The 72089-nt window shown below is 44.1% G+C and overlaps 1 protein-coding gene across 1 annotated transcript; it reads right to left on the reverse strand.

Annotated features, from left to right (window-relative positions):
- Window positions 1–29654: 29654 nt before the first annotated feature.
- Window positions 29655–55757, reverse strand: LOC309560423 (olfactory receptor 1L6-like; the record flags this gene model as incomplete). Its single annotated transcript, XM_082264058.1, has 2 exons — window positions 29655–30336; window positions 55513–55757. The coding sequence occupies 2 exons, from the start codon at window positions 55755–55757 to the stop codon at window positions 29655–29657; spliced, it is 927 nt and encodes a 308-aa protein (XP_082120184.1).
- Between the last annotated feature and the right edge of the window lie 16332 nt (window positions 55758–72089).

Below are 72089 nucleotides of genomic sequence, written 5' to 3' on the forward strand. Positions count from 1 at the left end.
AAACTGAGATCGGAGAAACTGAAGAACATGTTACATGAATATTTATTGAGTTGCAGGGGATTTATAAATTACAATCAAAATTAATCAATAAAGTGTGTGTAATCTCCTTATTCAGATTTTAGTATGCTTGGTATCAAAATACTTCAAAACTGGCGACAACACCCCCTTCTTGTCCAGGCCAGTTTTCAGGTTTCAGCACTGTGATACTTTGATTGACAATTACTCGGACATGTAATACTGTACCCAAATGATTCATATACAATTTTTTTTTTTTTTGAGACAAGACAGAGCTTTCTTTTGGTGGTATTTAATCATTGTTTTTTTTGGTGATATCTGGTATCCTTTTAAATCTTGTATTCTCTCACTAACATGTCCAGTTAGACTGCACTGCCTGTCAAATGCCCTCTGAAGAGTGATCTAAACACAGAATTGGATATGTGAATGACTCCTTATGGCGACACTATGACTGGTTGTTGCAGTGATCAGGGACACTGGAACTGATGTGGTGGTGATCAGGGACACTGTGACCAGTGCAGAGACGATCAGGGACAATGGCTGGCGGCACAGATTTTTTTTTTCAAATGCGGTCACCACAGCAGTGGAGTGTCACCATAGTACCACTGTACTGCTCGGGGGGGGGGGGGGGGGGGGAGGCGGGTGTGTGATAAGAGTTTGAGCCGTGCACGATGAAGCTCCCTCCCAGATATATATATACATATATATATACATATATATACTGTATGTGTAAAAAAAAAAATATATATATATATATATATATATATATATATATATATATCCATGTTTTCAAGCTCAGAAATCTTTGAAAACATTTTTTATGATGGCCCCAGGGCTCTTCCATAGAAAGAGAAGGCTTTAGATACCACAAGATAAACATAATTTTGGATAGATTGTATTGCAGACATGAATGTGACTTTCCAGAACTAAAGAATATACTAACATATGAATTTTGTTACTGAGGATTTATTTAGGCCTGTCTATTAAAGCTGCATGAATGTGTGCTCAATTACATTACCATCTTTGAAGCTGCATACTCTTTTAATGTATGTATGATTGCTTTGGTTATTTTTGCCTTCTAAGGGGGACATACATCGGAGATGTTTGAAAATTACTTGAATAAACAATCCCCCAATGGAATCATAGAATAAATAATAGTAGTGCAGATATCTTATAGTCATCAAAGCATGAAAAAGAGCACAAGTCCTTTCACATTAAATGTCCATCTCTGTATAAAATCCTGCAACAATCCTTTCCACCAATTTGGGGGTCACCAGTGTGTTTAAGGCGTGAACCTTACGGCGACCGGAAGTACTCGGGTGACACATTCGGAGGTGTTTGAGGTTCGGAGCATCAGTGTGGAGAGGGTGAGCCTTACCAACATCGCCTGCCGGTGCATCGTTGTTACTTTCTAGAGTCTAGATGATATATATGAAGGCGGATTATTCTATTGCGTTTGTGAGTGCATTTATATTGGGGATTTTGTTTAACCGCTTGCCGACCGCCGCAAGTAAATTTACTGCGGCGGTCAGCCCCTACCAGGCAGAGTGACGTTAATTAACGTCACTAGCCTGGGAGGGTCTGGGGAGCGAGCGCGCGCCCGCGGAGGCGCGCTCCCGCTCCCGCGCGGTCACGGACCCCCCCCGCGCGTGTGACCAGCGGACCCGATGTCCGCCGGTCACTCGGCGATCGTCGGGGGAGAGGGAGAATGTCAGGCAGCTTGTGTAAACAAGCCACCTGTCATTCTTCTCGGTGTAAAAACACTGATCAGACGGATCTATTATTTAGATCCGTTGATCAGTGTCCTTACAACCCAAGCCACAGCCAATCACAGTAGAAAGCACGCCCCTAGGGACACACACAGCCCCTCCCTCCCAAATAAAGTTAGCCCCTTCACTACCAGTGTATTTTTACAGTAACAGTGCATATATATAGCACTGATTACTGTAGAAATGTCACTGGTAACCCCAAAAGAGTCAAAAATTTCAGTCAAGGGTCCGATATGTCCGCCGCAATGTCGCAGTACCGCAAAAAAAATCGCAGATCGCCGCCATTACGCGTTAAAAAAAAAACAACAAAAATGACAAAAATCTTTCCCTTTGTTAGTAAACGCGATAACTTTTGCGCAAACCAATCAAAATACGCTTTTTGCGATTTTTTTTTACCAAACATAGGTAGGATAAAACAAATTGGCCGAAAATGTTAAAAAAATTTAGATTTTTACATTTTTTTTTTGGGGAATTTCATATAAAAAAAATGTGAAAAATATTGTTATTTTTTCAAAATTTACGCAATTTTTTGTTTATAGCGCAAAAAGTAAAAATCGCACAGGTGATCAAATGCCACCAAAAGAAAGCTCTGTTTGTGGGAAAAAAAGGACGTCAAATTCGTTTAGGTACAGCGTCGCACGACCGCGCAATTGTCCGTTAAAGTCACGCAGTGCCGAATCGCAAAATACCCCCTGGTCGTTTAGCAGGAAAATCCTCCGGGGCTTAAGTGGTTAATAAAGTGTGAAGTGGTTATACAATATCACACTAGTGCGGTCCCCCTTCTTTTGTTTTTTCATTAATCCGATGGATGGGAGAATCGTGAGGAAAGGGGACGCTGATCTCTGTATAAGGAAGTATACATCTGTTGTGTTCATGCTGTTTTGCCTGTCCTATGAGAATAGGAAGGCCACTTGGTCTGGTGAGTTGCCATCCTTATCTATGTCACAACGGTGGAGGATGTACTGTCTGGTGACCCCTCAAACACACTGGTGACCCCAAATTGGTGGAAAGGATTGTTGCAGGATTTTATACAGAGATGGACATTTAATGTGAAAGGACTTGTGCTCTTTTTCATGCTTTGATGACTATAAGATATCTGCGCTACTATTACTTATTCTATGATTCCATTGGGGGATTGTTTATTCAAGTAATTTTCAAACAGTTTTTTCTTTAAAGTAGCAGCGATATTTCTCTAAACGAGACTTGTATGATACTGATTTGTGCGCAGAGGATATAGTATATTATTACCGCTTGGTGCTATTTATATTACCGTATTTATTCGAGTATAACGCGCACACGTGTATAACGCGCACCCCTAATTTTCGATTAAAAATCGGTATAAAATTTTGTTTCACACCAAGCATTGTAATTGACAAAAAAACGTTGTTGAACACGTGCGGCCAATTGACAATGTAAACTGGTATAAACACAATACCGAAATAAAATTTCCGGTAACAATATTTATTTAAAATGCTTCAAAGTCAGATTCATCATCAGACACACTTAAGAGTTGTTCCCATTCTTTGCAAAATGCAAAACACTGAATTGTACAAAAGCAATGCTTACCGTAACGTGTGGGCGAGGCGAGGAAATGAAGCGGCGACCATACAGCGGATAATGAGAATTCTCACCCCCAGTTCGGGCCGCCCACTGTACGCGACTGTACAGTGAGCGGCTGCAGCCCGGAAAAGGCGCAGTGCGAACTCACAATTCGCCTGCGCCCTCAATGGACCGGCCGCCACTGCCACCCCACCCCAGCCCTCGTTTATAACGCGCACCCAAACTTTGATTTCTTTTTTTGGTAGAAAATTTTGTGCGTTACATAGTTACATAGTTACATAGTAGGTGAGGTTGAATAAAGACAATAGTCCATCTAGTTCAACCTGTGTAGGTGTGTGTGGCTGTAATCATCTCCCATACCCCTGAATGTTCTGATCCTTGAGATGTAAGTCTAAGAGTCTTTTGAAAGCCACCATACTACCCGCAGAAACCACCTCTTGTGGTAGAGAATTCCACAATCTTGTTGCCCTAACAGTAAAGAACCCCCCGCGTTGCCTGAGGTTAAAACGCTTCTCCTCTAATCGCATTGTATGCCCTCGAGTCCTCATGCAATCCCTTTGAATGAACAGCTTTTTTTCTAAGCTGGGATCCCCATTAAGATATTTATAAATTGCTATCATGTCCCCCCTCAGACGTCTCTTCTCCAGGGAGAATAAATCGAGCGATTGTAGATGCTCTTCATAGTCAAGGTTCTCCAATCCCCTAATCAGTTTAGTTGCCCTTCTCTGGACTCTCTCCAGCTCCAACACATCCCTCCTGAGGACTGGTGACCAGAACTGGACGGAATACTCCAGATGCGGTTGGACCAGAGTTTTATAAAGTGGAAGGATTATAGTCTTAGTTATAGTTATACTCGAATAAATACGGTATATATTTATTTGAATTATACATCGGAGATGGTGGAGTTGCCTGCAGGATGGTGAGCCTGGTTGGGGGGGGGGGGGGGACTTTCATGTTTTACTATCGTTTTTTCCGCCCTGTGTGGTGACGTTTTTTTGTTTTGTGTTGCATAGAACAATAAAAAGAAATTGACAAAAAAAAAAATATGCATTTTATAAACTGGTAGGAATAAAATGAGGAAAACAAAGGCTTTCTGTTTTTCAAGAGAACGTTTCATAACACGACTACTTACCTGCTACTGGTCAGAGTTTATCTTAGATGTCACAATCTGTCATTTAGTGCATATTTGTATATGGTGTGTGAGCATCCAACCAAGGATAGCACTGTCTGCCCCTCCATCATAGAACGGACAGGACTCCCAATGACTTTTTTTGTCGATATCAGGATCAAAGAATAATTTATAGACAACACAAAATCCCAGAGAGGCCAAGTATTCCCCCATGTGGCACAATTATACATCCTGCTTGCCAGGTGTACAGATAAACATAATCAACATTTTATTAGGTCCCAAGTTATTTTATTTTTTTACTTTATTGCTGGTAATTAAACGCATCTGAAATTTACTAAAAATAAAAAACAGAAAAAAAGGTAAAACATCAACAGGGGGTATTTAAAGAGGTTGTAAACCTCAGAAAATGTTTTTTAAAAAAACAAACACCTGAAAGACAAACACATAATGAGCTAGTATGCATCGCATACTAGCTCATTATGAAATACTTACCTTAGAATTAGAGATGTATAGAACTGTTCGCCGGCGAACAGTTCCCGGCGAACTTAGCATGTTCGCGTTCGCCGCTGCCGGCGAACATATGCGATGTTCGGTCCGCCCCCCATAAGACATCATTGAGGCAAACTTTGACCCTGAACTTTACAGTCAGCAGACACATTTCCAGCCAATCAGCATACCTCCCTCCCACACCCTCCCACCTCCTATAAATAAGCAAGGGCAGCATCCATCTTAGATCATTCTGAAGCAGTGTGTGTAGTGAGAGTAGGGAGAGAGCTGCTGCTGCTGCTGCTGCTGCTGCTGCTGTTAAGCTAGGGACAGTTAGTCAGTGTTCCTGGTCTTGCAGTGTTCTTGGTCCACTACTGCTGTAATATCAGCACCCCAAAAAGCCCTTCTAAGGGCTGGTATTTGTGTTTTTTTTATATATATATATATATATATATATATATATATATATATATACCTAGCGTCCCCAAAAGCCCTTTTAAGGGCTGGTAATTGAGTTGTTTCTTCTTATATATATATATATCTATATCTATCTAGTGTCCCCAAAAGCCCTTTTAAGGGCTGGTAATTGAGGATTTTTTTTATTTATATATATACATATATATATATATATATATATATAGTGTCCCCAAAAGCCCTTTTAAGGGCTGGTAAGGTAATAGAGTTTTTTCTTTATATATATATCTATATATATCTATTGTACACTGCAGTTGCCTGCCCGCTGTGTGTGAGAGGCCACAGACCTACCACAGACTGTACTGTGTGCACACCACACTCATTTCGGGTGGCACAGGCACAGTACCTTGCATTTTAAAAAATATTTTTTTTTTCCTCTGTCATAATTGCAGTGAGTGCTGTGTCAGGTCCACAGAGTGCACTGTACCCTCTGCAGTGCACTGCCCAACACTGATATATATACGGTGGCACAGCATCTTGTTGCAATAAATTGAAAAAAAAAAATATTTTTTATTATTGCAGTTGCCTGGGCTGCCAGTTACTGTCAGGTCCACAGAGTGTACTGTGCCCACTGCAGTGCCACTGTGTGCCCACCCACCACTGATATATAAGGTGGCACAGCAGCTTGCAAAGTAAAAAAAAAAATATATATTTTTTAATTGCAGTTGCCTGGGTGCCAGTGACTGCTGTCAGGTCCACAGAGAGTGTACTGTGCCACTGCCCACCCACCACTGATATATAAGGTGGCACAGCAGCTTGCAAAGTAAAATAAAATATATTTTTTTTAAATTGCAGTTGCCTGGGTGCCAGTGACTGCTGTCAGGTCCACAGAGAGTGTACTGTGCCACTGCCCACCCACCACTGATATATATGCCTGCAAGAGAAAAAGCCAGCCGCAGAGAAGCCGTATTCCTGAAAATATAAGGAAAATGCTGTTTTTTAGGGGTTCTGGACATGCTACAGAGCTGAAACTTGACAGGTACATTTTTTAGACCCCCCAGACACTAAATACAAAAAATGACATGCCTGCCTAAAAAAATGCCCGATAAATGCCTGCAAGAGAAAAAGCCAGCCGCAGAGAAGCCGTATTCCTGAAAATATAATAGAAAATGCTGTTTTTTAGGGGTTCTGGACATGCTACAGAGCTAAAACTTGACAGGTACACTTTTTAGACCCCCCAGACACTAAATACAAAAAATGACATGCCTGCCTAAAAAAATGCCCGATAAATGCCTGCAAGAGAAAAAGCCAGCCGCAGAGAAGCCATATTCCTGAAAATATAAGACAAATGCTGTTTTTTAGGGGTTCTGGACATGCTACAGAGCTGAAACTTCACAGGTACACTTTTTAGACCCCCCAGATGCTAAATCCAAAGAAATTTTTTATTTTTATTTTTTTTTAATTTTTCCAATAATTGGCTCTCTATCAAAAAATTATAATTTTTAAGAACTTTTTTTTGCGTGATCCCTCTCCGGCATGCCACAGTCCAGGTGTTAGTCCCCTTGAAACAACTTTTCCATCACTATTGTGGCCAGAAAGAGTCCCTGTGTGTTTTAAAATTCGCCTGCCTATTGAAGTCTATGGCGGTTCGCCCGATTCGCCGGTTCGCGAACATTTGCCGATGTTCGCGTTCGCCGTTCGCGAACGGCAAATTTTAGGTTCGCGACATCACTACTTAGAATGAAGCCCCGCAGTGCTGACCGCTCACCTCTCTCAAGGGTGACATGTTTGGTCACCCTTCTTCCGGGTTTGCGGCACCCGGCCATCTGATTGGCTGGGGCCTCGACGACGTCACTCCCGCGCATGCGCGCGGGAGCCGACGTTTACAGCACAGGGCTCTGAAGGAACGGCACGAGCGGCCGTTCCTTCAGAGTGCATGCGCCAGTGATGTCATTGGCTGCATGCAAAGTAAATATCTCCTAAATGGTGCCCGTTTAGGAGATATTTACAGTACCTATAGGTAAGCCTTATCATAGGCTTACCCAGGGGCGGACGTACAGGAGTCGCAGGGGTCGCCATGGCGACCGGGCCCCATGCTACAGGGGGCCTGAGAGGGCCCCCTGTATGTATTGAGAGGAGGAGCGGCAAGCAAAGCTGAGACCGAGAGCTCCCCGATCTTCCTGACGGAGCTGATCTCACATAACATTGGAAGCAATGGAAAGTGAAAGCAGAGTGTGTGCTGTGCTCTATGCCTCCCCCTATAGTGCAATACCGGACAGGAAGGTACAGTCCTCTCTCGTTTTTTAAAAAGGCTTTCTGTTTATGTATGTGCATTTATGTATGTATGTATGTATGTGTGTGTGTGTATGTATGTGTGTGTATGTATGTGTGTGTATGTGTGTGTATGTATGTATGTGTGTGTATGTATGTATGTGTGTGTGTATGTATGTATGTGTGTGCATATGTGCATCTATATATGTATGTGTGTGCATGTATGTATGTATTTGTGTGTATGTATTTGTGACTGTGTATGTATGTGCGTGCATGTATGTATGTGTGTGTGTGTGTTTCTATGTGTGTAGATATATGTATGTGTGTGTGCTTCAAGTTATTGCCCATTTGAGTTTATGGACTTTTAAGGACTTTTAAATGATTTTAAGCTGAAGTGTGCAGTAATTCTGTTATTATATTATAGTCGGTTTTCTCAATTTACTTTAAACACGTAAGACCCCTTTCCCACGGTCCGCATTCCGTTGCGGAAGGTGCTCTGCTCAGCAGGGATCGATCCGCCGATCCCCGCTGAGCAGGCTGATGACAGCTCCATCTCCGCTCTGTGTGCGGATAGGGAGGGGTCAGAGCCCCGCTGCTCTCTATGGGGAATCGGATGAGAGCGGACCGCCTGTTCGCTCTCATCCGATCCCATCCGATCCGATCCCCAGGATGGATGGAAAATAGTGTTTCCGTCCGTTCGGATTTCACGGACAGGATCGGATGCGGATGGCAGCGGGTGTCAGCGGACATGTCACCACTGACATCCGTTGCTCCATAGGGCTGAATGGGGGATCCGATCAGATCTGCCTAAAAAAATGACAGGCCGATCTGATCGGTACTGAAATTTTTCTATTTTGTATTGTGTGATCTAATTCATATTACAACATTTATGCATGATTTCATTACCTATAATTACTTCTAAATAAGTAGCAGCATTGTGTTATATGTGTCCTATACTCCTGAGCGCATAGGGTCACTCTGCAATTGTTTGCCTTTTATGGGTGAATTTGGAGGTGTTTCTTTAGTCCACCAGCACTATTACTGTTCCCATTCCCCACTCCCCACCAGTCCTGCCACTGATCCCATACCCCCCTTTCCCCACCAGCACTATTACTGGTCCCATTCCCCCCTCCCCACCAGTCCTGCCACTGATCCCATACCCCCCTTTCCCCACCAGCACTATTACTGGTCCCATTTCCCCCTCCCCACCAGTCCTGCCACTGATCCCATACCCCCCTTTCCCCACCAGCACTATTACTGGTCCCATTCCCCCCTCCCCACCAGTCCTGCCACTGATCCCATACACCCCCCTTTCCCCACCAGCGCTATTACTGTTCCCATTCCCCCCTCCCCACCAGTCCTGCCACTGATCCCATACCCCCCTTTCCCCACCAGCACTATTACTTGTCCCATTTCCCCCTCCCCACCAGTCCTGCCACTGATCCAATACCCCCCTTTCCCCACCAGCACTATTACTGTTCCCATTTCCCCCTCCCCACCAGTCCTGCCACTGATCCAATACCCCCCTTTCCCCACCAGCACTATTACTTGTCCCATTTCCCCCTCCCCACCAGTCCTGCCACTGATCCCATACCCCCCTTTCCCCACCAGCACTATTACTTGTCCCATTTCCCCCTCCCCACCAGTCCTGCCACTGATCCCATACCCCCCTTTCCCCACCAGCACTATTACTGTTCCCATTTCCCCCTCCCCACCAGTCCTGCCACTGATCCCATACCCCCCCCTTTCCCCACCAGCACTATTACTGTTCCCATTTCCCCCTCCTCACCAGTCCTGCCACTGATCCCATACCCCCCTTTCCCCACCAGCACTATTACTTGTCCCATTTCCCCCTCCCCACCAGTCCTGCCACTGATCCCATACCCCCCTTTCCCCACCAGCACTATTACTGTTCCCATTTCCCCCTCCCCACCAGTCCTGCCACTGATCCAATACCCCCCTTTCCCCACCAGCACTATTACTGTTCCCATTTCCCCCTCCCCACCAGTCCTGCCACTGATCCCATACCCCCCTTTCCCCACCAGCACTATTACTGTTCCCATTTCCCCCTCCCCACCAGTCCTGCCACTGATCCCATACCCCCCCCTTTCCCCACCAGCACTATTACTGTTCCCATTTCCCCCTCCCCACCAGTCCTGCCACTGATCCCATACACCCCCCTTTCCCCACCAGCACTATTACTGGTCCCATTCCCCCCTCCCCAACAGTCCTGCCACTGATCCCATACACCCCCCTTTCCCCACCAGCACTATTACTGGTCCCATTCCCCCCTCCCCACCAGTCCTGCCACTGATCCCATACACCCCCCTTTCCCCACCAGCACTATTACTGGTCCCATTCCTCCCTCCCCACCAGTCCTGCCACTGATCCCATACCCCCCTTTCCCCACCAGCACTATTACTGGTCTCATTCCCCCCTCCCCACCAGTCCTGCCACTTATCCCATATCCCCCTTTCCCCACCAGCACTATTACTGGTCTCATTCCCCAGGTCTTATTTTACCGATCCTAAGGAGGCAAATCAAAGAAATTGATTGTTGAGGTTCACATTCCCTTTAATGAAAGAATATTATATATAAAGTATATATATATATATATATATATATATATATATATATATATATATATACAGTAGTTTTTTTTTTTTTTTTTGTATGTACCCCATCGGTGTCCAGGGGGCCTTACAAGCCTGTGAGAGGTTGAGGGTCTTGAAGGAGTTTTAGGGCAGTGTTGGGGGGGGGGGCCTTCATGATTTCTTGCACCTGGGCCCTGAAAGTTCTAGTTACGCCCCTGGGCTTACCTATAGGTACAAGTTGCAGAGGAGGGTTTACTTCCTCTTTAGACTGCTAGAAAACTATAAACACAATGTTTTACAATGTATTATCCCTTTCTTTTAGGCTTCATGTACACGGGACGTTAGAAAAAACGTGCTGCAAAGCCAGTTCTGACGCCGGGAAAAAGCAGCTGTCAAACGTGCTTTCAGTAGCTTTTTCCATTGGCGTTATTGCAGGTTTGGCCACGTTGCTTTTAGCAGCGTTTTATCTGCCTCCATTCAAAATCAATGGTTCCCTATGGGAGCCTATTGATTTGAATGGAAGTCGCACCGCAAGTCGGATCAGGATGATCCGACTTGCGGCGCGACTTGCGCTGTGAGAATCTTAAGGGGGAACTCCACGCCAAAAATGGGAAAAAAACGGCGTGGGGGTCCCCCCCAGGTTCCAAACCAGGCCCTTCGGGTCCGGCATGGAATTTGAGGGTAGCCCCATGCTGAAAAACGGCGTGGGGTTCCCCCCAAAATCCATACCAGACCCTTATCCGAGCATGCAGCCCGGTAGGGCAGGAAGGGGGAGGGGACGAGCGAGCGGCCCCCCCCCCCCCTGGACCATACCAGGCCACATGCCCTCAACATGGGGGGGTGTTGGTGCTTTGGGGCAGGGGGAGCTCTGCACCCCCCACCTCAAAGCACCTTGCCCCCATGTTGATGAGGACACGGGCCTCATGCTAACAACCCTGGCCGGTGGTTGTGGGGGTCTGCGGGCAGGGGCTCATCGGAATCTGGAAGCCCCCTTTAACAAGGGGGCCCCCAAGATCCCGGACCCCCTCCCTATGTGAATGGGTATGGGGTACACTGTACCCCTACCCATTCACCCCATAAAAGGCAGTGTGTGTAAATAACGACAGGAGACGTTTTGGAAAGTTTGTTAAAAATCTTCATCTGGTCTTCTCCGCTCCGGTCTTCTGGTCTGCTCCTCTCTTCTATTCTTCTGGTCTTCTGCTCTTTTGCTGTCCGCTCTTCTGCTGTCCAATCTTCTGCTCTTTTGCCTCCTCTGGTCTTCTTCTTCTTCCTCCGGTCCTCCTCCGACGATGTCTCCGGTGATTATGCCGGTCTCCGGTCTCTGCAGCTAGTTATATAGCCATTGTGGGCGTGGCCTCTCGGTGACGTCACCGGGAGGCCCCGCCCCCTTATGTCACAGATTAAAGGAATGGTGCACTTTCATGGACTGTCTGAGGTAATCTCGTGCTTTTTCTGGCTGTCCTCCACCCATATTATTGTAGTGTCCACAGAAATCAAGCTGGCTTAATAAGTTAACAAAAAAAATTAAAGACATTATAATTAAGAGCCGGTTCACACTACCGCGACCAGAAAGTCGCCTTAGCGCGACTTTCAGCGTGACTTCAGCGCGACTTCAACGCGACTTGTGAATTATTTTAAGCAACTTATGATAGACGAGTTTGTACGACTTTGTATTTGGCCAATCAGAATATGATGTGTTGTGACCTAATTCCCCTTTTCTTTTTCTTTTTTTTTTACTCATTTCCTCATTGCCCACCAGTGCCACGTATCAGTGTCCAATCACACAAAAAAAAGTTCCTAAAAATTGTCGTTTTTGATAGAGAGCCAATTATTGAAAAAAAAAAAAAGAGATTTCTTTGGATTTAGTGTCTGGGGGGGGGGGGGGTCTAAAAAGTGTACCTGTGAAGTTTCAGCTCTGTAGCATCTCCAGAACCAGAAAAAAAAAGATAATTTTTCTTAGAATTTTTAGTAGCACACCTGGGCGTTTTTGTTGCAGGCGTTTATTGGGCATTTTTTGGTTGTCTTTGGAGGCAGGCATGGCATCTGAACTTCTGTATAGGTGTATATATACACACAAATTATGTCAGTAGCGCAGGGATGGGGTTCCGCTCCTTTCACACCTATATGTGTGTATGTGTATATGTATATATATATATATATATATATATATATATATATATATAGTTACATAGTTACATAGTAGGCGAGGTTGAATAAAGACAATAGTCCATCCAGTTCAACCTGTGTAGGTGTGTGTGACTGTAATCATCTAACATAGCCCTCAATCTCCTGATCCTTGAGATGTAAGTCTAAGAGTCTTTTGAAAGTCACCATACTACCCGCAGAAACCACCTCTTGTGGTAGACAATTCCACAATCTTGTAGCCCTAACAGTAAAGAACCCCCCACGTTGCCTGAGGTTAAAACGCTTCTCCTCTAATCGCATTGTATGTCCTCGAGTCCTCATGCAATTCCTTCGAATGAACAGCTTTTCTTCTAAGCTGAGATCCCCATTAAGATATTTATAAATTGCTATCATGTCCCCTCTCAGACGTCTTTTCTCCAGGGAAAATAAATCGAGCGATTGCAGCCGCTCTTCATAGGTAAGGTCCTCCAACCCCCTAATCAGTTTAGTTGCCCTTCTCTGGACTTTCTCCAGCTCCAACACATCCCTCCTGAGGACTGGCGACCAGAACTGGACAGAATACTCCAGATGCGGTCGGACCAGAGTTTTATAAAGTGGAAGGATTATAGTCTTATCTCTGGAATACATCCCTTTCTTTATGCATGCTAATATTCTGTTGGCTTTGGAAGCTGCCGCTTGGCATTGCATGCTGTTGCCTAATCTATCATCAACTAAGACTCCCAAATCTTTCTCCATTTTTGATTCCCCCAAGGGTTCCCCTCCTAACGTGTATTGTGTTTTTATGTTTTTGGTCCCCAAGTGCAAAACCTTACACTTCTCCACATTAAACCTCATTTGCCATGTCGTTGCCCACTCCGTAATTTTGTCCAGGTCATTCTGTAGGATATCTGCTTCATGCTGTGCAGTTATTGCCCTGGCCAATTTTGTGTCATCTGCAAAAACTGATAACGAACTACTGATCCCTTCCTCAATGCTGTTTATGAATAAATTGAACAAGGTTGGTCCCAGGACTGAGCCCTGGGGCACCCCGCTTACTACCTCAGACCAGTCTGAGTATGCGCTGTTTATTACTACCCTTTGGACACGGCCTTTTAGCCAATTCCGTATCCAAGAGCAAACCCTGCTGTCGATACCTGCAGACCTTATTTTATAAATTAAGCGCTTGTGGGGAACTGTATCAAACGCCTTAGCGAAATCCAAGTACACCACATCCACTGGTCTCCCCCTATCTAGCTCACAGCTCACTTCCTCGTAGAATGCTAAGAGATTGGTTTGACAAGAACGCCCATTTGTAAACCCGTGCTGGTTACTACTGATGATGTTGTTGTCTTTAGCATACTCTACGATATAGTCCCTTATCATCCCCTCCAAAAGTTTACATATTATTGATGTCAGACTGACAGGCCTATAATTTCCCGGGATATGTCTCTGGCCCTTTTTGAATATCGGAATCACGTTAGCCTTCCTCCAATCCCCTGGTACATCTCCTGTCCTAATACTGTCAGCAAAGATCAGGAACAGTGGTCTAGATATAACCATACTGAGTTCCTTGAGCACTCTCGGATGTACGCCATCCGGGCCTGGTGATTTGTTTGTGTTAAGTTTATCCAGTCTTTCCCTGATTTCCCCCTCTGTTAGCCATAGTGGCAAGTCCTGTGTATTACTACTAACCATACAGTCATGGTCAGTGTACCCTTCCTTTTCCTGCGTAAAGACTGACGAGAAAAAAGAATTCAGCACGGTTGCTTTTTCAGTGTCCTCTGTAACCATCCTCCCATCATCGTTAATTATGTGTGCAATATGCTCTGCCCTAGTTTTTTTGCTGTTGATATATTTAAAGAATTTCTTTGGGTTTTTTTTACTATCCTCCGCTATTTGTCTCTCAAAGTTGATTTTAGCCATCTTGATTTCGTGTTTACACTTCTTATTTTCCTCCTTGTATTGCTGGAAGGCCGATACTGTGCCCTCTGATTTATATTTCTTGAAGGCCAATTTTTTTCCCCTAATAAGTTTTTTAACGCTACGGTTTAGCCAGCCAGGTTTGGCTTTGTCTCTTCTAAATTTATTCCCCATAGGAATGCACTGCAAGATGCCTTTGCTTAATATTGTTCTAAAGCATTCCCATTTTTCCTCTGTGGTCAGTGATCCCAGGGTTTGGTCCCAGTTTACCCTTTCCATCAATGAGTACAATTTTGGAAAGTCTGCCCTTCTGAAGTTTAGGGTTCTTATGTTCCCCACTTGCCTTTTTATATTGTTATTTATACTAAATGTGATCATCCTGTGATCGCTAGAGCCCAGGTTGTCCTGGACTCCTACCTCCGAGATTATGTCTGGGTCATTAGTGATCAATATATGTATATATATATATATATATATATATATATAATGTGTGTGTGTGTGTGTGTGTGTGTGTGTGTATACCCCAATAGAGAAGTTCAGATGTCATGCCTGCCTCCAAAGACATCCACAAAAAAGCCCAATAAACGCCTGCAACAAAAACGCCCAGGTGTGAAAGGAGCGGAGCCCCATCCCTGCGCTAATGCAATGCTAAGACAAATGATCTTTTTTTCTGGCGGTCACCCTGACATGCAAGAGTTCAATCATCCCTAGTGTCCACCAGGGCCACTGCCTACCAGTGCCACGAATCAGTGTCCACCAATCAGTGTCCACCAGTGCCACGTATCAGTGCCACGAATCAGTGTCCACCAGTGCCACGAATCAGTGTCCACCAGTGCCACGTATCAGTGCCACGAATCAGTGTCCACCAGTGCCACATATCAGTGCCACAAATCAGTGTCCACAAGTGCCACTGCCCACCAGTGCCACGTATCAGTGCCACGAATCAGTGTCCACCAGTGCCATGAATCAGTGTCCACCAGTGCCACGTATCAGTGCCACGAATCAGTGTCCACCAGTGCCACATATCAGTGCCATGTATCAGTGCCACAAATCAGTGTCCACCAGTGCCACGAATCAGTGTCCACCAGTGCCACGTATCAGTGTCCACCAGTGCCACTGCCCACCAGTGCGACTTATCTGTGTCCACCAGTGCCACTCACACAGACCAGGCAGAGATAATGGTATATAGGAACTGTAGGCATGGCTGCAATGTGGGGAATTTTCCTTCTTCTTCATGGAAAGTCGGATCACAAGTGCGCTTCAAATAAGATAAGGATCCGACTTGAATGCGACTCCCATTGAAGTCTATTGGGACAAGTCGGATACAAGTCTCCTCAAAGTAGTACAGGACCCTTTTCTGCAGTCGGAGCGACTACAGTAGTGCCAATTAAGACGGCTCTCATTGATCTACATTGCATTTGTTATGTCAAGCGACTTGGGGCGACTTGAGGGCACACAAGTCGCCTGAAAAGTCATGGCAGTGTGAATGGAGTCTAAGTGCCGGTTCACATTCTTGCGGCTGCGGCGATCGCATGTAATATCGGAGCGCACTGCTCCTTCATTACATGCGATCTCCTGTGCGGTGCGAATTCAGCCATACACTTTGTATGGCTAAATTCGCACTGCACCCGCACCAAAGTCGCACAGGACCCTTTTTTTCAGCCGCATCAGGATCGGATCGCACAGTGGTTCACACTTGTGCGATCCGATCCTGTGCGAACTGTAAAGATCGCACTGCGATATGCGATCAAACTGGGGGTGTCGTTAACATTTCATTGACACCCCCAGCGTATTGCATATGGCAGTGTGAGCTGCCAGGGGTGCGTTTGCGATGCGGGAACAGGCTGCGAATTTGCAGCCTTCCCGCATCGCATAAGTGTGACCTGGCACTAAAGGCAAAACTTTTGTTTTTGTTTTGAATAGAGTGTAGAACAGTGGTTCTTAACCTGGGTTCGATCGAACCCCAGGGGTTCGGTGAGTCAGTCTCAGGGGTTCGGCGGGGGGGCAACAGGGCAATTGCTCCCCCCGAGAAAATATTACTGATTGTTAGGCCAACCCCCCCCCCCCCGCGGGAAATCAGAGCTGCGTTCGGGACGACTCACAGCCATTACACATAGACACTTGACGCTCTGCCCCCTGAACCTCCCCCAGCAGGTTTCCAGCCTATCTCCTGCAGACTGCTTGCTGCTTGAGTGGGCGGGATGGGGGTGTACCTGACCACGGAGATCGCGCCCGCCTGGAAGAGGGAAGTGTGAGCAGCTGAGCAGAGGGAGCCGAGTGAATGTTCCTGGAGGTAGGCTCAGCTAGCTGTACATGGTGGATTAGTTTGCAAGCACCTCTATGCTAAGTTTGCTGAGTTACTGCAGCTTAACATAGAGGTGCTGTTAGCTGACAAATGGAAATGCATGTCCTTTTCATTTAGCTCAATAAGCATTGTGAATGCCCCCTGGTGTGCGCCCTCCTGATACCCCATGGTATGCCCTCCCAACACCTCCCCCCCCAGTGTGTGTCCTCCTGACACCCCATGGTATGCCCTCCCAACACCTCCCCCCTCAGTGTGTGTCCTCCTGACACCCCATGGTATGCCCTCCCAACCCCCCCCAGTGTGTGCCCCCCTGACACCCCATGGTATGCCCTCCCAACACCTCCCCCCAGTGTGTTCCCTCTTGGCACCCCATGGTATGCCCTCCCAACCCCCCCCCCCAGTGTGTGCCCTTCTGACACCCCATGGTATGCCCTCCCAACACCTCCCCCCAGTGTGTTCCCTCTTTGCACCCCATGGTATGTCCTCCCAACCCCCCCCAGTGTGTGCCCTCCTGATACCCCATGGTATGCCCTCCCAACACCTCCCCCCAGTGTGTGCCCTCCTGACACCCCATGGTATGCCATCCTAACCCCACCCCAGTGTGTGCCCTCCCAACCACTGATGTGTGCCCTCCTGACACCCAGTGTGTGGCCTCCTGACTCTCCACTGGTGTGTGCCCTCACTACCCTCCCCCACAGTGTGTCCTCCTGACCCTCCCCCCCAGTGTATGCCCTTCCAACCCCCTGGTGTGTGCCCTCATAACCCCCCCGGTGTGTGCCCTCCTGACCCCCCCCCCAGTGTGTGCCCTCCTGACCCTCCCCTGGTGTGTGCCCTCCCGGCCTCCTGGTGTGTGGCTTTACTGATCCCTGTACACTGTCCTATCCTCTGTCCTGTCAACTCTGTCCTCTGCCCTATCCTCTGTACACCGTCCTACAGCCTACTGACCACTCTATCCTTCCCTACAATCAACTGACCCGTATACACTGCCCTACATGCTACTGGCCTCTGTACACTGCCCTACATCCTACTGACCTTTCTACACTGCCCTAAAAGCTACGGACCCCTATACACTGCCCTACATGCTACTGACCTCGCTACACTGCCCTACAAACTACTGAGCACTGTACGCTACCCTACAAACTACTGAGCACTGTACGCTACCCTACAAACTACTGAGCACTGCACGCTGCCCTACAAACTACTGAGCACTGCACGCTGCCCTACAAACTACTCACTACTGCACGCTGCCCTACAGCCTACTGACCTCTGTACATTTTACTTTGTATGATACGTTTAATCGAGTTCTGTAAACACCTTATTTTCTGGCAGTGCCCCTCCCGAGACTAGACTCATAAAATCATATTTTATTTTTCCAATTAAGAAGGGTTCGGTGAATGCGCATATGAAGCTGGTGGGGTTCAGTACCTCCAAGGTTAAGAACTACTGGTGTAGAAAGATTAGCACCCCTGTTAGGTTTTACTGGGGTCTGTGCCCATTAGGGGTATTCACCCTCTCTATTTGTTCTGTTTACTGTTATCAATTAGAGTGAAAGTGAAGGAAAATCCAAAATTTTGGGTTGTCACCAGAACAGAAAATAGAGGGGAAATATTCCAATGGGGACACTAGTTCTGGTGGCAGCCCTTTCCCACTTTGGAGGGATATCCTCTCACTTCCTCACTTTGGCTAAGGGACAGTCAGTGAAGGAGAATCTATATATTTTTATTATCTTTTTACTGCCAGTTTTGCACTGATATATATACCAAGGAATTCGGTCACTCTTGCACCTTTGCACCTATTTATTTATTGGCAGTCATATATTTATTATATACTCTTTTCACTTATATTTATTGGCACTTTTAAGAGCATACTTACCTATTGTCATTTTATGGTTATACATGCATTATTAATTTTTTCACTTATATTTATTGGTACTTTTTAGAGCATACTTACCAATTGTCATTTTATGGTTATATATTTATTACTGGACAACATTTGATCAATATTTAATTTTTTATCACCTCACTTTTTGTATTCACTTTGGCACCTCTTTTTGCACAATTTGCACGTATGAGATTTATTTGCTGATGTAATTTATATAGGGTTTTTATGTTTAGAAATTACACATAGACCTGTTCTGATTTTATACAGGTTTGTCATTTGATATCAGATTTTAGTGGATTACACACAGATTCTAATATTAATTTATTATGCAGACTTCCATATAAAACCCCACTAGAAGCATAGTAACCAACAAATATATTCCCAAAACACCCCACCAAGCAGCGCCAATCAATCACACAGATGAGCCTCTTACCTGACGATATAAAGTTGGCACTGGGAATAACTCCTCATAAATCCTGGTTCAGTCAGCTTACTGTGTTAGGATACGCCCCACAAACATATATCCTATTCCTCTTTATACTTCCACAACGTACCACATGGGAAATAAAAAAATGCGGACAATAGTGCATTAGCCCCGATATTTAAAAAGAAAAAATGGTGAAAGCACTTACATGGTATATATCTTGAATGCGAGTATTGCAAAAAAGCCTGCAGAGACCCCCGTCCGGCTGCAGCACGGACGATCGGCGACGCGTGTGAAGGCACGCTTCCTTCCCTGACGTGTTTCCTCTGAAAAGACTTCCACTGAGATAGGTGTTTGGTGTTTACCTCTGCTAGTTAGTTCATTAGAGTCTGATTTTTTTCAAAAAGATTAGATACACTATATGGGCAAAAGTTTTGGTACGCAAGCTTTTACACGCACATGAACTTTAATGGCATCTCAGTCTTCATCCATAGGGTTCAATATTGAGTTGGCCCACCCTTTGCACCTATAACAACTTCAACTCTTTCGGGAAGGCTGTCCACAAGGTTTAGGAGTGTGTCTATGGGAATGTTTGACCTGGCTCGCAGTCTCTGCTCTAATTCATCCCAAAGTTGTTCTATCGGGCTGAGATCAGGACTTTGTTCAGACCAGTCAAGTTCCTCCACCCCAAAATTGCTCATCCATGTCTTTATGGAACATGTTTGTGCACTAGTCCAAATCATTTGGTGGAGAGGGATTGAGGTGTGGGGTTGTTTCTCCAGGGGTTGGGCTTGGCCCCTTAGTTTCAGTGAAGGGAACTCTTAGGGTGTCCGCATACCAAGACATTTTGGACAATTTCATGGTACCCACTTTGTGGGAACTTTGTGGGAACAGTTTGGGGATGGCCCCTTCCTGTTCCAACATGACTGCTCTCCTGTATTCAATAATGTAATCAAAGCAAAAACACTGAAATCTGTCCAAACAAGGGTGCAATATCACTTATCACTGTAATACTAGACATTGCATATTGGTTTAGTAAACATCCTGGGTGTGAAAAATGTTGTTGATGGTGTTGATGGGACTGCAACAAGGAACCTGATTTCCTTTCTGATTTCCCTTCCACTGTCATCTCGCTTCGAGCAACAAACCGCACACATCCTTGTAGGTGCTGACTTTTTCTCGGTTGGTGGGATCTGCAGTCCATGAAAGGACGACCAGTCAGGTGTTCTGGGTTGACATTGCCAACAGCACGACGTCCAGCTCTATTCACAGCCATTCATGGTGTTTAGTGGTTCACAAAGATACGTTTGGCAACTTTCCAGATGAAATCGGAATGAATTACAGGCTTGTCACTTTTTTTTTTTTTTTGAGCAGAGCGTAGACATTCCACAAGCATTGCTCGAGAAGATTTCTGAAGAACTTCTTGTAGTACTTCTTTTGCTGTTTCCTCATTGCTGGGTAGAATGTCATTGATTGGTCGGCTCTGTTGACATCTTCAATGGTGTTATTGTAGTCTATCACTACTAGTGGCTTGGTGATTTCTTTCCCACCTTTCGTGTGTACCATAACACTGGAGGTATTATGAACTGTACTCATTAGGCACACATCTTTCTTGTCACACCATCACAGTGTCATCATTTTGCCTTTCTGCCAGGCAACCATTCCAGTCTTCAGCTTCTTATTGCCAAACATTGGCAGCATGTCACGCCAGTTAGCCCTAATGGTTCCATAGGCATCTGTTTTGTTTTGCAGAAGAAACGCATAAAGTTCAGGAGATGTATAAAAGTTGCGGGTTGTTACACAATAGCCCTGGTTTAGCAATGGCTCAATGAGTGAAGAATGTAAGATGTTGCCATTCCATAGTTGCTGTATTTTGGATTGAATGTTGTTCCTTTTCCAGTGTATATGTCTGAATTTCAAATGTAGCCAGGTGACGATTTGCATAGCATGTAGGATTTTACGCCAAATCGTGCCCTCTTTGATGCAATGTATTGTACCCAGCTGAGCCTTCCCTTGTAGACCATTAGACTGCCATCTATGCTGATATCTCTTTCTGGCACATAGCTTTGTTGGAAAATCATTAGATAATTTGCGATACTTCCCAAATGTTCTTTAGTTTTTATGCAGGATGAGTAGTTTCATCAAAATCTTTGTCGTTTTTCGAAGTGTAAATATTTCATGGTCAGGGAAAATCTGTACTCTGACATGACTGTGCCAAAGAATGGAGTGGCAAGTAATGTATTAGTTGTCCAATACCACTTGTGCAGGGGTTTCCACACCACTCCCTGAAGTATTATTAGGCCCAGAAATTTCCAAATGTCATCTTTGGTCACTGGTTCCCACTTTCTGCTTCTTGGAAACTTCAGATGCAGAGTAGCCAATTGTTGCTCTTTGTACAAGTTTGTCTCAGTAACTATTTTTTTCAATAACTTCTTCGGTCAGAAAAAATTGTAAGTATGCCAAGGGGTTGTCGTGTTCAACGTCTACTTTCATACCAGGTGGCCCATTAAATGGGAATCTTAGGGGTGCTGACTGATCCGTACCGTAGTCAATAGAGCACAAGGTTTGCACATCACTGAGCTCAGTCGCAGAATAATCACTGAAGGAGGTGATGAGATGCTAGCACATGAATACAATCAATAATAAAATAAAAACACAACCTCAGTAAATATTATAGTAAAATCACCAGAAAGTGCTTAGTATCTGTGCAAATTGAGCAGAAATACTTATAGATATAGGTGATAGTGTAAATTGTAAACTTAACCGGATGGTGGAAAAACTAAAGTGCTGGTGCTATATCCTCCTCAGGTTGTGAGTAAGTGCAATAACATTGATAACTATAAATAAATAAATTGCTTCATGCAATAAAAAATATAGGGGAAAACATACTCCAGTACAAAAAGGAGAATGAAGGTGTGGATCAAATAAATGTGGATGCGTGTTAAACACAAATACGGATGTAAATATCAAAGTGACACACCATAAAAATTAGGTAATTATAAAATAAAAAACTAAGTCCATGTATGGTGGAAAATAAACGTTCCAAAATAAGTGATAGTTTCTTATGTGATTCCTTAAGGTGCTTCTTCTTTCAGTGGGGTGCCAAAGTGACATAGGGGGTATCTGATCCCTCACCCAGTGAGCCGAGGTCACTTACCAGATACACCCAGGCCTCAGAGGACCTATAGTGCAGGTAGGGCTACAACAGATCTTTCAGCGACCTCACACAGTAATGTAATCCTAACAGATTACAATGTATTACAATGCGTATATCATGTTTTGTTTATTTTTTTGAATTTCCAGCCTAGTTCCGCCCCCCTGCGCCGCGACGCTTACAGGTAAGGGAACCCGGAAGACGGATGCCGGCATTGGCCGCAAGACACAGCAGGAGGACATCAGCAGATTGTAGGGACAAGGTAGGTTTCACTACAGGGTAAAATGAACCCCGAACCACACTCTGGATTACCCACCAGGGAGGTTAAAGTTCATGTGTGTGAAAAGGCAGGCGTCATAATACTTTGGACAATATAGCGTTGCGCTACTCTCAAGGGAGCTGCTGAAGACGGGTTCCCATGGGTTACCATTAGCAACAGTAGAACATTCAGACATGTTTCCAAGTGATTTTACCTCAGACAAGGACCAGTCCAGTTTCTTTGGTTTTTATGTTCTATTAGGAACTTGGATAGGAGAAGGGATGAGTGGGATACTCCAACTGACCTAAACTATGCACAATAAGCAGGGACGATCTGACGAATGCTGCTTAACGCTGGCTAAATGCTGAGTAAAACTGAGTAACGCTGAGTTGAGCTAGTCACGGCTAGGCCGCTTAATTTACTTTGCCTTCTGACTGTGAAAGAGTCCTTTAGCTTCCTAAGGCACTCCTTTCCTGAGGTAGCTGTCCTCTAAAATAGACTGTACAACTGAGCATCTTCAGGGCCCTTCCTGGCGCCCCCTTTACCACCTAATGTAAATTAAAGTGATGCAGAAGGAGCAGGGAACCAGGAATGTTTATGTGGCTTATGGCTGCTGTGGACCGCAAGGAGGCAGATGACGGTCATGATGGCGTCATTTGTAGGTGAGCGTGGCAATACATTTTGGGGCAGACCACTGTCACAGGAAAAGATTGAAGGCATCAGACCTTTGGTGCAATCTTTTCTGGAACAGGGGATAATAAAAAGAGTTATATAACCATACAACACTCCAATTAATCCTGTGCCTAAGGCAGATGGTACCTACAGATTTGTACAGTATTTATGAGCCATAAACAATTTAGTCATCCCGATTGCACCCATTGTCCCAGATGTACTGTCACTGATTACTTCTATACCCCACAGTGCCAGAGTTTTTTCTGTCATTGATTTAGGTAATGCTTGATCCTTAGGTATGAGCCCAGAACAAATTTGATGTGGGACTTGCACTCCCTACAAAAGGAAGGTTAAAGAAAGGAATAACACCAGTGTTTCACCATTCTTTTAGGTTAATACCTGGATGTCCTGCGCATTTCAGCTTACACAACAGGTGGTTTACATGTAGATTCCCCCTTTTGTGAGCCCTATTAAATATGTCCTTTCATGACGATTGTAGTTGCAGTCCATTTGTTTTTTGTTTTCTTCAGGCTCCAATGTTATAGCAGACATGATGTGCTGACCATTGTTAGGTTGTCTTCGCCCTGGTCCAATCATCAGCCATTGACGGCTATTTAATCTCACCCCTGGTCTCCTTCTCCAAGACTTGACGAACAGCCCATGCCTTGAAACGTGTCGTCTTGGAGGCCATAGAAGTCCTAGTCTCCTGGGACTTTCTATTGGTGCTTTTCACACCACTTTTGGTTTGCAGTGACGGACTTCTGATGCCTCTGTTCCAGGGTCCTGGATGGTTCCTGTACATCTGGTTTTCTTGTGCATCCGGACCTGTGGATTTTGCTACATCTGCTGTTCAGAAGCTCAGTATCTTCACCAGCGGCGGCTCGCGGCTTCTCCAGCATGGCGGCGTCTCCTTGAGTCCTCATTTCTTCGGCTCCTGGCTCCCGCCTCCTCCCCAGCCAATGGCATGGGGTTTGCCTTTCGGCCAATCAGGAAGCGTGTATGCCAGGAGGAGGATCCCTGTGACAATAGCGAATTTTCATTCGCTATTGTCACACAATGGGTGGGCTCGGGGCGCACTGCTCTGCGCCCCGGGTCCACCCTTTGCATCACCCTATTAGAGCCTCTGGCTCTAATCAGGTGATGCAAAAAAAAAAAAGCCCATTGAACTCCATGCGTCCAGGGCCCCGCATGTAGATTAGGGGGCCGGACGCACGCATAGGGGGGGCAGCGCCCCTGCGCCCCCAACACACCAGCCGCCACTGGTCTTCACCTCTCTTTTGGGGTCCCCACCGTGGTTTATATATGTTGCTGCTGCACACCGCGGATGTCACAATGTCTATATAAGCTCTCCTATTGTTACACGTTGTACTGTGGACATTATTTTTGTCCTCTTTTTTACGGAAGGTTTTACACACTTCATGACCAGAGCATTTTTGCTCTTCAGCACTGTGCTTATTTAACTGGTAATTGTGCGGTCATGCAACACTTTACCAAAATAAAAGTTATGTAATTTTTTTCACACAATAGTTTTCTTTTGGTGGTATTTGATCACCACTAGGTTTTCTTTTAATTCTTTATTATATAAATGATAAAAGACAGACAATTTTGGGAAAAAACCAACAAACTATTTTTTTACTTTGTCATAAAACATATACATAAAAAAAAAAATTGAATTTCTTCATAAAGTTTATTCTGCTACATCACTTTAGTAAAAAAAAAAATCACAGTAAGTGTATATCCATTTGTTTTTGTTAAAATGATAGTGTCTACAAATGATGGTATATATAATGGAATTTACACATCAATAACGTTATACTGGTAATAGCGGTGATCAGTGACTTATAGTTGGACTGTGATAGTGTGGTGGACAATCTGGCACTAACAGACCCTTTCTGGGAGGTACACTAACTGACAAACTGACACTGACATCAATAGTAACACTAATACAGTGATCAGATATAATACTGTATACTGTATTAATAATATCGGCTGGGAAGGGGTTTAAATCAAGGGGCAATCAAGGGGGTTAGCTGTATACATAACAAGTGTAATCTGTGTAATGTGTGCTGCTTTTACTAACAGATCTGCTTTGCAGGGAGACGAAACAGTCAGATTGCTGACCGGTGTACAGAGCCCTGTGTGTTTGTAAACACAGGACGCTTTGCTGTGATTGGCTACAGCCAATCAGCAGGTCTCTGCCATAAATCATCACCTAGCCAATACCATCCCTACAGTGAAGAATGGTGGTGGCAGCATCATGCTGTGGGGATGCTTTTCAGTGGCAGGAACTGGGAGACTAGTCAAGATTGAGGGAAAAATTAATTGAGCAATCTACAATCTTGATGAAAACCGTCTCCGGAGTGCTCTGGACCTTAGACTGGGGCGAAGGTTCATCTTCCAACAGGATGACGACCCTAAACACACAGCCAAGATAACAAAGGACTCTGTGAATGTCCATGAGTTGCCCAGTCAGAGCCCAGACTTGAACCCAAATGAACATCTCTGGAGAGATCTGAAAATGGCTGTGCACCGACCCTACTCATCCAACCTGATGGCGTTTGAGAGGTCCTGCAAAGAAGAATGAAAGAAACGGCCCCAAAAATAGGTGTGCTAAGCATGTAGCATCATACTCAAAAAGACTTGAGGCTGTAATTGGTGCCAAATGTGCTTCAACAAAGTATTGAGCAAAGGCTGTTAACATCTATGTAAATGGGATTTTTTATTTTTAATAAATTTGCGAAGATTTCAAAAAAACTCCTTTCACGTTGTCATTATGGGGTATTGTTTGTAGAATTTTGAGGAAAATAATGAATTTGATCCATTTTGGAATAAGGCTGTAACATAACAAAATGTGGAAAAAGTGAATACTTTCCGGATACACTGTAATCAACATTTTATTAGGTCCCAGGTTATTATTTTTTTTTGGTGGTATTCAAATCCATCTAAAAATTTAACAGGAATAAAAATGAGAAAAAATTTAAAACATCAGCGGGGTGGTTTTAAAGGGTCTGTGCTCTTTACGGGACTGTCCAGGGTCAGGCAGTGGTTAAATCCTGCAGTGTGCCTGGCTTTCCTCCACCCAAAATATATTAGTGAAATAACACTGAGATGGTAATTGTGGGTTCAACCCTTTGGAGTCCATGTAATTAGGAATGGAATGGCAACCTACTTAACAACATTATAAATATTTATGAATGCAAATATGTTATATTTATATATATCTATTATTTCAATGGCAAGCGTGGTGGTAAACTGTGTTAATCCATTTGATCATTTTTGAGATTAAAAGTCAGCCATTTAAACTTTTTAAAGTACTAGTCCTGGTCTAAGACCTGACTACCATATTGTGGCCTTAATAAAACCCAATTCCAGGCACCATCATATTCAGGTTATTCACTGGATTATGGAGTTTACGTCTGCTGTTTGGTAAACTAGGTCTGATTGTTTTCAAAAAACGTACATAACCCCAGCCAGGTTCATCTGTTAATCTGTCACCATTTTTACAGGCCACTTCAAATACATTTATGAGTGGCCCATGGCCAAAACTCAAAACAAAAAGAGCCCAAAACTTCAGGGCTCGCTTCTTCGAATTTCGGGCACTGTCCCAAGGTGGGAACCCCTTCCAATGAAAGGCCACTCAAATATATAATTAGCTCCCAGGCCAGCATTCTGTAGTCCACAAAATGACACCTAGGCTACAAGGTCCCAGGTCACCCAACAGCAGAACAGGGAATTGGAGACCCATACACTCCACACAGCTACAGTGTACATACAGTAGCAGGCCAGTTTTACGAGCTGTAAATGTCTCTTTAATTCTAAGTCTCGGATCATTAGCCTGAGCTCCACAAGAGAGTACGTTTTGCTATACCTTCCCTTGAACCCCAGTCCAAGGTTACTTCGATGGAAGGACAAGGCGGATTTTTCTTTCTTTGAACTGACTTTGATTTTGAGTCCACCCTCCAGGGTCTCCCAACTAACCAATGTGATTGCATCATAGGCTGATAAATGTGCACTATTTGGCTGGGGCTGGAGAGCGGGTAGGGTTAGCCCTAAAGTCAGGGAACATTGAGCCCTTGAAACCAATTTTATAGAGGCATACAGAAGAAGGGTTTCAGGCTCTTGTCCTTGAGGGGGCGCTTGCTAGGAACTGACAAACTTCATATTGCAATGTTTAGGGTAAAATTCACTTTACATAGAACTGAAGGCAAAACATTTTTTCATTTTGAAGAGAATAGGGAATAGGGTTGCCACCTCATCCCTTTAAACCAGGACACATATTATTTACACAGGTTCTGAGGCTAATATAATGCACAAAAGGCACTAAGTGAGTTTAATTACCACCTTAATCCGCCAAAGAACCTGTGTTACATAGTTACATAGTTAGTGAGGTTGAAAAAATACACCAGTCTATCCAGTTCAACCTATGATTTGTGTGTGTGTTTGCTGTTAACCATACATTGTATACCCCTGTATGTTGTGGTCTTTAAGGTGCCCATCTAACAGTTTTTTGAAACTATCGATGCTCCCTGCTGATACCACTGTTTGCGGAAGAGAATTCCACATCCTTACTGCTCTAACAGTGAAGAACCCCCTGCGTATTTTAAGTTTAAACCGCCTTTCCTCTAGTTTTAGTGAGTGACCACGTGTCTTATTGTATTTCCTTTCTCTGAATAGGTTTTTCCATATGCTAGGGTCCCCAGTACAGTATTTGTACATTGATATCATATCCCCCCTCAATCGTCTCTTCTCCAGAGAGAATAAGTGTGATTTATGTGTGTCCTGGTTTAAAGGGATAAGGTGGCAACCCTAGTAGGGAAGGGTTATAACAATTTATCAATCTGTGTCTAGTGTAGTACCTACGACAGCCATTCTCAATCAGGGTTCTGTGGAACCCTACAGTTCTATCCAAGGGTTCCTTGAGCTGTGGCTAATTGACCTCCAATTTGATGGGTCTGTGCCCACACTGCCAGGGTTAACTGCTCCTTTTTTTTTCTAGGGAAGAGGAGAGAAGAGATATTCTTACCTAATCCTCTGGTTTGTATAATGGACTATTCCTGTGTCATCACACCCAGAGCAGGCTCTATAGACCAGGAACTGGACTGTGGTTGACTGCCGTTATCCAGAGGATCAAAGAATCCAGTTAGTATAAACTTTCTGTTATGCCTACACAAAAAGAACAGTTGACCTGTGCAGTGCAAGCATGGCCCCACTGCATGGGAAAAAAAACATGTTATAACTGGAGATGGGCTTTAACATGACAAAATTATAAAAGTGTTTAGTGAGTTGATTTACATCTACTTTATTTTCCTCACAAATACTTGCCAAAGTACATTAGATGTTTTGTCCAATATTCACTTAAGTCCAAAGAAATTTTCAAGCAATCAACATGGGGAACACATGTACATTGAAGAAAACTAAGAAAGATACCTCAAGGCAGCATGACAACAATATTACTGCATGCTTAACAGATTCATAATGAGTTCTTCTGATGGTGTATTAATAAGAAAATATGCCAAATGGAATATATATACAGTACAATATCTAATAAAAAGGGCATACTCAATGAACCACTTGGTCTATTTTCTGCCATCACTTTTCTATGTCTCTATGTTTTCATATGGACGCTACACAGCAGATATTTAATCTATAGACCCCGTGTGACGAATGCCGATTTGCTGGGATGTTCCTTACGGGTTACTGGAGGAGTGGGGAGGCCAGCCTCCTGCCCACGGACTATGGCCCTGGCTTGTAGGGGAGCGCGGCTCTGGTTGGGGGTGTATGCGGGGGGACCCTTGGAGTACTGTTACTTTGAATTCAAGTCCCTGTCACCCCAAGCGACACAGACTTTGGGCCTAAGCTGCAAAGGACTTCACACCATGAGAGACTGAACAGATGCTAATGACATAAGACTCAGCTTTGGTATACTGGGGGGATGTGTATTGACAGTTCTATTAAGGTGTGTTGTATATGGAGACGGGCTGTCTGAGAGCCTATGTATCCTGCTTTTATCTGTTTAGAGCAGGGGTCTCCAAACTTTTCAAATAAAGGGCCAGTTTATTGTCCTTCACACTTTAGGAGGGCCAGATTGTGGCCAGTGGGGGCACAAAATATCCAGGGTCATGGCATCAATGAGAATAAATATGGCTTCAGGGTTGGTGGTCAATAGGAGGAGTAGTGCCCCTATTAGTAGGAGGGATAGTATCCTATTATTGGTATCAATGGTGCCTCATTGTTGGTGTCAGTGGGCGGAATAGTGTCTCATATCAGTGGGAGGAATAGGGCCCCAAGGGCCAGATAAAGGCTAGCAAAGGGCCACATCTGGCCCTTGGGCCACAGTTTGGAGACCCCTGGTTTAGAGGTTAAGTGTGTTATTCGGCTATGTTTTGGGCTTGTTGTTTGTTGAATTCATTATGATAATGTTGCAATGTCATTCACCTGTGTCTGTCCACATGGCCAGGTATGTTAATTACTGGATATATATTGGAGGTTGAGTTGGTGAATAGAGTGTCATTTGTTTTAACCTTCATCAAGCTGGAGGCTGATGTTTGGGGGGAATTGAGAGGCCAGGACTGCATCACTGGAGATTCTGGGGACCTAAGACAGAAATACTTGGTCCAAGTATTGGGGATCTGTTACACCCCATATGTAGGTGCAGGTTACAGAAATATTTTCCGAGTTCATGTTAGAAATTTTCTTACAGCATTTTTTACCATCTTGTTTCTCAGGCTGTAAATAAAGGGGTTGAGCATTGGTATAATGATGGTGTACACCACACTGATGACCCGATCGTAGGTTGGTGAGTAGATGGAGCCTGGCCGAAAGTACACAAATATGATTGTGCTGTAGAAGAGGATGACCATGGTGAGGTGAGATGAGCAAGTGGAAAAGGTCTTCCACCTTCCTCCGGATGACTGTAAAGCTATCACTGCTTTGATGATGAGTATGTAGGACACCAGAATGAAGAACACTGGCCCAAAGATGACAATGGGACCTTCGATGAAGGTAACCTTCTGCAGAGTGTCTGAAGCTCCTGAACAGGCCAACATCATTATTACAGGAAGATCACAGAAGAAGTGATGGATAAGCCAACCACAGTGCAGTTGAGAAGAAGTCAGCACAGTATACAAAGTAGAGTGAAGACACACGAGTACCCAGGAGCCAGCCACCAGACAGATACAAGTCCTCTTGTTCATAATTGTCAGATAACGTAGGGGAAAACAAACTGCACAATATCGATCTAAGGCCATGATGGCCAACAAAAAACTGTCCATGTTGCCCACTGCCAGAAACAAAAAGAGTTGAATGAAGCAGCCATGGATGGAGATGTTGGTGTCCCCAGACAGAAGGCCATACAAGGCCCTAGGGATGATAATGGAGGTAAAAAATACATCCACAACGGCAAGGTTCCCCATCAAGACGTACATGGGGGTTTGAAGCTGAGGCTGTGATGTAATAAGTGTGAAGATAAAGATGTTTCCCACAATGCAAAAGACATATGCAATCAAGAATAAAGAGAAGAGAGTGAGAAGAAGATGAGGTTTATCAGAAAATCCCAACAGGACAAAGCCAGAAAGCGTCTTGTTCTTAGCAGGCACCATGTGTTTAAAGATCAGTTATAAGTATGATGAATGAGATCACAGGGATTTGCCTCAAGATTTGTAAATCTGAGGAAAATAGTAGCTTGTTTAAGAATTGTTTTTTTTTAACAATAATCTTTATTAGAAATTTTCAAAAATGTTCTTTTTTTTTTTACATACAAATAAAAATACAACATTTAACCCACACAGAACCTCAGCAGTGAAAAATAATAATAGTAATGAAAAAAAAAAAGGGAAAATTCTGTAAAAAAAATTCTATATTCCTCCCTCTCTCTTTATCAGTCATTTTGGTCATACCATAAATAATAACATTGTCTTTACCTTCCATTACCAATCAATTTATATAGTTACATAGTAGGTGAGGTTGAATAAAGACAATAGTCCATCCAGTTCAACATGTGTAGGTGTGTGTAGCTGTAATCATCTCACATAGCCCTTAATGTCCTGATCCTTGAGATGTACGTCTAAGAGTCTTTTGAAAGCCACGATACTTCCCGCAGAAACCACCTCTTGTGGTAGAGAATTCCACAATCTTGTAGCCCTAACAGTAAAGAACCCTCCTCGTTGCCTGAGGTTAAAACGCTTCTCCTCTAATCGCATTGTATATCCTCGAGTCCTCATGCAATTCCTTCGAATGAACAGCTTTTTTTCTAAGCTGAGATCCCCATTAAGATATTTATAAATTGCTATCATGTCCCCTCTCAGACGTCTCTTCTCCAGGGAAAATAAATCGAGCGATTGCAGCCGCTCTTCATAGTTAAGGTCCTCCAACCCCCTAATCAGTTTAGTTGCCCTTCTCTGGACTCTCTCCAGCTCCAACACATCCCTCCTGAGGACTGGCGACCAGAACTGGACGGAATACTCCAGATGCGGTCGGACCAGAGTTTTATAAAGTGGAAGGATTATAGTCTTATCTCTGGAATACATCCCTTTCTTTATGCATGCTAATATTCTGTTGGCTTTGGAAGCTGCCGCTTGACATTGCATGCTGTTGCCTAATCTATCATCAACCAAGACTCCCAGATCTTTCTCCATTTTTGATATCTTTTACGGCAATACACAAGGATCCCTATTAACCCCGTCTGACTGTAAATAAGAGAAAAAAGGGATAATATCAGGGTACACTAACCAGGGCTCCCATATTTTATCAAATTTTTGTAAATTTTTTCTATTCTTGTATATTTGTTGTTCTCTCAGCAGAGCGTAATTTACTTGAAATCTCCAATCCTCCAAAGAGCGCGGGATAGGGGTTAACCATTTCGCTGCTATACTTTTTCGTGCAATAAATAATAACCTATTTAGTAATGTTTTAACCATAGACGATAATGTGTCATTTGGAAAACTATTCAGAAGACATATTTTAGAATCCATCGAAATGTTTAAGAATTGTAAGCAACAAGTTGTACCCAGACTATGCAAACCAAGACCAGATAAATTGAGGAACATGTTACAGTACATATATATTTATTGAGTTGTGAGGGTTAAAAAGAAAGAGCAAAATTAATTTCTATTCTTACCTATTTTTACCTATTTAAGAACTGTCAGACAGCGGAGCAGGCAGACAGCGGTAGCCTTCGTTGCGGGCGAGGCTTTTTTTTTTGGGTATGGCGGTGCCGTGGGCGTCGTGATTGACGATGGATCTACATTTGGGGACATTGTTTTTTTTTCCTAATAAAGAAATTGTAAAAAAATGTGTGTGTGTTTTTATTTCTTTTTGACACCTTTTTTTGGTGAATGAGTAGGAGTACAATGTACCCCCTACTCATTCACATAGCGGGGGAGAGATCTGGGGGCCCCCTATCCACAAACCCCCACAACCGCCGCCCAGGGTTGTGGGGAACAGGCCTTTGTCCCCATCAACATAGGGACAAGGTGCTTTGGGGTGGGGGGGCAGAGCCCCCCATGTTAAGGGCATCTGGCCTTGTATGGTTCAGGTGCGGGGGGGGGAGGCGCTCACTCGTCCCCCCCTTTCTTGGCCTGTCAGTTTGCATGCTTGGATAAGTGTCAGGTATGGATTTCCACACTTTTGCTAATTGCAAATGCAGAATCAAAATAACCCAAATCAGTGTATATTATTTGGTCTTTGTGAAAGCCACTAACAAGTCACTGACAAGACAGGACAGTACAAATACCCCCCAAATTACCCCTTTTTGAAAGTAGACATTCCAAGGTAATTAGTAAGAAGCATAATGAGTTTTTTGAAGTTGTAATTTTTTTCCCATAATTCTTTGCAAAATGAAGTTTTTTTTCACAAAATTGTCATATTAACAGGTTATTTCTCTCACATGGCATATGCATACTTGCAACTACACCCCAAAACATTCTGCTGCTCCTCCTGGTTATGGCAATAACACATGTGTGAGACTTTTTCACAGCCTGGCCATATAGAGAGGCCCAACATGCAGGGAGCACCGTCAAGTGTTCTAGGGACATCAATTACACATCTAATTTCTTGACTACCTGTCACACTTTTGAAGGCCCTCGAGCACCAGGATAATGGAAACGCCCACAAAATGACCCCATTTTGGAGAGCAAACACACAATGTATATTCTATCCAGCATAATGAGTCTTTTGAATGATTCAGGTGCTGCGGGCATGGTGCAGGAGGTGCAGGGGCTGCGGGCATGGTGCAGGAGATGCAGGGGCTGCAGGCATGGTACAGGAGATGCAGAGGCTTCAGGCATGAATCAGGAGATGCAGAGGCTGTGGGCATGATGCAGGGGCTGCGGGCATGGTGCAGGAGATGCAGAGGCTGCGGGCATGGTGCAGGAGAGGCAGAGGCTGTGGGCATGATGCAGGGGCTGCGGGCATGGTTCAGGAGATGCAGAGGCTGCAGGCATGGTGCAGGAGATGCAGAGGCTGTGGGCATGATGCAGGGGCTGTGGGCATGGTGCAGGAGATGCAGAGGCTGCGGGCATGGTGCAGGAGATGCAGGGGCTGCGGGCATGGTGCAGGAAATGCAGGGGCTGCGGGCATGGTATAGGAGATGCAGGTCTGCAGGATTGATGCAGGGCTGTGGGAATGGTACATGCATGGCTGTGGGCATGGTACAGGAGAGGAAGTGCTGCAGGCATAGTACAGAAGATGCAGGGGCTGCGGGCATGGTGCAGAAGATGCAGGGGCTGTGGGCATGGTGCAGGAGATGCAGAGGCTGCTGGCATGATGCAGGGGCTGCGGGCATGGTGCAGGAGATACAGGGGCTTCGGGCATGATGCAGGGGCTGCGGGCATGGTGCAGGAGATGTAGGGGCTGCGGGCATGGTGCAGGAGATGCAGGGGCTGCAGGCATGGTTTAGGAGATGCAGGCCTGCGGGCATGATGCAGGGCTGTGGGCATAGTACATACAGGGCTGTGGGCATGGTACAGGAGAGGCAGTGCTGCAGGCATGGTACAGGAGATTCTCCTGGAGAATCCCCTGTAACCTTCCCCGCAGCACTGCATCTCCTGAGGAGATGCAGGGGCTGTGGAGGGGTGTCACGTACCGTTTGGTGAGGCGCCTTACATTTAAAAAGGGCGCCGCCTGGTGCCAACACATCACCGCGCATGCACATCTGCCCGAGAATAGCCGAGCGTGTACGGGCTTTCCCAAGCGGCGGCGCCGCATTCGCAGTGTACCTGTCCGGCCGCCCGAGGCTATTTTTTTTTTTTCGGCTGCATTGATCTTCAGCCAGCCCCATCTTCAGACAGTCCTGCTGTGACTCGTCCTGGCTGTGAGTTACTGACTGTTGTGAGCTGTGATGGCCGCACAGCACCCCTGTTGCCCATGGCGCCCGACCGCACAGCTCGCACACCCCAAAAGCCGGCCCTGGTTTCAGCTAAGCAGAAACACCGATCTCTGTGTGTCTGTCACAGAGCCCCCCCACAGTTAGTAAGCACGATTAGGCATACATTTAACCCTTTGATCACCCCCAGTATTAACCCCTTCCCTGCCAGTGTCATTTATACAGTAACTGTGCATATTTTTTAGCACTGATTACTGTAGTAATGTCACTGGTTCCCAAAGAGTGTCAAAAATGTCAGTTAGGGGTTTGATTTGTCTGCCGCAATGTCGCAGTCCCGCTAAAAATCGCTGATCGCCGCCATTACTAGTAAAAACAAAAAAATATATTTTTTTTTTTACCAAAACTATGTTGCAGAATACAAATTGGTCTAAACTGATAAAAAAATGTTTATATTGGGAATTTTTAATAGCAGAAAGTAAAAAATATTGTGTTTTTTTTTCAAAATGTTGCTCTTTTTTTGTTTATAGCGCAAAATCTATAAACCGCACAGGTGATCAAATACCACCAAAAGAAAGCTCTATTTGTGGGCCAAAAAGACATCAATTGTATTTGGGTACAGCGTCGCACGACCATGCAATTGTTAGTTAAAGTAACGCAGTGCCGAATCACAAAAAATTACCTGCTCATTAAGGGGGTAAATCTTTCCGGAGCTGAAGTGGTTAAATACCACTAAAATAATGCTCAATTTGTGTAAAAAAAAAAAAAAAAAAAAAAGGTACTTTGTGTACAGCGTTGTATGATCACGTAATTGCCAGTTAAAGTATCGCAGTGCTGAATAACAAAAAATGTTCTGATCATGAAGGGGGTAAAACCCCCCATTCTGTCAGGGATTTTGTTTTTCCTGCAAAGCACATTCCTTAGTTATAGCAGCACACTGTACACCAAAACACTGGCTAGGCACAAATTTATTCCTTCCATCACCCTAGATGTTTAACCCCTTCCCAGCCAGGTCATTAGTACAGTGACAGTGCATATTTTTTAGCAATGATCACTGTATTAATGTCACTGGTCACTGGTTCCCACAAAGTGTCAAAAGTGTCAGTTAGTGTCAGATTGTTCTCCGCAATATCGCAGTCCTGCTATTGCTGCCTTATACGCAAACCAATCAATACACACTTATTAGAATTTTTTTTCACCAAAAGTATGTAACAGAATACATATTGGTCTAAAAATTATATTAGATATGTTTTATACCAGAAAGTAAAAATAACTTTTTTTTTTTTAAATTGTCGGTCTTTTTTGTTTATAGCAAACGCCCCCCCCCCCCCCCCAAAAAAACGCAGTGATGATCATATACCACCAAAAGAAAGCTCTATTTGTGGAGGAAAATAACATACATTACATTTATGTGCAGCGTTGCATTACCACGCATGTGTCAGTTAAACAAACGCAGTGCCGTAGAGTAAAAAATGGCCTGGTCATGAAGGGGGGTACATTTTCCGGAGGTCAAGTGGGTAAACAAAAAATTTACAACAAAACACTACATTTATTATTTCCTAATCAAGAGAGAGCGAAGGCTTCAGATACCCCAAGAAATACACTATATTATCAGAAGTATTGGGACGCCTGCATTTACACGCACATGAACTTTAATGGCATCCCAGTCTTAGTCCGTAGGGTTCAATATTGAGTTGTCCCACCCTTTGCAGCTATAACAGCTTCAACTCTTCTGGGAAGGCTGTCCACAAGGTTTAGGAGTGTGTCTATGGGAATGTTTGACTCGCCCATCCATGTCTTTATGGACCTTGCTTTGTGCACTGGTGCTCAGTCATGTTGGAACAGGAAGGGGCCATCCCCAAACTCTTCCCACAAAGTTGGCAGCATGAAATTGTCCAAAATGTCTTGGTATGCTGATGCCTTAAGTGTTCCCTTCACTGGAACTAAGGGGCCAAGCCCAACGCCTGAAAAACAAACCCACACCCCCTCCACCCCAATGATTTCGACCAGTGCACAAAGCAAGGTCCATAAAGACATGGATGAGCAAGTTTGGCGTGGAGGAACATAGTTACATAGTTACATAGTTTGTGAGGTTGAAAAAATACATCAGTCCATCCAGTTCAACCTATGATGTGTGTGTGTGTTTGCTTTTTGTACATTGTATACCCCTGTATGTTGTGGTCTTTAAGGTGCCCATATAATAGTTTTTTTAAACTATCAATGCTCCCTGCTGATACGACTGCTTGTGGAAGAGAATTCCACATCCTTACCGCTCTTACAGTGAAGAACCCCTTGCGCATTTTAAGGTTAAACCGCCTTTCCTCTAGTTTTAGTGAGTGGCCACGTGTCTTATTGTATCTCCTTTCTCTGAATAGTTTGTTCCTTATGCTAGGGTCGCCAGTACAGTATTTGTACATTGATATCATATCCCCCCTCAATCGTCTCTTCTCCAGAGAGAATAGGTTCAGTGCTTGTAGTCTTTCCTCAAAGGTGATGTCCTCCTTTCCCCTAATTATTTTTGTTGCCCTTCTCTAGTTCCAGCACATCCTTCCTGAGGACCGGTGCCCAGAACTGGACAGCATACTCCAAATGTGGCCGGACCAGAGTCTTGTAGAGAGGGAGAATAATCTCTTTATTTCTGGAGTGAATCCCCTTTTTTATACATCCCAGTATTCTGTTGGCTTTGCTTGCAGCGGCTTGGCATTGCATGCCACTGCCAAGCCTGTTGTCTACCAGGACCCCCAAGTCTTTTTCCATCCTAGACTCACTCAGAGGTTCCCCCCCCCCCCTAGTGAGTAGCTTGCTTTCTGGTTTCTGGCCCCCAAGTGCATTACTTTACATTTTTCAACATTAAACCTCATCTGCCATGTAGTTGCCCACCCCGTTATTTTGCTCAGGTCTGCTTGTAAGGTTTCCACATCCTGCATAGAAGATATTGGCACGCTTAGTTTAGTATCATCCGCAAATACTGAGATTGTACTAGATATCCCCTCCTCTAGATCATTTATGAATAAATTAAACAGGATTGGTCCCAGGACAGAACCCTGGGGGACCCCACTTTCCACCCCCGCCCAATCCGAGTACTCCCCATTAATCATCTCCCTCTGGGTGACTGGCCTGCACTGTTATAGCTGCAAAGGGTGGGCCGGGCAACTCAGTATTGAACCCTACGGACTAATGCCCAGTACACACGATCCGAAAATCGGGCGACGTTCCATCCGTTATTTTTCGTATTCTAGCAGCTCTCAATAATATTCGCTAACGGGAGAGGTTACTCACGATACGAATTTTCTCGGACGATAATTCTTAGCTTCCGGTATGCGTAACCACGCTGTAGCGTGTGAGGGGAAAATGATGTCTACTGCTCATGCGCTGTCTACTGCTCACCATTTTTTTCGGACGAACAACATACTGATAATACGATTATCGTACGATGTGTTATAATACGATCAAAATTTTTATGCTTGCACGACCGGATAACATCGGGTGAACTGTCGTGATCGCCTCTCGTAAGCTGTGTACTAACAATCCGATTATCGTCCGATCCTTTCACAAGCGTTAATTTTCGTCCGATTTTCGGATCGTGTGTACGGGCCATTAGACTGGGATGTCATTAAAGTTCATGTGCGTGTAAAGGCAGGTGTCCCAATACTTTTGGTAATATAGTGTATGCCCTTTTAGTTCATTTGTTTGGCAGACATTACTGTGACTGCTGAACTACCAGAACTCAAAAGTCAACTAAGATGTGACATTTCTTGTAATCCTTTTCTTTTATTGTATCTCTACGGAGGCGAGCCGGGGGGTGTGCACCGGTGTGGGTCATCAGGCATCTACACCACCTTGAGCAGTGAGTTTCTTTCTCTTTGATAGAATGGACAGGACTCCGAATGACTTCTCTGCTGTCTTTGTCAAAATCAGGATCAGAGAATAATTTATAGAGAACACAAAATCCCAGAGAGGCCAAGAATTCCCACTAATGGCACAATTATACACCCTGCTTGCCAGGTACAGATAAACATAATCAGAATTTTGCTAGGTCCCAAGTTATTATTAGCTTTTTTTAATTTTTTTTTTAATTTTGCTGGTATTGAAATACATCTGATAATTAACAGGAATAAAAATAAGAAAAAAATGTAAAACATTAGCAGCAAAATTTTAAAGGGTCAATGCAATTTCAAGGAGTGTTCAGGGTCAGGCAGTGGTTATATTATTATTATTATTATTATTATACGGGATTTATATAGCGCCAACAGTTTGCGCACCGCTTTACAATATGAGGGAAGACAATACAGTTACAATACAATTCAATACAGGAGCAATTGGATGGCCCTGCTCAGCCATCTTGCTCGTTAGAGCTTATATATCCTGCAGTGTGCCGGGCTTTCCTCCACCCAAAATATATTAGTGCTCACAGAAATAAAACTATGAGACCCCGTTCACACTGGGGCAACGCTACTTGCTGGGGCGACCTCACAGGTCGCGGTGCGCAGCTCGCACCGCAACCTCGGAGCGGCCGGCACGGACTTCATAACATTGAAGTCAATGCAGGTCGCTCCAGGTCACCCCAAATAAGCTCCGGACCCTTTTTCTAAGTCGGAGCGACTTGTGTCGCTCCTATTAGAACGGGTCCACAGCTACTCTATGGCAGGTGACCTGTCAGGCGACCAGGTCGCCTGACAGGTCACCCCAGTGTGAACGGAGTCTTAGGATAATTGTTGGTGCAACCCTTTGGGCTCCATGCAATTAATCAACTTATCACCATTTTCTGGCAATCTCAAACATATTTACTCCTTATGGAATGGCAACCTACTTATCAACATTCTATAGATTTATAAATGCAAATATGTTATATTTATATATGCATCTTATTTATATGGAAAGTATGGTGAGAAATTGTGTTAATGCATTTGATCTATTTTAGAGGGGCTTGTTATTTTGTTGTGTTTTGAATTTATAGTTACTTGTAGGCTTGCATGTAAAACTTCAACACCCCTTCCACTTCCCTTCACCCCTTCTCACCCCAAAGGGCCAGAACAAGGGGTGGTGCCCTGGGCACAGCGTGTATTGTAGGGATGGGGACGCTGCAAGTTTCTTCTACTATAAGGCTGATTGGAGTAGTGACAGCAGCATCACTACTTCTGTCAGCACAGTGCTGGAAGCAGCAAGGAGAGGAGGAAAGAGCCGGGAGGAGCTGCAGGCTGTGCTCTCTCTTCCTTGCCTCCTCATAAACTCACACATAATGTAGGGGGACGCAATTTAGCATCTTTGCCCTGGGCACTGGGTGATCTTGTTGCGGGGCTGCTCCTTCCAGCCACATTTCCTCTTCCCTAACCCCCCCACCCCCTTTCCCCTTTCTCCGCCGATCCTCCTCTTTTCTGTATGATTTACAAACCAAGCTATTGCCTGTGAGCCTTACAGGTGGTGTATGCACAACTTGCCCGTCGAGTTTCCTGGATGGCATGCACTGGCTGGGGCTGGCTTCGGGAGACTCCCCCAATGGATTTTATGCTGACCCCCCCTTAACCACTTGGGTTATGGGTTTCACACTGCCGCTCAGCCTTCAATAGCTTACCATGGGCCATGACAGACCCTTGCACTATTTACTTGAGTTGCGTTGCATGTTGTTTTCGGTTATCATTAAACTTGGTTGATGATATCTGTGTTACCCTTTATGCTGATTTTGGTGGTCCATAACATAGGTCCATTTCACCCTGCCATTACGGTATTACATTTTTGACACTATTATTGACCCTTAGAGGGGTAAATGTTTTGCCCCCCTCATCCCCCACCCCCCTTCTTTTTCTTCTCCCCCTTTTTTTTATTCAGGCAACCCATAATGGCAATGGTCTCAAGCCCTCTCTGTTTGGGCTTCACCATTGCCGTTGCTTCTTTTCTTGACTTGGTCAGGATTACCCCACCTCCTTTCCCCCGCTTTTTATGTCAGAGGCCATTATGTCCTGGAATGTCCGGCGGCAATGCTCCTCTGCCTTGTACATCTTTTTTTAAGATGTAGCCCACCCTCGCAGTAGCTTATACCATGCTTTTCCTTTTAGCCCTTTTTTTTTATCTTTTTCCAGCCCTTCTTCTGTGCTTGATCCCCCTCCTCCGTTTTCCCTCTTTATCTTCCTTCCCCTCTTGCTCTCTCAGGCTAGAGCCTCCCTGCAGTTGATGACTCAATACCCTGACCACGCCGGCTCCTGTCAATGGACCCTGCTAGTTCAGCTTTATTCCGTCTCCTCACAATGGCTCGGACCCAGCTAAAGATCTACTTACATATGCACAGGTTTACTACCTTACATCTTGTCAGATCGATGTGGTATACTTGCAAGAGACCAGGTTTTCCTCCTTTTCAGCTCCAAGATATCTTTATCTTCATTTTCCCACTTTCCACTTGGCGTCCGGTTCTAAAAAGCATAGAGGGGTACTGATCGCTTTCTAGTACAACCTCCTGTTCTCATGCAACAAGAAAATCGCAGACCCAACTGGTAGGCACTTGCTATTTCAAGAAGCTCTGAATGGCCATGACGTAACCTTGGTCATCTACAATGCCCCCAACGTTTTCAACATACCGTAAGTTCTTCTCTCATCTTCTCAAAGTGGTCTCTCAACACAGCTCTGGAACCCTCATCCTTATGGGAGACACGAATATGGCCTTAAACTGCTCTGTGGATAGATGATATGCACCAAGAGCCACACCATCCCACGTTCCAGCTGTGGACATGCAAATGAGATTCCTCCTACAGGCCCATGGCCTAGGAGATGCTTGGAAGGATCTCCACCCCGTGATCATGATTTTACCTTCTATTTCATTCCTCATTATAATTTCTGCAGGATTAACCACGTCTTTGTCCCTTTGTGCTTTATCTCTTACATAGACAAAAATCTGATCCCTACTTCTCCATGGTCAGGCCACAATCGCATAATATTCTCATTCACTCTCCCGGGTCTGGTTTGTCCTCCCTCTCAGTGGAGGCCTAATGACTCTCTCCTCATCCCAGGGTGCCTATCTTGACATTCACTCTTTCATTCAAACCTTTTTTGCAGACAATGTGGTCTCCCTGTGGGAGGCTCACAAAATCACCTTATGGGCAGTGGTGGGATTCAAAAATTTTAGTAACCAGTTCCGACTTTCCCAGCAGAATGACCAGCGTGCCCCCCTTTCAATGCACAGTGACCAGCGTGCCCCCTTTCAATGCAGAGAGACCAGCGTGCCCCCTTTCAATGCACAGTGACCACAGCATTGCCCCCAATGATTGCAGAGTGCCACAGCATTGCCCTCAATCATTGCAGAGTGCCACAGCATTGCCCCCAATCATTGCAGAGTGCCACAGCATTGCCCCCAATCATTGCAGAGTGCCCACATCATTGCCCCTAATCATTGCAGAGTGCCAGCGATCCCCCCGCAAGACCCATACACTTACCTCACGGACGGTCATGCATCTTCTCTTCAGTCCCCGGCTCTCCGCGTCTCGAGTCCTCAGTCCTCCCCCTCCTCGTCCAATGGCACGGTGTTTGCCTTTCGGCCAATCAGGAAGCGGGAGGACCCACTCCCTGATTGGCCAGGAGGATCCGTGTGACAAAAGCGAATTTTCATTCGCTATTGTCACAGACTGGGCTCTGCTCTGCTCCCCGGCCGCCACGTCTGCGGCTGCGCGGTCCGAGCACGGGACCTTCAATTGTACTGCGCGTCCTTAGACGCACAGAGGGATCAGCCGGTTCTGCGAACTTGCAGAAAGTTAGCAACCGGTTCTATGGAACCGGTGCGAACCGGCTGAATCCCACCACTGCTTATGGGGCTACCTACTATAACTCTCCTCCTTACAGGAAGTGAGAAAGAGAAAAGAAGCTCCACAAACTCATTGTCCAAACACAAATACTACCTTTGCAAAAAACCTGGTACTATGATACAGGGCTGTTGATTGAAATTGCGGGGCCCTGTACAGACTACCTGACAGGGCCCCCCAAGAAAATATTAAAGCTATATTTTGATAAAAAATACAATAAAATCATTATTAGCAGACACAAATACAACATAACTCACAGAATTCCTTCTAAATCTAAAAGATGAAACTGAGTTGATAAACAAATCTCTGTGTGTGAATGAGGTTTTGGGGCTCATGCACATGGGGTGCTGTGGTCTGTACAGTGTGAATCATTGGTTCATTTATGTGGCTTGAGCCATCTGGAGCTGTACAGACACAGCTGTAAGTCCTAATTTTACAGGCGTGGGGATGCAGGTGTACAGCCCGAACACAGACAGTGTGCATTTGGGGACCATTCACCTGCACACCTGTCCAAGTAGGGCCTGCGGCTGTGTTCATACAGGCGCTGCATCCCCATAGAATGACAGGTGGCTCCAGCCCAAACCTCTCCTTCACACAGCCCAAGTACCTGTGGGAAAGAGCACTTCATTATATTTTTCTAACCTAAAAAAACAGATCTCTCCAGCGGTGTGCTGTCACTACTAAGAGGGATTCCCTCTTTGTCTGGTCTACTCTCTGGTTTCTTGGGCTCCAGTTGTTTGGCCAAACTGCGATGATATAACTCATACGCATGCATGCAGGTGTCAAGGTCACAGCACAGCTCTCTCAATGGATGATATGTCATCCATTGAGAGCGCAGTGCACATGCCCTGGTGCTATCTCCGGCTGCTATGTTTAGAAGATACTCACTGAACCTACAGGTAAGCCATATTATAGGCTTACCTGTAGATACAAGATAAAAAATTAAGTTTACTACTGCCAGATCAGCTAGTAAATGGTTAAATAGAATGAGTTGATACATGGATGCAGAGGGAACTGTAGGGGAGGGGAGAAGAAGCAAAGTTGCAAAAGTCAGAAAGCAGTCTGGGGGAGAGGAGTGGGAAACCCAGCTACATAAAGCACACTAAACTGCACTAGGACAAAATAACAGACTGCTATGGAACTGGTGTAACAGTAAATTCTTCAGCCCATGGGAATGCAGCTGATCAGCTGTGACTGTGTCAGGAAGACAGAGCAAAGGGGGAGAGAGGTGACAAAAATATACAGGCTGGGACAATAAGTATAGGAAGAAATGCAAGGAGAGAAACAAACTAAGGAGCAGAACTAACATTAGAGCCAGGGCTGGGAGGGGGGCCACAAAGGGAGGGGGATTAGTGAGGGACAACGGTCTCTTTCTCAGCAGATAAAAGCTGGCAGCATGGAGAGGGGGAGAGATCAGCTTTCAGGTGCTGGAGGAAGATTTCTTCACTAATTCCCTTTCCTGTGTGGGCCTCCCTGTTTGCTCAGGCCCCCTACAAGATGACTGGTGGTCCCCCCCTATCAGCAGCCCTGTGTGATGCTGGGAGGGTACATTCTAGGGTCCATTTTTTATACATTTTTTACACCAATGACAACTACTGTCTTATGTATTGTTAATCCCCCTATCTAGGTGTGCATTTAAGTGCTAGCTATAATCATTAGGACCTCATTAATTATCCCTGATCTTTGTTTATGGCCTCAACTCTATTGAAGTGTTATCTGTGCCTGTTATCCCTGTTCCATCTTAATGTGCTTTTTGCGCTTCTTCTATGTCTCCCCAACACATCTGCCATTTCTCTGGAGAGAGTTTCCCTCTTTTGACCTGGCCCTTTATATGTCTGGGATGCTGTGATCTCTATGGCCATAACTGTATCTAAGTTATTTAGCCTTGCTATGTTTCCTTGTATTAATCAATTTGTGCTTTTTCTTAGTGTTGTCCTCCCATGTCCACTAGGTGTCTCCTGTAGCATGATAACACGTCAGCAGGGAGCCAAATTGCCCTTAACCAATGGCTTTTGAGCTTCCGGTATTAAAGGACTGATGTGACTGACGCCAGCTACATCCTGAAGAAGCGTGCTGCGTCACGCGAAACGCGTCAACGGCACACGCTGCTGCACTGCGGACTCCACCCTCCACCATGCTCGTCACACTGACTGCTTCCACGCCTACTTGCTGCTTGGCGCCAAACCCCCGTTGGTGAACAGGAAGCTCCCGCATCTTCTGGCGGACACCCGGGCATGCCTCTATAGCAAGACACTGACACGCAGCTCTACGGCGGAACCGCTACGGAACTGCTCCCGGTCTGCCCTATCCTGGTGCACAACACACGGATCTACAGGACTCCCACGGTCAGTATACGGCTGCTTAATGTGACGGGACGACTGCTTATGTGTTCGTCTTGCTGACACAGACTCTGCAAACATGATTTACTGTACATTACGGCTGGCAGCATTCATTTGGAGGTCTGATACATACCTATAGAGTCTACCTGTGGAATGTGGTGATCCACTCCGGACTGTTGTACCCAGAGATAGAGGTGATGACTTACCACTCAGGGACACTGACCACATAGGTATTTGGACTCTGAGAACCCTAACCTCCACCAGACCACCTGCACCTTATCGCTGCCTACTGCTTCCTGTCAGTCTGCTTAACCGTACTGTCTGTGCTGTTCCTATGTTGCTGTCTGCCGTGTCTTTGCCAATATATCCTCACAGGACTTTGCTTAGATATTGATGCCATCAATCCAATTAGTAGTCTGCTTGCCAGAATGACCTGTGGTGGAGCTGTTAACTGTTATAGACATCAACTACGGGTGTGAGAATTCTACATTCAGCAGCCATTGGTGGAGATTCCCGCAACCTATGGACTGAGTTATCCACATCACTCCATTAATATACGATTACTGCCCCTCTCTGGGACTATTGCACTTTTGGAGTCTTCCCCCCTGGAATCCAGCTTCTCATGGGGTGTCCCCCTTGCCCCCTCCATTGATTTCCCAGGGGTCAGCATACCTTTGAAGTGTGTAGACGGGGTGGTGGGTGGAGTCTGAGATCATCGCAGCAGTGGCTTTTCATGAGACAGGACCCTTTGTTGATGTTTTTATCCTCATGTCAGCGGGTTATCCCCCTTTTTTTCAATTTCTTACATTTTTTGATGTTGTTGATTCATATTTAATTTTTGTAATTACCTCAATAAAGTACCCTGTTTTTATACACCTCACCCTTGTTGGAGCCATCCTTGCAATTTCTTCCTTTTTGTTTTTTTGATGTCAGTTCAGTTGCTTGGCTCACAGGTTGTATACCGTTGGGTTAGAGGTGTCACATTTCACATTATATATGCCACATCCTCAGACCCCATCTGGTGGTTATGAGTAGATTTCCCGAGGTTCCACACTCCCCCTACCCTTGGGAAAAGTGCCCTGTGTGATTGGCCCAGGTAGCATGTGATAGCTGTAGGCCAATCACAGCATCACAATAGTAAGCAAAACAGTCATGAATGGAAGCCATTCATGATGGTTTTGTTTACATTGTAATCATGTGATCCCTATGAGCAATCATAGAGATCACATGATACCCCTGCCACTGTGAGCCGGACACAGCGGTGACAGGTTTGCACCGCTTCACACCCCGGGGGCAGCAGGGAGATGGAGAGAGATCAGCTTTCAGCTGCTGTGAAAGTCAACCACCTGGTTTCCTTGCTTAATCACCACAAAATCCCAGGGTTTCCTCTTTTGCTCAACATTTATATTACCTGCAATATGTGTTACAGAGCTGGGGTTCCAGTGACTCGATTAGGCGACCCTTTACTCATCTCCTACTGCTACTGTCCGCTACACTGGCTGTCCTTGAACCCCATTTTCCCATTTATAGGGGAACAAGACCAAGGTGCCCTCTAGCCCCTGTCCTCTTTAACCTTGCCCTCAAGCCTTTGGGCTGACCCAAATATCACAGGCGTTCAATATGCGGGCGAGTCTTATAAAGTGATTATATGTTCACAGACAATGCTCTCCTGACTCTCATCACACTGCCTAATCTACAAAATCTCTTAGCCCGTTTTGCCACCATTTCTGGTCTCCAGGTTAACACCTACAAGACGACCGTCCTGAATGTCATCCTCCCAGAGTCCCTGATCTCACACCTCCAATCGACCTTCCCAGATCGTTGGGCAAGTTCTTCCCTAGACTACCTGGGAATCAAACTGATTCCTTCCTATTCCTCCCTTTTTGCAATCTACTTTTACTAGCTATTATGCTCTATGACTGCGTTCACGGCAACCTGGCATATCCACCCTTATCTTTGATTGGTCACATTCATGCAGTCAAGATGGTCATCCTCTAAAAGTTTCTGTATAATTTATGGACCCTACCAGTTCTGGTCCCTCTTTCTACCTACGTCTCCTCCAGAAAAATCTTTTCCTTTATCTGGGCTGATAAGGGCCTCAGGGTCTCTCGCATCACTTTATACACCCACAGGTTGCAAGGTAGGCTTGGCGCCTCAAACATTGCAGAATATTACTTGGTGGCGCAAATTTCAGAGCTTACCATGCTTCACGCTACAACTGATATCCCACTGTGGGTCCACATGGAGATCCCCAACTGTGAGGCGGATCCCATTTCTCCCTTACTATGACTTCCACCAAAACTGCGCCCCCCCCTCTCTGAGCCCCCTAATCATGCATAGCTTGAAACTTTGGGACACAGTACAGTTTTCTGGCAAGCTTATGTCCCCATTTCCTCTTATCCTGCTCTTGAATAATCCGGTTTCCACCAGGGTTGGAGCAACCACACAGATTTTCATGGTGGCCCCGCCCATGGGTATTCACAGGTCTGACATTTTCTGGGGTCTCACACGTTTTACTCTTGATCCTCGATCCCACACAAGCCCACAAGGCTCCTTCCACTGAATTATTTTGCTACATCCAATTACGCCACTGGGTAGCCTCTCTCAGACGTAAAAACACTTACCTGAAACAGAAAACTGCCTTCAAACATACCTGTTTGCACTCCCCAGGTGCTCCCAGCATCATATCCATGATCTGCTCCTCTTTAAACACTAGTGGCACCCCAGCATCTTTGCCCATTGTGGTCAAGTGGGAACAAGACATATTCACTATTTATTCGGAAGATTGGAGCAAAGCCTGGAATAGTATAGCACTCTTTTAATACTTCCAAGTTGGAGTCTGCCTATAATGCCCTTCTCCACTGGTACTGGGTCCCAGCCAGCATTGCTAATTCAAATCCTGCATATAGTGCTAGATGATTTTGGGGTTGTGGTCAGCGAGGAAACTAAATTCATGTTTGGTGGTCCTGACCCCAATTGGTGGGATTCTGGTCGAGGATTTTTGGACTTTTGTTCACTCTCTTCCATATGATCCTTTGCTGTCCGATGCCTGGCATTTTCTCCTATCAGCAGAAAATGGCCACTTTTTTATCGCCGCCAAGCATGCAACAGCCAGGGCCTGCAAAAAAACACTATTCTGTTTGCAGAAGTAAAGAACGTCCTAATGACCCTAATTGTCAATGAAAAGACGATCGGTATCTTCCATGACTCCCACCCTAAGTTAGTCAAGGTGTGGACCCCATGGAGGTCTTCTGCTCTTCCAACTCTGCACCTGACCAGTTTGGGTATTTCTGGTAATTCTCTTCCACTCTCTAGCCTGAGGAAACTCCCTTCCTTATTCTCGGCCTTGTTCTTCTCACTCCTACATTCTTCTCCCCTTCCTCCCCTCCTATTTTTTCTTCTTTCTTGTTTTTGTTTTGATTTGAGTTTTGTTCACCCAATTTTCAAGGTGGATCTGTGAATTCACACCCCAAAACCCTTTCAGTCTTTGGGTCTTAGGACTCAGGCATCCAGTGTTGACCCCACGCTGGAGGATTATTGTTGTTTAACAGTTCATATTCCTTTGAACATCCTTTACTCATGCTATTCCACGATGTGTCTATTGATTATATCCCCTGCGTGGGAATATTGTGGTTGTATTTTCTCTATTTTTCAATAAAAAAACATTGTACTAGAAAGTCAGCCATTCTAAACTCCTTATAGTTCTGCCTGAAACCTGCCTACCATAATTATGGCCTTTATTGAAACCCAACTCCAGGCACAATCATTTTCAGGTTATACATTGGTTTTTACCTCTGCTGTCCGGTAAGTTAAGGTCTGAGTGGTTTCAAAATGCTTACATAAATTGCTTTTAGTGTGTAACACTGGCTGACACTGGCACTGCAGGAATGATAGACACCAGTGCTGGTGTTGTATCTCTGTCCCCTGTATTTGCTTGGCCATTTACAAATGTTACTGATGTCTAATGTATAATACATGCAGTGAACACACACATGGAATAAAATATTTAGGGTAACATACACTTTGAAGGCAAAACTTTTTTTAATTGGAGAGAGTAAGAGAGGGTAATAACCATTTAGCATTCTGGGAGAAGAGAGATTTCCCTTCACTTCCTTTCCTATAGCCCCAATAGGAAGTGAGAAAAAATACCTCCAAAGTGAAGGAAATTCCTGGTAGTTACCAGAAATGGTGCCCACATTGGGGGATTTCTCCTTTATTCCTCTTATGGGAAAAATCTAAAATTTGGAATATACTGTATTGGAACTTAGTTTTAAAAAAGGACAGCGCTCTATGGTTCTAAAACCATAAGTGCCAAAAGCCAATTGTGCATATAAACATTGATGAGGAAAAGGGAAGCAGCCATTTTATTTATCAAATATTTACTTATGATTATCAAACATGGATTTATGATTAAGGAGATATATTGGATGTACATTTTGTGATAAGTCATATTGTATACAGCTGTTGTCTTCAAAAGCCATTTATGCCTCCTGTTGTTAGATTGCTATCTCGACCTTTGAGAACCTGTACAGTTGGTTACTGGAAGTAACAAGTCTTTGAAGATCTGTTCAATTAACGACCTTGGAAGTGACACGTCTATGTTAAAATGTCCATCCGCATATCAATGGACGTTATTAAAGACTCATATGTGACTTTACAGAAAACTAGATAGCTAGGTTCCACCCACTCTAGAAAGTATAAATTGTATTAGGAACCCTAGTCAGATAGAGCAATGATTATTAAGCCAACAGAATGTAATGTGATTGACTTGCTCTCCAAACATGGCTTCCTATCTACATGTTTGTCTAAATAAATATAATTTTCAATCTGGCTTCAACAGTCAAAATGTTACTGAAACCCATGAGTTTTGGGGTTACCCTTACAACATAAACCGCATAAATGTGACAATTCAAATAAATTGTTAATACAATAAAATTAAAGTCCATTGAACTAGTTTGTCTTTAATGCCCTCTGTTAGTGAAGAAAAGAGTGCCACCAAACATCGGAAAGTGTTTCTTCTTCCCCACTAGCACACACTGCACTCAGCAGAAGGATATGACCCCCTGTTTTTAAAGTAGGGCAAAAAATTGCTTGGGTATGAATCTCCATGTGTATCCATTATGTTTTCTCGTTCCCCACTGAACGTTTGTTTAACCTTTGTATAAACCGCAGTGCTCCTGCACCTTTAAGACTTTCTGTATTAATGTCTCTCCCCAGGGATAAAGATAGAGGAATTCCCCATGATGTAGTACATGGGTGTCCAACCTTTTGGCTTCTCTGGACCACATTGAGTGTAGAGAAATTTTCTCGGGCCGCATATAAAATATATACTATTAGGTAAGGTATATACAGTAAGTAATAAAACGCCGCCATGCCCCCTTCCCGTGCTGCTGCGCCCCCCCCCCCCCAGCACTAATTTAACACAACTAGTGGATGATCCCCTCCAAGGCAGTCTCTGTGGCTGTGCCCCCGACTCAACTTCCTTCCTCCCCAGCAACAAAAAAAAAAAAAATTGTTAGGGGGCAGTGGGCCGCATTGCCTGTGGTTCCGGGCCGCATGCGGCCCCCGGCCCGCAGGTTGGACATGCCTGATGTAGTATATCACAAAAAAAGTTTATTTAAAAAGTTTAAAATACACTTACACTTAAAAGATAAAAAACAGGCATCTCTGAGTGCATTAATGGAAACCGAAACTACAATTGCCTTATGCACACCACCTGCTCTTCAAATGCCAGAAGTGACATGTCACAGAAGCTCCACCCAACGCGTTTTGTCAGTTGCATCTAATGTCATCAGGGGGACCCTGGTTAGTGCGAGCATAAGAGTTAGGAGTTCATATAGGATGCTATTAGAGTAGGAAATTGTTCTTTACAGTTGCAGCATTGGTAAATTCTTACTCATATAATCTTGAGGTCCCAGTGCTGCAAAAACCAGCAGTCCTGTGCATTACCATACTCATTGGTATGTTTTTAGTCAGCCCACTACATGGAGTCTTCAGAAATAGACGTGGATGCTCTGTTTGCAATGTCCAACCACATTGTGAGCAGTGCCACAGGTATTCAGGTCTCATTCACACCTAAGCCCTTTTTGTATCTTGAAGCTCCAAAGCTCTAAGAATTCAAAATCTCATGTACTTCAAATGTGCCTGTTAAAACCTGAGCATAGGGTTGCTTGAAGCTTTTGGCTTGAATATGTACCGTACATGGTCTTCTTCTGAACTACTTGGTTTAAGCTTCAAGCACCTTTGACCCCAGTAAACTGAAATGGAAACTTCTAAAAAATGAGCAAACATGCATGAAAAAATCAGGTGAAAATGACCAAATTGTGTTTTTTTCCCTAGTAACTAGCTTTCAAATCCTCAAGCCTCACAAAAACGCCTGTGCAAATGCTTTAAAAATAATTTAAAAAGCCTTTCGACCAAAGATATTTAGCTCAAGCATGATGCAGCTTCAGGCATGTTGGTCATCCATGTATTTATAGGCATATCTAAAGTTGTAAAAAAAAAACTCATACTATCATTCTACTGTACATATGTGATAGAGTGGATACAACTTCTGTATATTAGTATCTGTTTACATCATAGAACAACATAGAAATAAATGACCTGCTAAAGCATGACTAAAGGTATATATTTTTTTAAAAAGTTTGGATAGAGCAGGAAATAGGTAAAGGGTTTTAAGGCTTTTATTGCAATATGTGTCCCATCGAAAAGATTTCTCTTTACCCCCTGTCCTGTAGAAATAAAAGGAAGTGAGAAAAACATTTTCCAAAGAGAGAAAATAAAAGAGATACGTTTTGTTTTTTTGATTCATATTTACCTAGGTGGATACAGCATCGGTCCGATGCTGCATCTGTCCCACGGCGCCTCTGACAACGAACACCACCGATCGCCCAGTTCTCACAGCTCAGTCAGTCAGCAGCCCTCTGCTCTGCCCCCTTCTCGCTAGCTGGAGCGCTGGGCTGTAGAGGGAGCGGGAGTGGCCAGTTTAGGCTCTCAGCGGCTTGCTGAGAGGCTGAGCCGGGTTTCGGTCCAGGCATGTGGGCGAATCCCGACCCCGTTGTCACGATGATGCCTGAACCTGCACTCTTGAGATCTATAGGAGAATTACAGCCAAAGGTGCATTGGCTGTACTTCTCCATTACCTCCAAGAGAGTTATCACCAGAACAACTTTCGGCATTGGATGATTTCTCTTCTTTTCCTGTTCTAGTGCCAAAAAAGTTTGGATTTCCCTGACTTTCATTCTCATGTCAGTGGTCACTAAGAGAAATAGGGAGGGAAGATTTTTCCTTTCGGACAGCTAAAATAAAACTCAATAATGGTTCTAACCCATGCACTATTGTATCCAAAACTGAAAAAGGTTTTGCATTTAGATACATTTTAAAGAATGCAAGTAGTTTTTTAATAATGCAATGGTAGGCATTTGGCAACAGTAGGTTTAAAGAGGAAGAAAAGTCTTAGTTTTTACTATAAAAAGGCTTACCTGTAGGTACTGTGAATATCCCCTAAACTTGCACAGTTTAGGAAATATTCACAGTGCATGCAGCCGATGACATCATCTGTGCATGCACTCTGAAGGAACGGCCACCCGTACCGTTTCTTCAGAGCCTTGTACTGCTCCTGCGAACCCCGAAGAAACACCGGGGAAGATGTCAGCCAACTCAGCAGTGTGCGGGCGCTGCTGGAGGGCTTAGTTTTAGGGTGAGTATTTCATAATGAGCTAGTATGCGATGCATACTAGCTCATTATATCTTTGTGTCAGTAAGGACATCCCAGTAGACAGAATGGTTCTTCTAGACAGCTTCTTGTGCACAGGCTAATCCGTATTCCTATTAAGGCTAACAGAAATTGTGCAAGTATTCGCGCGTGCAGATACGCGAACATTCGTGCGCATGCACGAACGCCTATTGATCACATGTGCGCACCTGTTGCTCGTATTGGTACCAAGGGGGCTATTTAAACAGAGCCTGTGCTGTGCTTCAGTGCTGTCTTGTCTACAGCGTTCCCTGCTACCTGTAAATCTGCATCTGACTACGGTTACCGACCTGGCTTGCTTTGACCTCTCCTGAATTCTGCCTGCATTGACTCCAGCTTGCCTTTGACCACACTTCTGCCTACACATCTGCCATCTGCCAGTATATGACCTGGTTTGTCTGACCCTGCTCCTGTCTACTACTATGCTGGACTGCCTGCTGCTAGTCTATGCCTACTTGCCACTGGTATCCATCTGGAATTCCTTTTCCACTGCAACCTACTGATGAATCCAGCCTGCTCCTATCTCCTGCTCAGTGGTGTCCATACGGCACTCCTGCTCCACTGCGGTCAAACAAGCAAATGTACTGTCGATGCAGCACCTATACCCTGCGCTCTGAGTGGTGCAATCCTCTTATCCAACCTGACTGTAGGCTTGTAAATGAGAACAGGTGACACGGCAACTTGATAATACTTCAGCCTTGCAGCCCCTCGCTGGACCAGGGTGGTCCGGAAAACACTATAAACAACAAAAAACACAAGGGCGCACCGGCCTAGTGCATTATCTCTTAGACAGGTTTATTAAAATGATAGATTAAAAATACTCACAAACGAGTTTCTTTATAAAAAGCACATCAAATAGATATAAAATCCTCAGCAACAAGATCGGGATTCGATCGCCCCCTGAAGCTGTACAGGTCCACTTCCCCTGCTTGATCTTGACAGCTCGTCCGGCTAAGCTACTATCAAGACCAATAGGCACTCATGCCACTCTGCACTCCTGTGCTACCTGTCTGCTCTAACAGGGGCCCCGAGTCAGAGGTGTAAGAGAGGCCTTCCTCATCATATCAGGCACTTCTACCAGGTACGTGACACTTTGCCTTACAGGTTTTTTTTTCTTTTTTCGGGGGTTTACAACCTCTCTAAACACTTTAATAGTAACAAACTTTTATTGGATCAAGACAGATAAAATATACTAATTACAAATTTCAGTATTTATTTGGTAGAATGGTGTAGTTTGGCTTTAACCGCTTGCCGACCGCCGCAAGTAGATATACTGCGGCGGTCAGCCCCTCACAGGCAAAGTGACGTATATATACGTCACTAGCCTGTGAGGCTCTGGGGAGCGAGCGTGCGCCGCCGCCAGCGCGCTCCCGCGCGGTCACGGGCCCCCCCCGCGCGTGTGACCGGCGGACCCGATGTCCGCCGGTCACTCTGCGATCGTCGGGGGAGAGGGAGAAAGGCAGGCAGCTTGTGTAAACAAGCTGCCTGTCATTCTCCCCTGTGTAGAAACACTGATCATACAGTTCTACTATGTAGGACCGTTGATCAGTGTTCCTACAGCTCAAGCCACAGCCAATCACAGTTAGAATCACCCCCCTAGGGACACACACAGCCCCTCCCTCTCAAATAAAGTTAACCCCTTCACTGCCAGTGTATTTTTACAGTAACAGTGCATATGTATATTACTGATTACTGTAGAAATGTCACTGGTAACCCCAAAAGTGTCAAAAATGTCAGTCAAGGGTCCCATCTGTCCGCCCCAATGTCGCAGTACCGCAAAAAAAATCGCAGATCGCCGCCATTACGCGTTAAAAAAAAAAAAACAACAAAAATGACAAAAATCTTTCCCTTTGTTAGTAAACGCGATAACTTTTGCGCAAACCAATCAAAACACGCTTTTTGCGATTTTACTTACCAAACATATGTAGCATAAAAGAAATTGGCTGAAAATGTTAAAAAATTTTGATTTTTACTTTTTTTTTGGGGGGAATTACATATAAAAAAATGTGAAAAATATTGTTATTTTTTCAAAATTGACGCTCTTTTTTTGTTTATAGCGCAAAAAATAAAAATCGCACAGGTGATCAAATACCACCAAAAGAAAGCTCTGTTTGTGGGAAAAAAAGGACGTTAAATTCGTTTAGGTACAGCGTCGCACGACTGCGCAATTGTCCGTTAAAGTCACGCAGTGGTGAATCCCAAAACACCCCCTGGTCTTTTAGCAGCCAAATCCTCCGGGGCTTAAAGCGGAGTTCCAGCCATTTACTCACCTGTCCAACGGTCCAGCGATGCGGCCGCTGGAAGCCTCGATCCTCTCCCTCGGCGCCGGCATCACTGCTGTGGGCACCCGGCTGTTACAGTTTGCGGCTTCACAGCCGGGTACCCACTGCGCATGCACGAGTCGCGCTGCGCGCCGTGATTGGCCGGCAATCTTCTGGGACCTCTGACGTGTCCCAGAAGATTGCAGGGAGGGAGGGGGAGAGGAGAACTTCCGCTCAGGGCGCCGCGGCGCTCCGAGCGGAAGTGGGAGCGGGTACCTGTCAAAACTAGGTACCCGCTCCCCCCCCCCAAAAAATGACATGCCAAATGTGGCATGTCAGGGGGTCAGGACTCCCTAAAGCGGAAGTTCCACTTTTGGGTGGAACTCCGCTTTAAGTGGTTAAATTCTATCCTATAATTTTTTTCAAAGAGCTTTTGACATCTTTATTTCTCAGGCTGTAAATAAATGGGTTAAGCGTTGGGTTAATGATGGTGAAGACTACACTGATGGCCCGATCGTAGGTCGGTGAGTAGATGGAGCTTGGCCGAAAGTACATGAATATTACTGTGCTGTAGAAGAGGAGGACCATGGTGAGATGGGATGAGCAAGTGGTAAAGGTCTTTCTACTTCCTTGGGATGACTTTAGGGTCAACACTGCTTTGATGATAAGTACATAGGACCCAAGAATTAAAAGCACCGGGGAAAAGGTAAAAATTGAATTTTCAATGAAGTCAACTGTCTGCATAGTGACTGACAAACCAGAGCAGGATAGACTGATTATGACGGGATAGTCACAGAAGAAGTGTTGGATTACCCAGCCACAGAACAGATGAGAAGAAGCCAACCAAGTGCAATATGTACAGTGAAGGCAAGCGATAATCCAAGAAAAAGCCAGCAGGCAGAAACAAGTTCTCTTGTTCATAATCAAACAATACTGTAGGGGAAAACAAATTGCACAGTAGCGATCGAAGGCCATGATGGCCAACAAAAAACAATCCATGTTACCCACTAATAGGAAGAAAAAAAGCTGGAAAAAGCAGTCATGGACAGAGATGTGGGTGTCTCCAGACAGGAGACCATACAAGGCCCTGGGGATGATTGTAGAGGTAAAACATACATCCACAAAGGCAAGATTCCCCATCAAGACATACCTTGGGGTGTGAAGCTGGCGCTGTGACACAATTAGCACAAAGATGAACAGATTTCCTGCAATGCAGAGGATATACGCAACCAAGAAGAAGCAGAGGACAGGCACAAGAAGATGAGGTATATCAGAAAATCCCAACAGCACAAAACCAGAAAAAGTCTTATTTTTATAAAGCTCCATATGTATTTTAGCCACTTATATATGATAAAAACAAAGAGATTGCTGGATGCAGCACATCTGAAGAAAGTGAAAATTTGTTTAGAACTGAAAAAAAAAAAAAAATGGGCAAGATGGGCATAACACACGACTAACAAAATAAAGGGACTATGAAAACCAAAGTCCAATACAATAAAGAACAAGTCACACCTGTACAGTACTTATTGGGCGACCCAATGGTGAGAGCTATGTAAGCTTTTGTAAGTGGGGTCTTATTAGTCATAGCAATCCATACAGTTTCTATGGGGCCTGGGGTGGACTTGAGCCCCACTAAGGGAGCTGTTGAGGCAAATTAAACATAGAAAATGTTAAAGACATCACAAATCCAGTACTGTATTTTTAAGATCTGAAAAAGTTGCTGTTGACACTGACCCTGCACCTCTTGTGACATTTCCAAACAAGAAGACATCAGATGCACAGGAGGAAACCGCAGAATCCTTGTCACTAGTCACAGAACCCCTTTGCAAACTATGCAGTAAGGGCAATTTGCTTAGGTGCTGCTGTTCTGTAGATTTATTGCCCTCTGGTCAACTCGGCCAGCACTGAAATTACCCGCAAAATCTCAGTGACACCTGTTGGAAAAAAAAAACACAACAAAAAAAAAATAATTTTAGGAAGTTTTATTTAACCACTTAAGCCCCGGAAGATTTTATCCCCTTCCTGACGAGGGCCTATTTTGCGATTCGGCACTACGTGACTTTAACGGACAATTGCGCGGTCGTGCAATGCTTTTCCCACAAACAGAGCTTTCTTTTGGTGGTATTTGATCACCTGTGCGGTTTTTTTGATCATGCGCTATAAACAAAAAAAGAGCGACAATTTTGCAAAAAATAGCAATATTTTTCACATTTTTTCACATGAAATTCCCCCTAAAAAAATGTAAAAATCTAAATTTTTTAACATTTTAGGCCAATTTGTTTTCTGCTACATATGTTTAGTAAAAAAAATTGCAATAAGCGTATTTTGATTGGTTTGCGCAAAAGTCATTGCGTTTAATAACTAAGGCAAAAACTTTTGTCATTTTTTTTTTAACGAGTAATGGCGGCGATCTGCGATTTTATTTGCGGGACTGCGACATTGCGTCGGACAGATCGGACCCTTGACTGACATTTTTTACACTTTTGGGGTACCAGTGACATTACTACAGTAATAAGTGCTATACATATGCACTGTTACGGTAAAAATGACACTGGCAGGGAAGGGGTTAACTTTATTGGAGAGGGAGGGGTTAAGTGTGTCCCTAGGGGCGTGCTTCTAACTGTGCAGGGATGTGGCTGCTTGTGTAACTACAGAGATATACGATCCTGCATAGCAGGACCGTATGATTTCTGCATTTACACAGGGGAGAATGACAGGCAGCTTTGTTTACATTAGCCAAAAAGAAACAAAAAGAAGGGCGCACCAACCTAGCGCATTATCTTCAATAAGGCTTTATTATACAACATAAAAAATGGCTACTCACAAACGATGGTAGAAAATAGTCATATCAAGCTCAGTCGCTCGAGTGTCAGGAGTAGTTCATGTATTAGTCCATATTCCTGTTATGATGACGGCTGACGCGTTTCGAGGCTCAGCCTCTTCCTCAGAGCCACATGTTTGTTTACATTAGCCGCCTGCCTTTCTTCCTCTGTAACCGACGATCACGACAATCGCGAGTGACTGGCGGGCATCTGGTCCGCCGATCACACACGCGGGGATCCCGGTGAGCGAGCGGGGGAGGGAGCGCGCCTAAGGCGGCGTGCGCTTGCCCCCTATTGGCTCGCAGACGAGTGACCTACCCATACATCACTTTGCCTGCACGGGGCTGACTGCCGCAGTATATGTACTTGCGGCAGTCGGCAAGCGGTTAAAGCGGAGTTCCACCCTTTTTTTTCTCCTTTCCGGATTCCTGTGGGGAAAAGCATGTTAAAAAAGAATTGGACATTTTTTTTTTTGGGGGTCACTTAACTTATTTTAGGGGCATCTCTGTCCGAATTCCTCCTTCTGCGGCCGCGGCCCCGGACGTCACTTCCGGTTTCGCATTGCGTCCTGGGAGATGTGAGTCATCAATCCCAGAATGCAATGGGAATGGCCGGCGGCTACTCTGATTGCCGATTGCAATCTACAGCGCATGCGCGAGATTGCAATCGGCATTCTGGGAGCCAGAAACCAGGAAGAGGGACACAGCGGCTTCAGACGCCCACACTGGAGATGGCCGCGCTCTGCAATAAATTTTAAAGGTAAGATTTTATCTAAATTCAATTACTGTCCTGTACTGCAATGTGGGGTGTTAGTGTTAGTGTAATTGGCGTTAGCTTAGGATTAGAGGGGTATTTTTATCTAAAAAATGTTTTTGTGGCTGGAACTCCGCTTTAACTATGTAATAATATAAAATATTGCAGTGGTCATTATTATTGCTACTACAACTCTACTACTTTCTACTACACCTTACAACTAGACCACATCTTTCAGCACTTGCTTGGGGTGGGAGTGCGTAAAATTTAAACTTAGACTCCTAGATGCAGAAAAAGGTTGGTAAACTACTGAGGATGAAGTAGTTATCTGGAAAATTATGTTTAAAAGTTACTTCTGTATATTGCTGCCCCCTCTTCTCTGACAATTTCTGTCCATAGTTCTTGGCCCTAGTAGCGTACTGACTATGTGGACAGCTCTCCTGCTGTCTTTCCTTTACTTTATGATAAGATCTTGACAACAGTGGGGTTTGAAGGCAGGTAGTAGTTAATGCTGCCCCAGCTGAAAAGTTGGAAGTTAATTGGGTTTCCCGGGTCTTCCTTGGTGGGTTTTTCCTGGGAATGACCCCCCTAGTCCTGTGTGCTATAAAAGGGGTGGAGGCCCAGAACCCTGGGGGTTTCTGTTGCTATTCTTTTTGGTTCTAGCCGGCCCATTCTAGTTGAAACCTTTCGCTGTCATTGCTGGAATTTGGATACCCAGTGACACGCCAAGGTCAAAGTTCCCACTGCGTAGGAGGATTGCTAGGACTTGCAGTCCTTCCTGAAGATACTAAGCATTGACTCTGCCAAGAATGGACTCCTTCCTATACAGGTATGCTGGGGCAGCCACAAGCCTAGGATATGGACTGGGGACATTAGGGAATTGACTGCACTTTATTTTGGACTGTTATCTGTATCTGTTATCATGTTAATTTATTCAAGTAAAGTGATCGAAATTTTGGCTTTGCCTGTTCTGAAGTTACTCAAGGGCTGTAATGTAAGTAACTGGCACATATAGTCTACCGCTTAGGTCACTAAACACATTGGCGTACAAGAGTTAATACAATATAAAAATTTAAATAACTAGATGTCAAAAAAATGACCGAAATTTCAGTAGCGCAGGGATGGTGACACCCTCCCACCATCCAAATATAAACCAATGCAGATACAAATCTATAACCATAAATGGCTGAATAAGTAAATGTTAGGATAAATACATACACTAAATGAATATGCATAAAATCAATATAGCATATCAGAATAAAAAGGAGTCCATCAAAAGTCCACAGAGCAGATGATGTACTGTATATGCGTATTAGGGCCATCTTACAGAATGGGCATGCTGGGCAGTTGCCTGGGGGCCCCACTTGCCCACGGGGCCCCACCTGCCCAGTGACCTAGCCCCAGTCAAGCATTAGTCCCCATTCCCGTGTGCATCCTGCCGCCAAACTTAGCAGGTGGCAAGCGCCTGTCGGCCCTGCGCTGCTGTCAGGCTACTTGGGCCATGGAGGGCCCACAACTGCAAGAATGCCTGTCCCCCTCCACAGGTACAGGCGCACACAGGACAGTCGAGTCTGACTCCCATTCGTGTGTGTGTTCCCAGCCGCCAAACTTGGAAGCTGTCATTAGCCTGGCACTGCTGTACCAATAAATATCGCCTTATCGATAATTTGCATTTTTATTCTCATGGGTGGTTGTATAGGCAGGGCCCCAGTGCACTGCATTGCCCCAGGCCCTTTAATGCTCTTAAGATGGCACTGATGCGTATGGTGGGGGGGGGGGGGGGGTTGAGAGGTTAATAATAGAAAAAAAAAGATGGGAGATCCAAAATTTTCAACTTGTCACCAGAACAGAAATAAGGAAGAAATACTCCAATAGGGACACCTGGTTCAGTGACAACTGCCTTAGAAGAGAATACCCTTCCAGTTGTAAAAATTGTGAACTAGTTCCTGTTGCAACTTTGGTACAGGAAGTGAACGGGAATTTTCCTAATGGGATACAGACGACAAAAAATCCATTCTCTATCCACACCAAAAATATGTTTTGGCTATACATACACTTTAAAGTACTAAACCCACAACAGTAAAATCTGTCTGTATATGCAGTAAAGCGTGCTTGTTATACTCACTGTGGTACCTAAGGGGTTATTCCTCTGCATTGTGTAAAAAGGGTGTCTTATCTGATCCTTCTCTTCCACTGTCCCCATCCATCTCCAGATAAGACAGAGCCTTTGGAGGCACTCTACATATGCTCAATTTGGTGTGTATTGCTAGAGATTTTTTTTTCTTGGGAGGATGCATGTGATCACCACAGGGCCAATCAGCACTGCCTAGACATAGGGTCAGGGGTCCTGCAGCCTCATAGGACAGTAAGAGGAGAATGAAAACTCCTCCTACAAGGTTTACCAAACACTGATAGAAGTCACATGACTGCTATATACTGCTGATGAGAAAAGGTATTTAGCAGTTTATATTTACTAAAATAATTGCATTCCATGTTCTGTGTACTGTGGGAGACCGGATATATTAAATGCAGGATCCTGGATTTAGTAATACTTTAAGTATTAAGATAACTCAGGAACAAATTATTTTCTGAACTTTTATGCAAAAAATAAATATTAGGAAAAATAAGTGTTTGGGCTCTTTCACATAGGGTGGCTGGGGGATCATTAAAACAAGTGGATGAGTTGAGGTTTTATTTCACTCCTGCTGCCCACCTGAATCATAACATTACAGCCGAACAGGGTTGTACACATGCCATGGCTGCAATGTTTTGCTTCTTAGCCATGGCATTTTTAACTTGGCCTGCAGAGCTTGACAGGCAACACTGCCTGTCAAACTTGTCCATTGAGATCAATGGAGTTCCCACTGCAACTGTGAGCCAAACACTTGGTTCACAGTTACGATGCAGTCCTGCAATGTAAACTCGCCATTCTGCAATTAAAGTGGTTGTGTCCTCTAAAAAAACAAAAAACAAAAACAAAAAACAAACCCTGCTGGACAAAGGCATAATGAGCTAGTATGCATCGTATACCAGCTCATTATGAAATACTTACCTTAGAACGAAGCCCCGACGCGGCCGCCTGGACACCGCTGAGGCAGCTGTCATCTTCCCTCGGTGTCTCTTCCGGGTCCGGCAGCTCCGGCGCTGTGAGTGGCCGGAGCCACGATGAGGTCACTCCTGCTCATGCGTGCAGGAATTCACTTTCCGGCAAGGAGCTCTGAAGGTCCGCCGGACCTTCAGAGCGCATGCACCGCTGGTGTCAGCGGCTGCATGCAGGGTGAATATCTCCTAAACCGTGCAGGTTTAGGAGATAATAATTTTACCTATAGGTAAGCCTTATTATAGGCTTACCTGTAGGTAAAAGTTAAAAAGCGGAGTATACTACCACTTTAAGAAAGAATAATGAAAAAAAGGCACCAGGAGGTGGCAGTAGTACCTCCTAAAGGCCTGTCAGTCAATACTCTTTCACCCTCTATACTGTGATCCACCATGGATTGCTTTGCAGAGGCCAGTAAGCACTGTTGCCTGTCTAAAAGAGACCTTTATGTTTTCATGTGGAAGCATCAAAATTCAGATGCCTACCTGTCATTGGCCTGGGCACAGAGTTCAAATTGTCTGTAGCACTCTGTAGTGTAAGTTCCTATGCGCCAAGCACTGTACTGCAGTTTTATATACAATATATATGTGGGAACAGGTAGTGCTCAATGCAATGTCTTACCCTTTGCTGGTTTTATAGAACAGACAGGACACAGAGCTTCTTGTCACATCTGACAGCTAAAATCCTCAGAGAGTTCAGCATCTCCCACATGGCACAATTAGAACTCCTCGCTGTCAGTTATGCATGGAAACTAAATCATTTTTTGATTAGGAAAGGAGTTAGTCCTTGTTTTAATACTGACATATAAATCTTATATTTAGGGATGAGGGTCAGATTCGCTGTTATTATGGGTCAAATCTTTGATTTAAAAGTTTCAAGGTTCATTGCCAGAAGTAAGCTGTTTTGCCCTCCATTTTTAGGAGGAAAAAGTGTGTGTTATAGGCAGTGTTGGGGTAGTTACTCAAAAAATGTAACTAGTTACTAGTTACTTCTGTAAATTGTAATGAGATTACTTTACTAGTTACTGCATTTGAAAAGTAACTTCACTACTTATTACTTTACTTTCCTCTTTCTTAATTGACCGTGTAGAAGAAGATACATGACACTCTTTCTGCATAGAGTTTATTGTATAAACACAGGCTTTGGGAAACATGAGAACAAAACCTGAAAAAACAGAATAAAACATAAAGTGCAACAAAAAGTCATAAACTTCATCCCTCTCTATTCTTCGAAATAACGATTGTATCGCACGGCTTGGGTAACGCAGGAAAGCGCGTTCCTATAGTCTAGTAAAGTAGTGTAGTTACTTCCTATAGCCTAGTAAAGTAGTGTAGTTACCAATATTAGTATTGTAACTAGTTACTTTACTTAGTTACCAAAAAAAGTAATTTAGTTACTGTAATTAGTTACTTTGTAACTAGTTACCCCCAACACTGGTTATAGGCAGATAAATACGGTATTTGCTTTTAAGTGTAAATGTGAGATCTGAGGTCTTTTTGAAGACCCTGTCCTGCTTATTTCTATTACAGAGGATGTTTACATTCCTTGTAATAGGAATAAAAGTGACCAAATACATTTTTTTTAGAAAGGGACAGTGTAAAAATAAAAAATAAAAAATAAAATAAAACTGGAAAAAACTGGTAACATGTGGACATCTTTTAAGTGTCACTTATGGAGATTTTTAAGTACCAAAGTTTGTCACCATTCCACGAGCAATTTTAAAGCATGGCATGTTAGGTATCAATTTACTGGGTGTAACATCTTTCACATTATGAAAAGAATTGGTCTAACTTTACTTTTTTCTTATATTTTAATTTAAAAAAGTGTATTATTTCCACCAAAATTGCGGTTGTAAGACTGCTGAGAAAATACGGTGTGACATAAAATATTGCAACGATCTCCATTTTATTCTCAAGGGTCTCCGCTAAAACAAAACAAAACAAAAAAAAATATATATATATAAATAATGTTTGGGGTTCTAAGTAATTTTCTAGCAAAAAATACTGATTTTAACTTGTAAACAACAAGTGTCAGAAATAGGCCTGGTCCTTAAGTGGTTAAATTGGCCCAACGAGAAAGAGTTTTTTATTATATAAATGTAAGATGAGGTATCTCTATTCTGTTAAACTTGAGAGGGGGACAACTAAATGGAACATTGGTCTATCATAGAAAATTTTATGTCCTGTTCCAAATCTGCTGGCTTCTCCCTCTCAGTCCACTCCTTCTTAATATTGGGGGGTGGTACAAAACAACCACCAAATATAAACCCTTCATTAAGACCATGTGGAGAGTGTGTTTCAAGGCAAAAAATCCACCTAGCTTCTAATTTCAGCAAGATATTGTCCAGATCACCTTTTCTTGGACCCATTTTAGCCTGTTGCATTGTCCAAAAGGACTGTGCAATCAGATCTGCCATTGTGACTTTGCCAGAAATGTCTGGCAATTGGTCTGTCCTTTTTAAGAATCACATCGTAAAACTCGACGTCTCAGTTGGCGAATCATTTTGCTTACATATAGCAATGAACAAGGACATTTGGCCATGTAAATTACACCCTCAGTCTCACCATATTTTGGATTTACAAAATCCTTTCCTCTTGGTATATAGGCGCAAGCTTTGCAGTGGCCACATCTGTAACTGCCTGTGGGTTTCTCTGGCAGCCAGGTTCGTATCTGGCACGGGAACAATATTTTTTCTAGGTGGCTGTGTGCTAATGGATCACAAAGGCTATTCACTTTGCAATAAATGATCAAGGGAGAATGTGGTAATATATTGCATAGATCTATATCGTCCTTAAGGACATGCCAATATCTTTTTGCACTATTAAATATTTGGCCTGAATGCCTACAATACGTACCAATGATTCTCATGCCCCCCTCTTCCTCAGTGTTCTTCTGTTTTGGGGCCAATAGTGGTCCCCCAAGAATGATCCTTACTCTATCATAGGATCTCTTCAAATCTCCTAACCTTTAACCCCTCTTGTTGAATCTATCAAAGAGCCATGCATTTTCTGCTCTAAAGGCTCCTTCTGAAGAGAAATTCCCTCTCATAGATTGTTCCATGGAGATACTTTTTTAAAGGGGATGGTGGGGGGGGGGGGATGATGGCTTACCCAGTGTAAAAGACTTATTGTGGAGGTGAGCTTACTGTATATTGTTGATCATGCCATCCTCCTCCCTGGTGATACAGAGGTTAAAAAAATGAATGTTTCCTTTTGAATTTCACTAGTAAAGAACATTCCAACGCCATTGGTATTACGTTTGTTTACAAATTCATAAAAGGGATTCCTTTGTTCCTTGCCATAAGATGAATATGTTGTCTATGAAACGTGCCCATAACAATATTTTCAATGTAAATGAATCTACAAATACCACTGTCTGTACCCACCAGCCTAGAAAAAGCTTGGCATAAGTAGGGGCACATGCTGTGCCCATCGCAGTCCCCCTTTTCTGCCTATATATCTTACCATCAAAATAGGAAGAAAGTATGCTCAAGTACCAAACGCAGGAGCTTCAGAGTAAACTCTGTGTGCGGTTGGAATACATTACTGCGTTTGAAAAGAGCTCACAGGCTTTTAAGCCCAAATTGTGTTTAATGCTGCTGTAAAGAGCTTCCGCGTCTAAACTTGCCAGCTAGATATCAATCAACACCACCCCCTCCAGTTTATTCATAAAATCACGGGTGTCCTCAATATATGACATTATCCCATATACACGTGGCCGTAAAATAAAATCGCTATATTTACTGGTATTCTCTGTCAGATTCTGATTGCCAGAAACAATTGGTCGGATGGATGGTTTATATTGAGGTTTGTATACTTTAGGTAGCACATAAAAGGTGACAATCATGGGATGGTAGTTAATGATGAAAGCAAATTCATCGTTGGACAGGATCTTTTGCCTTTTTCCTTCTTCCCAAATGTGTTTTAATTGACTCAGATGAGTAGGATCAGTAAATACAATTTCATAAGTCTCCTCACTACTGAGGATATCATTACACATCATAAAGGTATGAGTTCCTGTCAATTAATTTTATGTTGCCACCCTTATCTCCTCGTTTATTATCAATTCTTGGTTGTCTCTCAATTCCTGCAGCATCTGCCACTAAAGCTAAGTGAGGTTGAAGGACTTCTTCCCTTTTTTCCTTAATGTTTAGCAATCCTGTGTAAGCAGAGTTTTTTCTTAATTTTGAAATTAAAGAGAACAAGGAATGATACCCTCTGTGGGACTTTAAGGGGCTCTGGTGTAGTGACGCATATAAAAAGTATCAAATATCAAATATCTAAAAAGATAATTTTATTTTACACAAAGGTAATGATACAACATACAAAAAAGATGCATAATCAGACAGCATGGTTGTGACAGTAAAGCACATAAAGTACAATGTTCACAATGGGCAACAACCACGTATGGCCCAACCCCTAGGGGTATGGGGTGGGTGAGGCCTGACACGTTTCGAATATTAGAAGGATGATTCTATCTTCTTCAAGGGCTCAGATGATTGAAACATATTCTGTAAGTATACATACAAAACAATAAATATAATTTTCAAGCGTGGGATTTTTTACAGTCTTTATCAAAACTAGTAATGGATCAATCAAATGGAGACTGACCACATAAACTGTATGCAAGGTACAAACTCACAACCGATAATAAAAGTGATGATCTAGTGGATCTTATTGCATATCCACAAGGAAGCCAGGAAAGCACTTGCCACCAAAAGGCCAGAGATCAACCAGAGTCTGACACACAAGGTCGGCCAGTACAGACCAAAAAGGCAGATCAGACCAGATCCTACATCATGAGAACCTATAAATATTAAATATATAAGACCTGAAAATATGCCACTGTGGGAGGTATATACTGGATAAAATATAAAATGAAATTGAGGGAATACAATTTAATTTTTAAGTAAATAACCCCTGATTGGATAAAGTATAGATCTTGGTAATCCAATTGGTATGCTGCTAATCCTGAATAGGGGATATGCGACAACCAATTTAAAAATCTTAAATCAAAAAACTTTATGTATTATATTGTGGCAATTAAGACAAAAATACCAAACTAAACCAGTATACAGAGGATTTTAAACGGTAGGCGTATAATAACGCTACAGATAATAAAGTTTGCATTACACAAAAAGTTAAGAAAAAAAAAAATCACATCACGAGTGGGGCAGGTGGCTAATCCTCAAGGCTAAATAAGCCATAGGGAGAGAGCAATTCAAACTAAATCTATCAAAAAATGCCGCAAACCAATGATGTTTTTACCATACCTATTTTGGCATGTCAGGTTGGGTCCTGGGATCAGAAGGGATATGCTTGTCCCAGAGTGAAGCCTATCTCTCAATAAAGGAGGCAATAAATGGGTGAGGTCTCATGATGCAGCTCCAATTGGATCTTAGGAGATCTACACCTGGAGGTTAGACTATTTGGCCAATCCTCACGGAGTGCGGTTCGGGGATATGCTACCACGACAACCAGCCATGATGCCAGAAACGGCCGTGGAGAACTAGAGGGGTGCGGCAACTGATGTCACCCGGAGGTCAATCAGACAGGCCGGCCATCTGGGCGTACGGCGCAGGGATCTGCTACCATGGCAACCCGCCTAGATGCCGGAAGTCAGCCGCGGGGAGCGCGGCAACTTATGTCACTGCGTCATCAGATGTAGGCAGATGGAAATGACGGCTGGGGAGAGCCCCTGGGGAATGGAGAACCGCGTCCTACCCTCAGTGGCGCACGATCCCAGATGGGCATCTCGAGTAATCGAGAACCCAAATGGAAAATGAAAAGCCTAGGCCACCAGTGGGTAGCGTTCAACCTACGTGCGTCGGGTGACAGAAAACTGGAGAGCACACGGTCCAAAAGGTGGATGCTAACAGACAACTAATGAAGAAATGCAAACGATCCAACCATCACATTAAAGGACACAATGAATATATGGTTGAGCAAAGAAGGATAGGATAAGGATTGGTAGAACAAAATTGGTGTGCAAAAAATCAGACAGTATTGCACATAAGAAATGTGCATATTACATTAATTTTGTATAATATACTTACATAGACAAAAACAACCCAATCAAACAGTACTGTAATCAAATAACCCTCAAAGGTAAACTACAATAAAACAGATTCAGAAAAAGGGCCTAGTATAATAAATTTGGATTAGTGTCAGAGCTGCCAGTAGCATAGTGTAAATGACAACATGCCTTTATTCATTTTCCCAGCCATCCGACTCAAAGCCCTCTAAAAAGGGTCTGAACGAGATAATTTCATTTAAGCCCAGTGGCTGTGTTGCATTGAGCCTAAAGATCCAACGTTGTTCACGTTGGAGCAGTATTTTGTTCCAGTTGCCCCCTCTGAAACCGGCAAGTATCAAAACAGTGATTTTAGGGAATTTAACTTGATGAACCAAGACCACATGTCTCCCCAGTGTGAGCTCAGGATTAGCAGTTTTCATGCTCAAAACATGGCGGCAAAGTCTTCGCCATAATTCAAGCCTTGTTTTCCCCACATAGAAGCAATTGCAATCACATTTAATGAGATAAACAACTCCCTTAATTTAACAATTAGCAAAATGTTGAGGAGAGTATGATTCATTAGTGGGTAATCTTGGAGATATGTGTCTGAAGAGCCCCAGACCCAGCCCCGAGCCACAGACCCGAGGTCACCCCCCTAGACTAGGGGGCACCCTCAAGGGCCTCCGACAGCCCCCTCAGCACTACATCTCCAAACTTCCACCTGACTCCACTGTCCCTGCTGAGCTGACCCTGAGTATAAAAGAAGGGCCTACCCCCTGCTAGCCCACTTGCTAGGGATTGGTTAGGGCCCTTCTCAATACTCCAAGCAGCTCCTCCTAACCTCCCTCTCATTCTTCTGGAAACTTCTCTATGGTTCCAGCAAGTAGAGGAAGGTACTAGAGATGCTGTCTGATGAGTCAGCCAGCCTCCCTGAGTCACACCCTGACCCAGATTCAGCACAGCCTGGTTCCCAGTCAGGCTAATTTACCTACACTAACAAAACTTCTAGCACACTACATTAAAGGGTGCTACACAGAAAGAGGAAGAGACAGAGATATAGGTAACACTGAAGGAGTGCTGTGATAGTTAAGAGTAGAACCAGGAGAGAACAGAGTCTTGAAGGCCAAGAAAGGGGAGTATGAGGAGGAGGCAATGGTCAGCAGTATCCATTTAGTTTTAAATTGGGACCATGTCTATAATATAATTTTTTTCACAGTGCTTTTGACCTCCTTATTTCGCAGGCTATAAATAAATGGGTTAAGTGTTGGGTTAATGATGGTACAGATTACACTGATGGCTCGATCATAGGTTGGTGAGTAGATGGAGCTTGGCCGAAAGTACATGAATATTACTGTGCCGTAGAGGAGGATGACCATGGTGAGATGAGATGAGCAAGTAGTGAATGTTTTCCTACTTCCTTGGGATGACTTTAGAGTCAACACTGCTCTGATGATGAGTACATAGGACCCAAGGATTAACATCACTGGTGAAAGGAGAATGATAGAACTTTCAATGTAGTCAACTTTCTGCCAGGCATCTGATAAGCCTGAGCAAGATAGCATGATTATAACGGGATAGTCACAGAAGAAGTGTTGGATTACCCAACTACAGAAGACCTGGGAAGAAGTCAGCCAAGTGTAGAAAGTAGAGTGGAGGCAAACAATAATCCAAGAAAAAGACACCAGACAGATACAAGTTCTTTTGTTCATAATTAAAAGGTACCGTAGGGGAAAGCAAACTGCACTATAGCGATCAAAGGCCATGATGGCCAACAAAAAGCTGTCCATGTTGCCTGCTACTATCAAAAGGAATAGCTGGGAAAAGCAGTCATGGGTGGAGATGTGGGTGTCTCCAGACAGGAGGCCATACAAGGCCCTTGGGATGATAATGGAGGTAAAACATACATCCACGATGGCAAGGTTCCCCATGAAGACGTACATTGGGGCGTGAAGCTGGTGTTGTGACACAGTAAGCACAAAGATGAACATGTTTCCTGCAATGCAGAGGATATACACAGTGAAGAAGAAGCAGAGAAGAGGAAAAATGAGATGAGGTATATCAGAAAATCCCAGCAGGACAAAGCCAGAAAAGGTCTTATTTTCATGAAGCTCCATATGTTTATTAACCAGTTATGAAAAAAGTGGAAACTTGCTTTAAAAAAAGAAAAAAATAGGTAATGAGATATAACACGTGACTAACAAAATAAAAGTAAATATATAGTACAAGGGCCAAATACAATAAAGGACAATTCACACATATGTATATTAAGTGACCTAATGGTGAGAGCTTTGTTAGCTTTTGCAAGTGGCATAGCAAAAGGTATAGAAACCTATGTAGATTCTATGGGGCCTGTGGGTAGAAGTGGGCCCCCTTACAGGACCTGTGGAGGCACTATAAGAATATAAAAATCTGTGTGCATGTGAAGATAGTACAAATCTGAGAGGTTACTGTACATATTCAATCAAGAAAATCTGACATCAGACGCAAAGGAGGGAACCGCAGAATAGTTGTCCCTAGGCACCAGTAGTGTATTTAGGTTTTGTGCTGCCCTAGGCCTGACTAAACTTGGGCACCCCCTAATTTGAATATGACCCACCCCTTCCTGTAAAGGCCACACCCTTTCCTGTTTATGACCCGTCCTGTCATCTGTAAACCACAGACCACAACCACAGTCTATGAGTGCCCATCAATGCAGCCTCATCAGTTCCCATAAGTTCAGCCTCATCAGTGCCCATCAGTGCAGCCTCATTACTGCCCATCAGTGCGGCTTCATCAGTGCACCATATCAGTGCAGCCTCATCAGTGGCAATCAGGGAGCAGCTTTTTTGCTGCCCCCCCTGCAAAGTGCCGCCCTAGGCCTGGGCCTTGTCGGCCTAGGCCAAGATACTGCACTGCTAGGCACACATCCTCTTTGCATGCTACACAGCAAGGGGAATCTGTTTAGCTGCCCTTATAGTGACTATATATTGCCCTCCAGATTCTGGTCAACCTGGCCAGCACTGAAATTAAATGCCTAAAGCAATCTTCCCCAGGCTGTAAATATCCCAGGCTGTAAATATCAGGCTCAGGCTGTAAATATCCTAGAGTGTCTTCTCAGTTAAAATTGAGAAGACAGCTTTTTGTAGTTCTGCAAAAAAAAGAAGAAGCCAGTTTTAGGAAGTTTTATTTAATTATGTAATAATATAAAATATTTTAATGGTCATTATTATTGCTACTAGAACAGAAAAGAAGGATGGCGCTCTAGCGTGCACATATAGTTAGTAAAGTTTAAGTATTGACCCCAAAAATAGTCTCATTGTAAGCCTTGAAGGTTTAATGAACACACACGGATTAAAATATTTAATTAATAAATGTACTTCCAAACTGAACCCTGAAGCCTCTGAATCTCCTTGGGGTGCTGTGGGGATCCCTGGTCGTGGGACTCCAATAACATAAAATAACATTGAAGCTCTTCAGAAGCTCTTGTGATACTTCCTCCGTCCCGCCCGGCTTCCTGTTCATCTCCTCGGCATCACTTCCGGTGACGTCATCTATGCGCCACTTCCGGTCCTCACGGAGGACTCGGTTTCGGACAACGCATTGGCCCCGGTTCAGTGTAGCGGCCTCACACAGGACTGGGGGGGGGGGGGGGGGCTGCTGCACACAGAAGGTTTTAAGGTTTTGTATCTTAATGCACAGAATGCATTAAGATTAAAAAAAAAAACTTCTGACTTTACAACCACTTTAACCACTTAAGCCCCGGAAGATTTTACCCCCATTCCGACCAGGGGGTATTTTGCGATTCAGCACTGCGTGACTTTAACGGACAATTGCGCGGTCGTGCGACGCTGTACCTAAACGAATTTGACGTCCTTTTTTTCCCACAAACAGAGCTTTCTTTTGGTGGTATTTGATCACCCGTGCGATTTTTACTTTTTGCGCTATAAACAAAAAAAGAGCGTCAATTTTGCAAAAATAACAATATTTTTCACATTTTTTTATATGAAATTCCCCCCAAAAAAAATGTAAAAATCAAAATTTTTTAACATTTTCGGCCAATTTGTTTTATGCTACCTATGTTTGGTAAAAAAATCGCAAAAAGCGTATTTTGATTGGTTTGCGCAAAAGTTATCGCGTTTACTAACAAAGGGAAAGATTTTTGTCATTTTTGTTGTTTTTTTTTTTAACGCGTAATGGCGGCGATCTGCGATTTTTTTTGCGGTACTGCGACATTGCGGCGGACAGATCGGACCCTTGACTGACATTTTTGACACTTTTGGGGTTACCAGTGACATTTCTACAGTAATCAGTGCTATATATATGCACTGTTACTGTAAAAATACACTGGTAGTGAAGGGGTTAACTTTATTTGGGAGGGAGGGGCTGTGTGTGTCCCTAGGGGCGTGATTCTAACTGTGATTGGCTGTGGCTTCAGCTGTAAGGACACTGATCAACGGATCTACATAGTAGATCCATGTGATCAGTGTCTTTGCAGCGAGGAGAATGACAGGCAGCTTGTTTACACAAGCTGCCTGACATTCTCCCTCTCCCCCGCCGATCGCCGAGTGGCCGGCGGACATCGGGTCCGCTGGTCACACGCGCGGGGGGGTCCGTGACCACGCGGGAGCGGGAGCGCGCCTCCGGGGGCGCGCGCTCGCTCCCTAGACCCTCACAAGCAAGCAACGTAGCCCTACGTTAGTTTGCCTGTGAGGGGCTGACCGCCGACGTAGATAGTCGTGCGGCGGTCGGCAAGTGGTTAAGTAAGTTTACTTTGGACACTATGCGGAATTATTTAGTTTGTCTTTTTCCCCTTGATGTATAGAACAGACCATTTACATATTCATGTGCAATTTTTGATACTAAGCCTTTGTCCCTTGAGCCCTTTTCTGGCCATCAGGATATCTGGGGGAGTCCCTCTGTGTTTTAGAATCCGTCATTCTCCATTTATAAGATTGTGACTTTTTCATTTATACTCTTTAAAAAGTTCAATTA

The sequence above is a fragment of the Pelophylax lessonae genome (genome assembly GCF_965119305.1).
Source record: "Pelophylax lessonae genome assembly, chromosome: 7".
Lineage (NCBI taxonomy): Eukaryota > Metazoa > Chordata > Amphibia > Anura > Ranidae > Pelophylax > Pelophylax lessonae.